Here is a 72,089-nt window from a genome sequence, read left to right as displayed (position 1 = left end):
CGTCTGTCCTTTACTCAGCGTGAGAACTGGAGGATTCTGGGTTACCACAATCGCACCACTGACTCCTGAATGAGATAGAAACTATTAAAATGAGATGAAACACATGCTTTAGAAGAATCCCTTAAAGATCTGAGGTTCATACATGTGCAAGCAATGATGAGAAGGCAGAGTTTCATCAGCATGTTTCTCTGTGTGAGTAGATCTGCTCTCGGTGTTTTATGAAGCGCTGTACAGAGAGGAAATTATTAAAGAGAGGTTTGTGGGAGGAGTCTCTGACAGCCAATCACTGGTGGTCTCATATTCTGGAAAACGTCTCGGGTTACGTATGTAACCCTGGTTCCCTGAAGGGAACGAGACGCTGCGTCGAACGCTACGGGGAACGCCCCCAGCGTGACCGCGCTCTGAACCAGAGTGTAAAAGTGTCCTATGAAAGGGCGAGACGCCATAGGCGGGTGACGTCACTGACCGGAAAGCATAAAAGCACGTGCGGTGGAGCCGGCGTTTGCTTCCAGGAATGAAGCAACCGCCCGCAGGGATACAGGAAGTATGGCCTCGAGACGCAGCGTCTCGTTCCCTTCAGGGAACCAGGGTTACATACGTAACCCGAGACGTTCCCTTCCAGGAACTCGAGCTGCGTCGAACGCTACGGGGAACGAGATGCCAACGCCACCAGACTTCCAATACCTGCCCTGTGTGTATCACTGGGAGCACAACGAGGGCGAGAGAACAGAAGAGCCGGGAGTGGCCCTGAGGTCAAGGTCGTAAAACCGGACAAAGGTGAGTGGCGTGGACCAACCCGCAGCATCGCAAATATCTTGCATAGGGACCCCTGCCAGAAAGGCCTTAGAGGCCGCCATACTCCTAGTAGAGTGGGCCTTAACCCCCAAAGGCGAGGGGAGACCTGAGGACTCATAAGCCAGAGAAATAGTATCCACTATCCACCTGCTAAGGGTCTGCTTAGATGCAGGCAGACCCCGCTTAGGAGGACCGAAGCAGACTAGCAATTGGTCCGTCCTTCTCCACAGGGCAGCTCTGTGGACGTATGTGTCCAGTGCTCGCACTGGACACACACAGTTAAGCTTTCGCTGGTCAGGCTCCCGAAAGGGAGGAGGACTGAAGGCCTGCAGCACGACCGGCCGTGGGGTAGAAGAGGGGACTTTAGGAATATAACCCGCTCGAGGGTGGAGAAAAGCTTTAGCCAAGCCAGGGGCAAAGTCAAGGTAAGAAGGGGCCACGGAAAGGGCCTGCAAGTCCCCAACTCTCTTTAAGGAAGAGATAGCCAATAGGAAGGTGGTCTTTATAGAGAGAAGGCAATCAGAGATCTCTTCGAGAGGCTCGAAAGGCGGTTTACAGAGAGCTTCTAATACCACAGCCAGGTCCCACGTAGGGACACGGGATCGTACTGGAGGCCTCAGCCTCAGCGCACCACGGAGGAAACGTGTAACCAGGGGGTGTCTACCCACTGAGAGTCCACCAAGAAGGGCGTGGTAGGCCGATAAAGCCGCCACGTAAACCTTCAGGGTGGAGTGAGTTACCCCTGCGGAGAAACGAGCCTGTAGGAACTCCAGCACTGTACCTATCGGGCAGTTAACTGGGTCAAGGTGGCGGTCTCCGCACCAAGAAGTGAAAAGCTTCCACTTCAGGGCATACAGTTTCCTCGTAGAGGGAGCTCTGGACTGGAGGATGGTCTCCACAACCTCGGTTGAGAGACCGGAAGCTATGAGCTGCGCCCCCTCAGGGGCCATGCCCGCAGCTTCCATGACTCCGGGCAGGGGTGGAAGATGGTGCCCCCTGCCTGTGAGAGGAGATCCCTCCTGACGGGAATCTCCCACGGAGAGCCGTCGAGGAGAGAAATCAGGTCCGAGAACCACACTCGGCCCGGCCAGAACGGTGCTACCAACAGTAGGCTGACCTCGTCCTGGCGCACTCTCGCCAGAACTCCCGGGAGCAGAGCGATCGGGGGAAAGGCGTACAGGCGAAGCCTCGGCCAAGCCTGTACCATAGCATCCAGTCCCAGAGGAGCTGGAGGAACTAGAGAGAACCAGAGGGGACATTGTGTCGACTCTCGAGTCGCAAAGAGGTCCACCTGAGCCTGGCCAAAAATTCTCCATATCTGCTTCACCACCTCGGGGTGAAGCATCCATTCCCCGGGCCTCGGCCCCTGCCTCGACAGGATGTCTGCTCCCACATTGAGATACCCAGGGATGAAAATGGCTCTGAGCGAGCGAAGTTTGCCCTGGGACCACACAAGGATCTGGTGCGCCAGCTTGTATAAGGGGCGCGAACGCAGACCTCCCTGGTGGTTGATGTAAGAGACCACCGATGTGCTGTCGGTGCGCACCAACACATGGTGATCTCTTAGGTCTGGGAGAAAGTGCTTGAGTGCACGAAACACGGCCAACATTTCCAAACAATTGATATGCCACGTTAGATGGCGACCGCTCCACAGACCTCGGGCAGGGTGGCCACTCATGACCACTCCCCAACCGGTGAGGGATGCGTCCGTCGCTAGCATTACGCGGCGACAAGAGGCTCCCAGCACCGGGCCCTGAGACAAGAACCAAGCTTGGCTCCACATGTCTAAGGCACGTAGGCATCGCCGCGTGACCTTGATCATGCGAAGCGGGTTTCCCCTCGGGGAGAACCCCTTGGTCTTGAGCCACCACTGTAGGGGTCTCATGTACAGGAGGCCAAAAGTAATCACGTTGGACGCAGCTGCCATGAGCCCCAGCAGCTTCTGAAACTGCTTGACAGTGAGTGACTGGCCCTCTTTCACTCTCTTGACCGAGGTGAGGATCGACTCGATCCGAGCAGGAGACAAACGTGCCTGCATCGTGGTCGAATCCCACACCACGCCTAGATAAGTGGTTCTCTGAACTGGAGAAAGTACACTTTTCTTGGCGTTTAGTCTTAACCCCAGCGCCTTCATATGGGCGAGAACGACATCTCGATGCCGAACTGCCAGTTGCTCTGATCGAGCTAAGATCAACCAATCGTCGATATAATTGAGTATGCGAATGCCCTGGAGTCGCAGAGGAGCCAGAGCAGCATCCACACACTTCGTGAAGGTGCGGGGCGAGAGTGCAAGGCCAAAAGGAAGAACCCGGAATTGGTAAGCTTTCCCCCCAAAAGCAAACCTCAGGAACTTCCTGTGAGGAGGAAGGATGGAGACATGGAAATATGCATCTTTTAGATCTATGGTCACAAACCAGTCCTCGGACCTGATCTGAGACACGACCTGATTGATCGTTAGCATCCTGAACTTCAGTCGCATGACTGAGCGGTTCAACTGACGCAGATCTAGAATGGGACGCAAGCCTCCATCCTTCTTCAGAACGATGAAGTACCGGCTGTAGAACCCGGACTCCCTTTCGTGAGGAGGGACCACCTCGATGGCCTCCTTCCTCAAGAGAGTGTTTACTTCCTGTTCCAAAATCAGAGCCTGCTGGGGGCCCACGCACGTGGGAATCACCCCGTTGAAAGGCGGTGGCGGAGCGCCGAACTGAATACGATAGCCTTTCTCTACAGTACGCAGGACCCATTGAGATACATTTGGCAGTAGTTTCCACGCTGCCAAATGGTCTACTAAGGGAACCAGTCTCTCGAGACTGGCCTCTGATGTAACTAGAGCTGCTGGCTCGGTGCCCTGAAGCGGCGAACCGGCAGGAGACGGCCGAACCAGGAACTCTAGCGACCCCCGCAGGGGTGGCGAGCTTCTCAGCTCCGCTACACTTCGGGGCGGAAGAAACTGAGAGTATTGCTCGCTGGAGCCAGATGCGCCCTGGAACTCTGGCAGGGTTGGCAGACTGATCTCCCGAGGGCACTGGGAGGAGACGGACACCCGATCTGCCCCAGGGGGGTGTGCCCTCGAAAGCCCCGGGCCATGCCCGTCAGGGCCTCTTAGCCGAGGACCTCTTCGACTTAAGAACGGTCCTCAGATCCGGCTTAGCCTTAGAGGTCCCCGACTCAGAACGCTTGCCCCCACGACCCCACCCCGGTGGGGTGCGAGTAGCAACGCTCTGTTTCTGTGCCTCTCTGTATGAGGAGCTGGTACGCGGTGAGGGCTGCTCCCGCCTAGCAGCCCCCTGAGCTGGAGAACGGCGAGGGAGAAACCGCTGAAACGCCGCCGCTTGTCTACGAGCCTCCTGGTACCTGTCGACGACCGCATTGACGGAGTCGCCGAACAGGCCAGAAGGCGCAAGCGGGGCGTCCATAAGAAGGACCTTGTCCTTATCTTGTAAATCGGACAAGGTCAGCCACAAATGTCTCTCCGCAGCCACCAGTGCTGCCATAGACCTGCCAATGGCTCGGGCGGTCTCTTTGGTGGCGCGGAGAGAAAGATCAGCGGTTTTACGGAGTTCGGTAATATCTTCGGGCCCGAACCCCTCTCCCTCATCCAGCTCTTTTAGCAGGTCGGCCTGGTATGCCTGCAACACCGCCATAGTGTGCAGACATGCACCAGCCTGACCTGCAGCCGCGTACCCCTTGCCCACCAACGCTGAAGTAGTACGCAGCGGCTTGGAGGGCAAGGATGGAGCCTTTAGAGACGATGCCGAGCGAGGGGACAGATAGCTCGCAAGCGTCTGTTCCACTCGTGGCATCGCTCTATAACCGTGCTCACTCACCCCCGCCACATTACTATAATTCCCAGAGGCGGGGATGAAGAGACGGGCCGAGAATGGTTTAGCCCACGATCTCGACACCTCGGTGTGGAGATCGGGAAAAAACGGCAGGCTCCGTCGTGGAGGTGGCGGTCTAGCACGCAAATATCTCTCATCGAGTTTACTAGACTGTGGTTCGACCGCCGTCTCAGCGGGGCAGCTGATATTTAATTTGGCTGCCGCGCGAGTTATAACCTCCACTAACTCCTCATACTGGGGCGGAAGAGGGGGCGAAACCTCATCGACCCTCTCCAACTCAACCTCCTCGGAGGAAGAGAGGAGAAGCGTCGAGCCGCGCCCCGGGGGGGAAGAATCCGCAGAACGGGCTTCCGATCCCGGAGAGCGGCCGCTGGGTCTGATAGGCGGGGAAGAAGATAGGGACTGGCCCGTCTCGCTTCCCACTACCAGATCCACCTGCGAACCCCACGAGTGCAGCCGCCGCTCCGCCTCGGCGGAAGCGGGACCAGCACCGCGGGGAACGCTGGCGAAGGCTCCCTCGCGAAAGAGAGCCTTCCGGGAGCGGAGTGCATGCAGTGAAAGAAGCTCGCAATGCGGGCAGCCGACTCCCTCGAGAGCCGACTCTGCATGACTCGCTCCCAAGCAGACCACACACAGCTCGTGAGTATCCCCCGCAGTGATGTAGCGTCTGCAAGGGGGAACACACGGTCTGAAATGCGGTCTGCTCTCGCCCGAGTGCTTTATCTTTTTAGCACTCTTAGACATGCTGAACAGAATCTTTTTTAGGACGTACAACACCAAATAAGACTGACAACATGCAAGGACAATACACACAGACACAGAGGCGGTTGCTGAATGACAAAAAGCAAACGCCGGCTCCACCGCACGTGCTTTTATGCTTTCCGGTCAGTGACGTCACCCGCCTATGACGTCTCGCCCTTTCATAGGACACTTTTACACTCTGGTTCAGAGCGCGGTCACGCTGGGGGCGTTCCCCGTAGCGTTCGACGCAGCTCGAGTTCCTGGAAGGGAACATGCTAATTCCCTCAAAATGGTTACTTACAGAGCTGACAAAACCAAAGTGCAATAGAGGGAAAAAATAATGTTACTACACACATTAATTCCATTTATAATTTTTTATAGCCTCTTTTTTGAAACTTGATAGATATATTACTTGTTATATGGAAACAAGCAGTCATGATATTCTTGAAAAACACCTCTCACATATATAATGTGTTTTTTATGTAGATTAATTAATTAATTTTTAATGTGTGACCACAATATCCTGTGCTTTCTTCACTCTTCTGACCTGTAAGTGTTCTGGTCATGTCAAGTCACCTTCATTTATATAGCGGTTTTAACTATGTAAATTGTGTCAAAGCAACTGCACAATATCAAAAAAGGAAAATAGTGTGTCAATAATGTAAAATGAAAAGATAAAAAAAAATATTTTCAGTTAAAGGCATTTCATTATTGAATTCAGTGATGTCATCATCCAGCTCAGTTCAGTTTAAATAGTGTCTTTGCAATCAGGTCGACGATATCGCTGGAAATGAAGTGTCCCCAACTAAGCAAGCCAGAGGCGACAGCGGCAAGGAACCAAAACTCCATCGGTGACAGAATGGAGAAAAAAACCTTGGGAGAAACCAGGCTCAGTCGGTTCTCCTCTGGCCAAACGAACCAGCAGTTCAATTCCAACTGCAGCAAAGTTAGATTGTAAGGGCTAAACTGGTTCCAGTGGTCTTTCCCGATGGCTGTCTAAGTGGCGGGGTCCTCACTGGGGATCTAGCGCTCATCTTGGGGTCCTGGTCTCCGCTGACGTTCAGGGCTGTAGAGGTCGTCTCTGGGTGTTGATCCACCATCTGATCTGGATACGGACTGGATCTGGTGACTGCAGTGACCACCTGGGCTGGATACGGACCGGATTGGGTGGCTACGGTGACTGGGGATATGTCCCCGGGGCTCATCCAGGTGTCCGGCCTCCGCCGACGATCAGGGCCACATACATCATCTCCCGCGATCTACCATCTGATCCGGACATCTGATCCGCGATCTACCATCTGATCCTGAGAAACAGAATAAGAAACAGACAAATATTAGCGTAGATGCCATTCTTCTTATGATGTAACGAGTACATCATGGGTTATGGGGAGTGTTCACGGTTCCGGTTGACCTAATTAATGCAGCCTAACAATCCTTTAATGGGTTGGAATAATAGAAGTGTATTAGTGTGTTATGTGTAAGCCAGGTTAAAGAAATGTGTCTTTAATCTAGATTTAAACTGACAGAGTGTGTCTGCCTCCCGAACAGTATTAGATAGATTGTTCCAGAGTTTGGGTGCTAAATAGGAAAAGGATCTGCCTCCCGCAATCGATTTTGATATTCTAGGTATTATCAAATGGCCAGAGTTTTGAGAACGCAGCAGACGTGGAGGACTATAATGTGATAAGAGCTCGCTCAAGTACTGAGGAGCTAAGCCATTCAGGGCTTTATAAGTAATTAACAAGATGTTAAAATCTATACGATGTTTGATGGGAAGCCAGTGCAGTGTTGACAGAATCGGGCTAATATGGTCATACTTCCTGGTTCTAGTAAGGACTCTAGCTGCTGCATTTTGGACCAACTGTAATTTGTTGATCAAGCATGCAGAACATGAGAACAACCACCCAATAAAGCATTACAATAGTCTAACCTTGAGGTTGTAAACGCATGAATTAGTATTTCTGCATTTGACGTTGAGAGCATAGGTCGCAATTTAGATATGTTTTTGAGATGGAAAAACGCAGTTTTACAGATGCTAGAAACATGGCTTTCAAATGAAAGATTGCTATCAAACAGCACACCTAGGTTCCTAACTGATGAAGAAGAATTGATAGAGCAGCCGTCAAGTGTTAGATAGTGTTCTAGGTTATTACATGTGGGGTTTTTAGGTCTGATAATTAACACCTCTGTTTTTTCAGAATTTAGATGTAAGAAGTTACTCGTCATCCAGTTTTTTATATCGACTATGCATTCCGTTAGTTTCTCAATTTGGTGTTTCACTGGGCCGCGAAGAAATATAGAGCTGAGTATCATCAGCATAACAGTGAAAACTAACACCATGTCTCCTGATAATATCTCCCAAGGGTAACATGTAAAGCGTGAAAAGTAACGGCCCTAGTACTGAGCCTTGAGGTACTCCATACTGCACTTGTGATCGATATGATACCTCTTCATTCACTGCTACGAACTGATGGCGTTTAGATAAGTACGATTTGAACCATGCTAATGCACTTCCATTAATGCCAACAAAGTGTTCTAGTCTATTTAAAAGAATGTTGTGGTCGATAGTGTCGAATGCAGCGCTAAGATCCAGTAGAACTAATAAAGAGATACAACCATGATCAGATGATAGAAGCAGGTCATTTGTAACTCTAATGAGAGCAGTCTCAGTACTATGATATGGTCTAAATCCTGACGGGAATTCCTTACAAATACTATTTTTCTCTAAGAAGGAATATAATTGCGAGGATACTACATTTTCTAGTATATTTGACAGAAAAGGGAGATTTGAGATCGGCCTGTAATTAACTAAATCTTTGGGGTCAAGTTGTGGTTTTTTAATGAGAGGCTTAATAACAGCCAATTTGAAGGTTTTGGGGACATATTCTAATGACAGTGATGAATTAATAATAGCCAAAAGAGGATCTATGACTTCTGAAAGCAGCTCTTTTAGTAGTTTAGATGGAATAGGGTCTAACATACATTTTGTTAGTTTAGATGATTTAACAAATGTATACAATTCTTCCTCTCCTATAGTAGAGAACGAGTGAAATTTTTCCTCAGGGGATCTATAGTGTACTATCTGATGCGATATTGTAGCTGGCGGCTGCATGGTTACAATTTTATCTCTGATAGAATTGATCTTGGAAGTAAAGTAGTTCATAAAGTCATTACTGCTGTGCTTTTGGGAAATGCCAACACCTGTTGATACTTTATTTTTCGTTAATTTAAAGACTGTATTGAATAAATACTGGGGGTTATGTTTGTTTTCCTCTAGAAGAGACGAAAAGTAATCAGATCTAGCAGTTTTTAATGCTTTTCTGAAGGATAGGGTATTTTCCCGCCAGGCTATACGAAATACCTCTAGTTTTGTTTTCCTCCATCTGCGCTCCATTTTCATCAACACATTCATCTCGATCAGATTATAGTCTGACCATCAGTAATGTGGATGTGGATGATTCTGCAGTGTATTACTGTAAAACATGGGACAGCTCTTTTAGTAAGTACGTATCACAGTGAATCACAGCATGACAAAAACCTTCTCACTGCTCACATTCACTTCTACTTCTAGACAACAGATGAAAAGTAAGAACACTACTTCATCTCAGATTCATTCTGAATTAAAAAATTACAGCTCCTGAGAATATTCTGCAACTTCTTTAGTAATCTGTCTTGTAATTTAACTAATCTCTTACAGTGCTTTTATCATGTTTTTTGTTGTTGTATATAAGTACCTTTTTTATCAACAGCTCCAAATAGGACAAAATATTACAATATAATATACAACCTGCATTCTGGAGATGTTGGGACGTTTTTTTAATTTGAATAAAATGAAAACTAAAAGACTTTCAAATCACATGAGCCAATATTTTATTTACAATAGAACATAGAGAACATAACAAATGTTTAAACTGAGAAATTATACACTTTTATCCACTAAATGAGCTCATTTCAAATTTTAATGACTGTTACAGGTTTTAAAAAAGTTGGCACGGGGGCAACAAAGGGATGAAAACGCAAGAAATTTTGAAAAGATTCAGCTAGGAGAACATCTAGCAACTAATTGAGCTAATTGACATCAGGTCTGTAACATAAAAGGGATGTCTTAGAGAGGCAGAGTCTCTCAGAATTAAAGATGGGCAGAGGCTCTCCAATCTGTGAAAGAGTGCGTAAAAAGATTGTGGAATACTTTAAAAACAACGTTCCTCAACATCAAATTGCAAAAGGCTTTGCAAATCTCATCATCTACCATGCATAACAACTGGAGAAATCTCTATGCGTACGAGACAAGGCCAAAGACCTTTGTTGGATGCCTGATGTCTTCGGGCCATCAGACGACACTGCATCACTCATTGGAATGATTCTGTCATTGACATTACTAAATGGGCCCAGGAATACTTCCAGAAATTTGACATTCTTGTTGGAAATCACGGACGCCGTGTCCTACGGTCTAAAGAGGAGGGTTTTCCCAGTTTAAACATTTGTTATGTTATCTATGTTCTATTGTGAATAAAATATTGGCTCATGTGATTTGAAATTCTTTTAGTTTTCGTTTTATTCAAATTTAAGAAAGAAACGTCCCAACATTTCCGGAATTCTGGTTGTACTAGTATGTGCTTCATTTCAAGCCTTCTATTGCTGTACAGTATGTTGTTATTATGTTGTCAGAGACTGTAATGAATCCTGAACACATGGATCTACTGATGACGGACGCTAAAAGGAAACATTCCTTACAAACCCACGGGACTTTCTGTCTTCTGAGGAGCACGAAAGGAGAAATTTAGTAGAATGTCCAAGCTGCTCTTTTACATTTAATCAAAGCATAAAGTGATCAGTGACAGTTTAACCACAAAGAGGACATAAAAGCATCAAAAGCAGTATAAATATTTCAGTTAAGAACCATATTTGAAATGCTTAATCCATCAATTACAACTAATATGAAGACGGTTTTTGATCAAGATAAAACAGCAAAATAAATGTTTTTGTTTGAATCTGAAACATTTCTAAATGAATTTAATGTGCAAAAGACACACTTGAAGTGACCTTCTCGTGTACCCTTCACTAATGGACTTGTGGAAGAGCCCTTCAAGAAGGAATTCATTTTCTCACCTTTATTTGGAAAATGATGACCCCTTCCTGAAGTTGTTAACAACAGATTATTTTGCAAATAGTAATGGAAACCTAATTTACAAATGAACAATCTTGAATATTGTTCAGACACATGATTTATTTTTATTTGTTCTATGTTATTGGACAAGAAACACAAATTACTATATTTTTGCTCAATTTTTGAGATTTTTTCATATTAATATGCTCTATTTATTTAAAATTATAATATAAATTTGTACTTAAGTTCTATGATAGAAATCATTCTGAAGTTTGTGTAGATGTTTTTAAAGGCTTATTATTTACTCTCCCTCATATATATGTAGCTATAATGTTCTTCTCTTTGTTAATATACTTGCCATTTTCTGGTTAGTCAAAATAAGGTTAAGTTCAGTATTAAACTCTATATAATTTAGTATTCAATTTCCATTTATCATTTAAATGATCCTTTTACATACCAAGTAGTGATACATATTATATTAAATTATTTTATATTTTATATTATTATATTGCCTGTGTTCATGAATGCATTGTTTAATGTTGGCTGTTTTCTCCAGACTTTCCTCTCTCTCCTCCTGTTCTGACTCTCTTGTCTCCATCCGCTGAGGCTCTGAAGAGAGTAAAGCTTTACTCGTGTGTCTGGCTGAGGATATTTCAGTAGCTCTGGTGCACGTCACCTGGTCAGTCAATGGTCGCTCCGTTACAGATGGAGTCTGGAGCAGTCCTACTGAGAAACAACAAGACAAAACCTTCAAAATGAGCAGCTATCTGACCATCTGACTGGACGGATAATGCAGATTTCTCATATGAAGTGTCAGTGGGATCAAAATTCACTAAGAAAAGTATCTCAAATTCTCAGTGTTGAAAAGTTTGAACTGAATTATCAGATGTTTTGTCTTTATTTCTGTTCATGTTATTTGAACTGTGTGACTTCAGTACTCCATATCTGACATTTAATATGACTATGTGCTGCTTCGATTCTTGGTTTTGATTCTGCAATAAAAATCTTTGGCATGACATTAGTTTGCATTTTCTTTTCTGCAGGCATGTTTATGACTCACGCTCAGGATGCACCTGCTCCATGTGCCTCATATTTTTAGCTTTATGTAAATCAATATATTCCCCTGAGCTCAATCATAATGGAAACACACAAACATAGTCTGTTTAGAAATCACCAGCTGCACCAACGACAGCACAATATGTTATATTCAGTGCTGGGACAGTAACTTACAAATTGTAGTCTGCTACTGATTCCACATTACATGACAATACTGTAATTATAGTCAGCAACGTAATCCATTACATTACACATTTTAGTTAAAAGCGCTATACAAATAATATTGACAATGAAATCAAACTACTTTTTGATTACTTTTCAATTACTTTTGACCTAACTCATTTCACATTGATATAAATAGGATAATCTTGTACTGATATAAAAATAGCCTAAAAAGATAAAGAAAGTATATTCCATTCATTGTTAAAACAACATAAACTGCATTAAACATTACATTAAATCAAGGTTTCCCAAAGGGGCTCATGAAGGAACTGAAAGGAACTTTAATTAAATAATTTAATAAAAAATGTATATCTAAAATAAATAATTTTAAAATAACATCAAAATAAATCCTTGAATAAGAAGAAATATTTTGTTTAGCTACCATATGACCATTAATAACGCCATGCAAGTCAGTGCTGCTATTTTCATCACATTTCTTATACTTTCTTTGGACTATCAAAAGTATACTTTTCTGTAATTGACCATTCAGACCACAAACCGACTATTAACACAATTGTTGCAGCATATAGCCGAGTTGTGGAAATAGTGAGATTTGTTGTTTTTTTTCTTCCCCCAGACCCGTCGCGGTAACGAGAACACTGCTAACTAGGTAACGTTAGTTATAATGAGGGTTAGTTAATCAGGGTTAGTTAATCAGGAGTTAATCAGGAGTTAATGCATCCGTTAACTTAGTTAATCAGGAGAATTGTCAGGTTAATTATTCTTTTAATAAGAAGCGCTACATATGCTTGAATCACACATAAAGTAAAATGTAATCGATTTCCTTTCACCAAAAAGGCAGAACTAATCCAGAAACCCATGCTTACATCCGTAAGAAATTGAGGGATTTCACTCATTCTACAACAAGCGCATCTACAATATGGTTGGCATTGACACAAATAATAAATGTGGCACTGGAGCATATTTTACAGGAGTCTTTTCTGCCAGAGGCACTGAAATGTTGGTCCAGAAGATGCGTCCTTAGCTCACTGTGATACGACTTGCTCACTGTGATACGAAAAATTCACTACCAGCCAAGAGAAATGACGACAGTAAGTAGGCTAAGTAAGTAAATAAATAAATGTGGTATAATGCTGTGGGTTTAAGAACAAGTATGTAACATGCCATCAATCACCACAGAGAATGTTTTGCCTCGTTTGCCTCGTTTAGTGTTAGTCTTTTCAAGAAAACTTCATATTACACTGTATTTTTTGATCAAATAAATGCAGCATTGGTGAACTTCTTTTAAAACATTTGAAAAACTTACCAATTCCAAAATTTCTGTGACAATTTCCTGTTTTATGGTTTTGTCATATGACAACAAAGTGAGCATATAATACTGCTTCACTGCATTTTTTAAAAGAATTCAAGATTTTGTCAGTTTTTTTTTTTTTTTTTAAATGTCAGACTTATTTTTTAACTCAGAACTTATCAGAAGATGAAAAAGGTTCACAATAGCACAGTTAGCACTGCCAACTTAGTTCAGTCCATATCCTGCTCTGTTGACGTAAGCCCTATGATATAAATGCACAAAAACGTCCGTGTTGAAGAGGAGCAGCGTCCTTCATGAATTTTCAGCAGTATTCTCTCTCCCAGTTGTCCAGTATTGTGGGGTTGAAGCAGGTTGGTTCGCTGCCATTCACATACACGGCAGCGTGTTGGTCTGCTTGCTCTTGCAATGAAGTGATGTACCATAAGTCTTCTGGCACGTCTAGCTCCAGGTTCTTCTGCTCGATGTGCAGTTTCTTCTCAATGGTCCTCCTCTTGAACTTAAACTCAATGATGGTTTTGGTGTAATGGTTTAGAACCGTGACTGCCGAGCCCATGCAGGTGCCAAACGAGCCCCACGCCAGACTAATAGAAAGAGTAGAGGAACATTATAAATTAAAATGTGCACCATTATTAACATGCATCAAAATAAATAAAATTATATTTAATCTTTTTAAGTGAAGTGACATGTGGCCAAGTATGGTGACCCATACTCAGAATTTGTGCTCTGCATTTAACCCATCCAAAGTGCACACACACAGCAGTGAACACACACCCGGAGCAGTGGGCAGCCAATTATGCTGCGGCACCTGGGGAGCAGATGGGGGTCCGATCCCTTGCTCAGGGGCACCTCGGTATTGAGGGTGGAGAGAGCACTGTACATTCACTCCCCCCACCTACAATCCCTGCCAGCCCGAGACTCAAGCCTGCAACCTTTGGATTACGAGTCCAACTCTCTAACCATTAGGCCACAAGGGTTCCTCAAGGGTTTTTATTTTTCTCCCAGGAGAAAAATAAAAATTGTTTTAAACATTACAGAGATATGTAGTTAATAAAGATATTTAGTAAATTTCCTAACATAAATATATCAAAACTTAATTTTTGATCAGTAATATGCATAGCTAAGAACTTAATTTGGACAACTTTAAAGGCGATTTTCTCAATATTTAGATTTTTTTGCCCCCTCTGATTCCAGATTTTGAAATAGTTGTATAGCACCCAAAAAATGTCCTATCCTAACAAACCACACATCTTCAGCTTTCAGATTATGTAAATCTCAATTTAAAAAAATGTCCCTTATGACTGGTTTTGTGGTCCAGGGTCACATATGAATTGTAATAATTGTATATGGTACCCACAATATGTAAAAACAAACAAACAAACAAAAAGGCTTTTTATTTGTAATGTGTCATATGTGTGACTCACAGATAGGACCAGCTGTAGTCCCATGTCTTAGGTCTCCAGTCTTCTGGACCCAACTGCACAGCCAGCTGGAAAGCTGTGGTGAACATCATATGTGCAACCATCCCGAAAAGGCCTGGGGCACAGGAAAATGACAGAGCATGAGTTGTCATTTTTGCCTTTATCCTCAAAGATGTCGGTATATATTTCCATATAATGACTATACAAAGAATAAACTCTGTCCAGTAGCAAAACCAACTGAAAAGCAGCCAGTAACACTTAGTTCCTTTTTTTAAATGGGACAGATTTGTTATGTTGATTATAGGTTGAAACCCATTAAACATTAAACGAAACATTAATTTATATTTGACTAAAAACTCAAAAGTGAACATTTCAGAAGACCCCCCACACTGTTGCCATGCATATGAATCAGGTGCTGCTGTGCATCAAGTGTGTTAGTGAGCATTCCTACAATCATCAGGATTAGTGAAAATATAGGGGGAGGGAGCATGGTCTCCGCTGGCCATGTCACGTACCAAAACCACTAACCCCCACACCAATCCGATTACAGCACAAACCACCAAATCCCCACGCTGTTGGGACAGATCACTCATTCAGACCAGAGCAGACAGACAGCTTCCTGTCCAGATCAACCTCTCGCCCACCCCCGCAAACATTCACTGCAAAACATCTTTCTCTTAATCATATTTTTCAATAAAAATATAAAAATATTTGCTTTACACACACAAAAAAAGTGTAATATATTAGTCTTTTTTTTTTCTTCCAGAGAAAAGGATATCAAGACAGTAACTGCCAAACAAAAAATGCACAGTGATTTCGGTCACACTTTATTTAAGGTCCAATTCTCGCCATTAACTATGAATTTTTGCCTTAATAAACTCTTAATTTGCTGCTTGTTAATAGTTAGTAAGGTAGTTAAGTTTAGGTATTGGCTAGGATTAATTTAGGGATGTAGAATATGGTCATGCAGAATATGTGCTTTATAAGCATTATTAAACAGCAGATATGTTAATCAGAGGCATCTAGCTACAAATATCTTATAAATAGTGAGAATTGGTCCCTATACTAAAGTGTTACTGTGCTTTTTAAAACATTTAGTGCATGCAGTGTCAATATTGGCCATTAGTAGGCGCACCGAATTTTTTTTATGCTGTGAGCAGCCCTGTGCAGGATTCCTGTCTGCTGCATCAAAAACACACACAAATAAATAAATAAATAAATAAAAAATAATAAACATAAAATACACAATAAATAAAATGAATAATTTTTTTTGTTTTTATTTTTTTTTTCATTTAAATGCACAATAAATAAATGAAAAATAGTGCAGAAGATAGTCTCAGGAAGGCAGTTTTTCCACCTTGTCCTTCATGGCTAGTGCGACACTGCTTGGATGAACAGCACTGCTCCGCTGATCTCTGTGGCATCGCTGACCCATCATTGCTCTCTGTAAAGTATTGGGGACATGTGGAGTTGGATTTGTGCTGTATAATCTCATCTCTGTTTCACAGCTGGGGCTGACTGGCAGGAGTTGAACTAGCAGGATTTTTTCTTTTCTGGCAAATGAGCATTCAAGAGGGACTAATGCTCCTCTGTCTGTATGTGTCAAAAATGTGAAAGCAAGAAGCATAAATGGACATTTGTTGCTTTTCTATGAAACACCCATTAGTTCACCCAGCCATTAGTCCTTATTTATTACTGTTTTGCATTAATTTAGCTTTGGTTTTACTTAAAAGTTAGCAGTAGTAATTATAGGAAAACATAATTTTCAGAACATTCCAGAAATATAGGGCCTATCCTGGAGGGATTTTCTGTTTGAATTTTTTAGTTTTTTTAGGGTTAAAGGAAATGTCCATAAACTTGAAGTTGTGTTTCAGTTAAAGGGTTACATCGTGGAAAACAGGATACTAATACTCTTTCACAACACTTAAGTTGTATTTAAGGATCTAGGGATGATTTAAAGATCTACTGTCTCAGGATGCTTATTCGAGTTTCCTCTTTCCATGTCAGTCTTCGACTTGCATTCACGAGAGTACCACAATGAATGTGTGTGCATTCCCCTGCTTTTATTTACAAGATGCAGCACATCCGGGCTCTACATCAGAACGCCGGCTTCTGCATCAGCATCACCACTTGTGAACGCACAGCGGAGACTGACACCGAGGAGAAAAAAATTGTTGAATAAAGTTGTTTATTTTTTATTTCTTTGCACGCAAAAAGTATTCTCGTAGCTTCATAAAATTACGATTGAACCACTGATGTTACATGGACTATTTGAATGATGTCCTTACTACCTTTCTGGGCCTTGATCGTGGTATTTACATCACTGTCTATGGAGGGTCAAAAAAAAAAAAAAACCTCTCGGATTTCATCAAAAATATCTCTTTTTTTTTTCCCAAAGATGAATGAAGGTCTTATGGGTTTGGAACAACAAGATGGTGAGTATTTAATGACAGAATTTTCCTTTTTGGGTGAACTATCCCTTTAAATATCCTTTTTTTAATTTATAGAAATGAGTTACCTGAGAGAGCGGTGCACAGTGCTGCAAAGGCATTGAGCTTGAGTCTGTTTATCAAGTTAAAGCATGGACACATCTCTATCACCATCATAGCTCCACCGGTGAATAACAGAGCAATATACAGACACTCAGCAACAATACACAGCCAGAGCACTCCTAAGAGAGAGACAGAGAGAGAGAGCTGATATAACTTGATTTATCATCCGAGACATTGATGTACTGTTGCTTTAACTTTAGCATTTACATTTATACATCATTTATACTTTATTAACATTACATCTGTATATATTAACATAAACATAATGCTTTCATTTCAAGGTGACTACTACAAAGCATAAAACGTTTTCGTTTTCTTTTTCAAAAGCATTTTTGCACTTTTACGCCAAAAATCATTAGGACATTAAGTAACGATCATGTTCCATGAAGATATTTTGCAAATTTCCTACTGTAAATTTATCAAAACTTAATTTTTGATTAGTAATATGCATTGCTAAGAACTTCATTTGGACAACTTTAAAGGTGATTTTCTCAATATTTCGATTTTTGTGCACCCTCAGATTCCAGATTTTCAAATAGTTGTATCTTGGCTAAATATGGTCTTATCCTAACAAACCATACATCAATGGAAAGCTTATTTATTCAGCTTTCAGATGATGTATAAATCTCAATTTGGAAAAATTTAACCTTATGACTAGTTTTGAGGTCCAGGGTCACATATATATTTATTTTAGCAATAAAATAAAGGATTTTAGCACCCTTAGGCTACTTCAGTTACTTAACTCTTAACGCCCTCACAAGTATCCATGTTCACACGCACTCTTGAAAAATGACCTTGTGTACAGTGGTGTGTTTAGAGGATTTGGGGGCCCTGCGCAAGTGGTCACACTAGCGGGTTTTGGCATCACGCAATTGCTTGGGGCCCCATGTGCCAGGGGCCCCCAAAAAGGAAGCTGAGTTGGGGGCCCCTGGCACATGGGGCCCCAAGCAATTGCGTGATGCCAAAACCCGCTACTGCTTATGTAGGAATTGTTTGGGTGGTTTTATTGTGTAAATTTAATAAAGCCAGTAGCTGTAATATAACTGTGTATATTCATTTTAGGGTGACAATATAGAGAATTTAAGAATTGATCAGCAATCAGTAATAGAAGGTAATCAGTCAAATCAGTAATAGAAGATAATTTGTTTAGGATACTGTATGTTACTATTGTTTGTTGTTCATATGAATAACAAGTAACAGTTGTTACTTACCCACCTCTTTCATGATCTGGTGCGATCTCTAAAAAGCTCCTACAGTTAAATCCTATAAAGAGAGAAAGCTCTGGTAAACACCTGGTAATTCACTGCATTAGTAGTGTCACAGTATGCTATGGGAACACCCTCAGGTGTGACGATTGTCTGAACCCCATATAGAGAGAGAATTGCAGATTGAGGATGCTGATGTACAGTAGGAGCATATCATAACACAAATTTTGCCGTGAAATTGATTTGTCACTATAGATCTGAAGGGTGTTTACTTTCATATAACTGTAGCACATTCTGTTCTTCAAGGAGTGTTTTGTCTCTTATTTTATGCGGGGGACAAGATGTGATGTGATTTCTCTCATCTATGAGGCACATAGTTTAACTTAATCTCTTTTTAGAGCAGCAGGTTCCTACTGAGTGAACCTATGAAAGGAAACATTTTAACTTTGGCTCACCATAGAAGTTGACACTGACACTGTGTAGCTGTCCATGCTACTTTGTTATTGCTCTCAGTCTCTTCCTTCATCAAAATCTGAGAAGAATAAATTAGTCTTTTTATATGGGCTTCAGACAATTGTCACACCTGGAATTGTTCTCATAGTGTCAGCTACAGCCTGACATAGCGTCTCATTCCCTTTTCAGGGAACCATGGTTATATAAGTCAATGAAAGTTACATATGTAACTGAGAATTTAAATTATACTTTGAAATTTAGGTTTTAGTATGTGCACAAATCAGCATAAACCAAGATAAATAACAGTGCAATAAAAGCGCCATTCAATGTTATTTCATGTTAGAATTTACTGTGATGTGTTATAAATGCAGATGTATAAATTAATTAATTAATATCAAATTAATGCTGATAAATTAACGTAAACCAACCAAAAAGGAGTGTTATTGTTGTTTGTTTATTAACTAATGCATTAATGTTAAGAATGTGAGCTATGTTAAAGTGGATACGGAGGCCCATTTTCCACAAATTGGTATGATTCTTTAGGGTCTTCGTGAAATGTCTATTAACATACTTTGGTTAAAATTCCTCAATGGTTGTGTAAAACAACACCCTATTTACCTTGTCAAAAGCAGCTCTGTTCACAGCGAGCTGTTTTGGTGCATGTCTCTTTAAATTATAATGAGCTACTGCTCACCCCGCCCCTCTCTTTTCTGAGAGTAGACACAAGACACACATTGCTGCCGAGGACTCTATTTTTGGCTCAGAGATAGCTATCTATCTACATAGAGGCTGGCTGCAAATTGAAACAGCTCGCTGGATGACACAGTTTCAGACTCAGACAGACCATAATAAACTGGCTGTGTGTTTTCTTTTTAGCTTTTCTGAGCTGGCAGACATGCCAGAGACCTAACCAAATAAGATTAAAATAAATAAAAAAGTTAAAATTTCATACAATGTCCCCCTTAAGAAATGTATGTAGTATATGTATATACAAGTTAACATCAACAAAGATTAACTAATGCTGAAAAGTTGTTAGTTAAAATAACCGTTCACCTAAAATTGAAAGAAAAAAAAAAAACTTTTTTTCTGAAGAATTTCTTCACTGAACTTGACTGAACACAAAATAACATATTTAAAAAAAAAAAATGCGTAACCAAGTGTGTTTTTGGTCCCCATTGAATTCCAACAACTGTTTTGTTGCCAACATTCTTCAAAATGTCTTTTGTGTTCAACAGAAGAAACCAAGGGTGAGTAAATGATGACAGAATTGTAATTTTGGTGAACCAACAATTAACTGATGTTAACAAACACAACCTTTTGTAAAATTAACTACTCAATGTTCTAGTACTGACTGAGCATTTGGCATTCAGAAGTCAAGTATTTGTTGGGATACTGTCTGTTACATTTTGACAAAAGAAACACTGTCCAAATGTGCTTTCACTTTTACCAATTACTAGTGGAACCTTCTCCTACTTTGATCACCTAAATTACAGCCTTTTGCAGGTAGTCAAACCATATCACAGAGCCAGTGATGCTCTCTTACCTATTAAGTCCACGGTTTGTTCGCAGGAGAACCAGATTCCTGCATGGAACTTCCTCATGAGGAACTTCTCCTCACCGGTCTCATAGATGTACTGCACCAGCCGCGTGTCGTTGATGTTGGAGCTGTTAAAGCGGATGCAGTATGTCTGCTTGACTTTGACCGGCCCCATGCAGAAAGGCTTTACTACCTTCCTGGTCCCCTCACACCAGTAGCTAGTAGTGACCGCCGAAACCGCCAAGGCGAACGCCACATAGTTGAGCGTGAGAGCCAGGGATGCTCTCTGAGCACGCTGTATACCCATAGTGCTCCAGGAGGCACAAGGAGACAAGCAATCCAGGCTTCGAGGTCCTTGCTTCAGACATTCAAACTTTTTGCAATTGGTATCTTCAGGATTATTGGATTTAGCAGATCTGTCCTTTCTTCTCTTTGATAGACCAACTGGACGAGCGCAGAGCTTTCACAAATAACAGCTGCTCTACTTCATGTCTAGCTCTAATGCTATCAGGCTCTTATGTTTTGCTCTTATTTACCCTACGGTCCCCCTCCCAACCCATGATTCCCCTCCCCCGTCCTTTTCACTGTTATCATTTCAAAGGGCAAATTACATGTGAGACTTTGATTTTGTTCGTCCATCTAAACCCGTAGCTTATTTTTGTGAGCATAGCAATAAAACAGATTATCAATAAGATTATTCTTCAATCTGATGCACGGCTGTTTGCCAGCGTCGCAGTGGGTACATTTTACTTAAAGTAAAATGTACCCAAATTTACTTTTATGTAAAGATCCGTTTACTCTTGTTCCAGAGCCAACTAAACAAACTATGAAAATATATCAGAAAAATCTGAATTTTTTCTGTTTCAGTTTCTATCATAGCTGTAAATTTGCCAAGCAAGTAAAAAAAAAAAAAAAATCAGTATTGCTTTGAGCCTTGTTCACAGCATTTTTTGCTGGTCCTATATAGCCCTTATTTAACAAAAAATCAATATGGTAGCATGACATTAGTCATGATATTAGAGGTAGAGTAGAGGAATTATTTATTTGTGAATAACAAGTTAAATTTCAGTCTGTTCCTCACAAAGGACTTTTGTACGATTTCTGAAAACTTGGAATGTTGTGCACATGTTGCATAGCTGCATTGCTCTTTGGTGGTGGTGCTTTTTGTCATTTTTGGAGCTTTAGCACTTGGCGTTCATTCACTCTTGAACAAAAGCAGCATGAACATTCTGCGAACGTTTGCTTTTGTGGTCCACAGAAGGCATGTGCTTTTTTTACAATACAATACAGTAGGTCATAATAATTAACTTTAGGATTTTTTCCCCAATGCCATTTCATATGAACAGGTGACAATGATGCATCCTACAAGAGAATAAAGGTTGGAAATATAGGGAATGAAAGGAAATTACTTTTTTTTTCTCTGAGGTGCGGTTGAACAGGAAATACCAGGGCCGGATTAAGGCTCATAATATCACAGAACAATGGTCGATGTTTATGTAATATAGAATCCTGTTTGTATAAAGGAGTTTCAGATGCAATGAGGATTATCTGACATATTTAACATTTATATATAAACTAGTCACTACATTCATTGCCATACATACAGGCTGAAACTTTGTCCTCCCCTTATTGCATACTGTATTAGATGCTTGAGGTGTATTGCATTGAATTTTTGCAAGGATTTTAATTTTGACTTTAAAATGTCATGCTCATGAAAGGGCAAAACGTGTAAAGCAACCAAATATTATTATCAAAGTAATAAGAAATGCATGAAGTAGAACAGTGAGTAAAATGAAAGCAAACTGTTATTGAGTCACACACCACAGCAGATTTGATTTAGTTTCATTTTTAAATGTCCAAACTAGTTTTGTGATGAGCCAGTTTAATTCTTACTGTACGTAGCACTTCATACATTAATTTCAGAACTAATCCTACAATGTCTGCGCATGAGGTTGAATGTTAAAGGGCATGAACAGAGATTGCAATCAGGACCACGCTGCCCACTTGATTGCGGTTTTGCTGTAACTTTCTGGAAAAGGGAAGCTAAAGCATAAAACTGCTTTATGTAATCCTTACCTGCATATCCTCCCATGCTAAACGTAATTGCTTTTGTGTTGTTTCTTCTATACTGTAAAAGACTATGTAAATGTTGGCAACGTGATGAAGAAAAATCCCTGGTTTTTATCCATGTAAAACAACAAATTAAATAGGTACTGTCTGTAAAACATGTCAAATGTTTCTGTAGTAATTTTGAAATCACAATGTCAACATTAGATAATCCTGTTAAATGGCTGAATACAACTGATTACATAAATCAGATTTGACCTCTCTCAAGCCAAGCCGCAGAGGTCATATGAAAAATGAAAAACAGTCATCCCTAAATAATCAAAAATTCAAAGGACACCTATCTTCAAACTCTTTTGCAGGCTTTGGCTGGCTACTTGACTGGTGATAAAGAATATGTTTAGCTGTGTGGCCTAGATTTGACCAGTCCAGGTCCGGGCAGTGCAACAGTCATAGGGATGTGCTTGGCGTCAGACATAAGCCCAGTTTCCTAACCCACTGACGCCACGGCATTTTAACCAGGTAAGAAGTGTTAAGGAGGTATTAGATCTGCCGGGCATGATATGATGAAATAATCCCTCTGCATGCAATGCTGGCACCAGGACAAACACCATCCAAAGGTTCTATCTATCTGTCTGCTATCTAAAACAATATTTACTATTATTTTTTTTAACTGTTATTATTTATTGAAAATGTTAAGAAAGAAAGAAAGAAAGAAAGAAAGAGAAAAAGAAGGAAAGAAAGAAAGAAGTTAGGGAAACACCTTAAGAAGTATTCAGCTTCATTCGAAAAAAAAAGAAAGAAAATGAATGAATGAATAAATAAATAAACAAATACTTCAAATAAACTAAAATGTATTTTATAAAAAAAAAAAAAAAAAAAAAAAAAAAATATATATATATATATATATATATATATATATATATATATATATATATATCTGTCACTATAACAAATTCCTCGTATGTGTAAACATACTTGGCCAATAAAGCTCATTCTGATTCAATTAATTTAAAAAACCTGTATGATTTTAATTGTTTATTTAAACATGTTTTGTGTAATTTTATTCTGTTCTGAGTCGATAACGAAATAATATCTATATGATGATTTTATGTTATTATATGTAAGAATACAGTGGGGAAAAATGATTTGATCCCCAGTTGATTTTGTACGTTTGCCCACTGACAAAGAAATGATCAGTGTATAATTTTAATGATAGGCTTATTTGAACAGTGAGAGACAGAATAACAACAACAACAAAGAAAATCTGAAAAACGCATTTCAAAAAAGTTATACATTGATTTGCATTTTAATGAGTCAAATAAGTATTTGACCCCTTCGCTATAAAAATAAATAAATAAAAATTTTGTTACAGAAAATCAATAAAATTAATTTTATTAATTTGTATATTCATTAAAACTAATAGAAAAATAAAGCCTAAGCCTACAAGACAATAAGCAACAGTAAAACATGAATTAAACTTAATCAAATTGATTGTGAAAGTCGTTTCAACCATTTCTACAGCCATTGCAAAGAGACAGCAGAGAAAGAGCGTCTGTTTCTCGCATTCTCGCCTCTGCAGGACTTATTTTGATCTTTAACGTTAGAGCTTTCCTATTCTTGGAACAAAATTAATGCATAAGGTTGAGCATTACTCTTAATGAAAAATAAAAAAAATCCCACACACAACATTAGCAATATTACAATGACAATAGCTTATATTAAACATAACAATTATGTCACAGCAGGCCAGGCCAGCAGTCTGAGGCCGGAAGTGGGCGGAGTCAGTTCGGAAGATTTATTTTATTTTATTTTCTACTTTATTGAACAGTGTAAACTTTACAACCATAAATGGCCTGGTATAAAATGACAACAGACAAGCATCATAACATAAGGAGAAGAGGAAAAAAATAAAGTAAAATAAATAAATAAATAATAAATACTAGGGGTTTTCAACAAGTTGAAGATTTTCTACTAAATTACAGAAATTTACAGCATTCTTTTTCTTCATTCGTTTCAGCGACAAAAAAAATAATGACAGTTCCTTGTGAAATATATCGAAATTTGGAAGAATTTTCAAGAATCGGTTCTTATGCAAAAAGAACTTCCCAAGGATAATAATTGTGTTAATTGCTAAATCATGTTTCATCTTTCAAAAATAAACCAAATAATACATTTTCCTTTGTTAAAACATGTAAATCTTCAAATTTAGGAAATAACCAGTAATGCAAATCTTCCCAAAAGGCACAGGCAAATTTACAGTCAGTTCGGAAGATGGCGGTAGGATGGCAGAGTTAATGTCATGGCAGACGACGTGGTAAAAAACTATAGTTAGTTCATTTTTAATTATTGAGAGTGCTGAAGGAGCTCGCGGCGTTTATAAAAGCGTTCAAATTACTCAAAACGCCACACGCTATCATCATTTTATTCTTTCATAATGCATGAAAATGATAAAAAGTGAGTGAAGCCATTTAAAATGGTTTTCATGTAAAATGATTTCCATTTAATATTAACAAATTTAATTAAAATATTTGATAAATGCAAATAAATGCTGTTCATTAAACTGTATATTTATCAAAAATCCTGAAAAATAAAGCGTATCACCATTTCCACACAAAATATGAAATTGTAATGATTTCTAAAAGTTCATGTGGCACTGAAAACTGGACCAATGATAAAGAAAATAACATTACATTTTATAATGTATTAAAATTGAATAAAAAATTTTTTTTAATAATATTTCACAGTATTGCTGGTTTTTTTTCTTTTTTTTTTTTTTTGTTTTTAATAAATTCAGCCTTGATGCACAGAAGATATTTACTTCAAAATCATTCATAATTTTAATGTTTCGAACTCTTGGCAGGTACTTTAATAATAATGACATTTCTATATACTTTACTATAATACATTATAGTACTTTATTATATTGTTATCATTATTACTAAATGCTGCTTTTAATTTTTTTTGCAGGACAATAGTATGTATTACAATATAAGATATATACATGCCTCTATAATTTTTGGACAGGTACTGTAGTTTTTGCTCTTTTTGTCATTTTCTCACTGAAAATAAATGATACACATTAGCAGACATATATTATTTAATGGTGCTAAACAGTGTGTAATTTGTAGGCCTCTCCGTAAAAAGTAAGTTAAGGTAAAAGCACACAAAGAACTGTTTTAAACATTTTCAACATAATCTACATGATCAACATGATTGTAATGAGGGTTCTGGGACTTGGGAATCCATTTGCAGCTTTATTAGAAACAGAGTAAAACAGGCAGAAGTCAGTTAACAGCAGCGGGGATGTCAGAGGCAAATCCAAAGGCATAAACGGTAAACAGGCTTAGGTCGGGTCAGGCGGCAGAGAATCACAGAGTCTAGGTAAACAGTCCAAAAGGTCAAACACAAGAGATCAGTAGAAACAGGGAAAACGCTCAGTAGTGTTAGCCGGGGCAAAACAAGACTTCACAATGAGTGATTGAGTGAGAGCTGGTTAAAAAGGTGAGATGATGAGGAACACCTGAGGCAGTGATTAGCTCAGGTACGGGGTGTTCTGGGAAATGGAGTTCAGTAAAGTTTGTGACAGTACGACCTTAGGAATCTAGTCAGTTCTTGATTTAGCCGTTCCACTTGGCCATTGGATTCAGGGTGATAGCCGGAGGTCAGACTGACATTGATGCCGAGTTGTTGACAGAATGCGGACCAGACTCTGGAGGTGAATTGTGGTCCACGGTCCGAAACTATGTCCTCAGGTAGTCCATAGAAACGAAACACTTGATCTAGCAAAGCCTCTGCTGTTTCAAAGGCTGAGGGGAGCTTAGTAAGGGGAATGAGGCGGCATGCCTTGGAGAAACGGTCTATGACAGTGAGTATGGTGGTTTGATTTCTGGATGGAGGAAGATCAGTTACAAAGTCTATGGCAATGTGGGACCAAGGGCGTTGAGGTATGGGTAATGGTTGAAGTAGACCAGCTGGGCATTGACGGGGAGTTTGACATATTGCAAGTGACACAGTGTTGAACAAATGTAGAGACGTCTCTTTGAACTGAAGGCCACCAGAATCGGTTAGAAACAAGATGGGCTGTTGCTGTGTTGCCAGGGTGGCCAGAGCTGGGCGACTCGTGAACCATTTGTAGTATACGTTGACGGAGATTTGCAGGTACATAAGTTACATTGGGCGGACAGTCAGGTGGTGTTGGATCGTTGGTTTGAGCCTCACTGATTTCAGTCACGATATCCCATTGAACAGGAGCAAGAATGAGAGTTGTGGGAATGATCGGTTCACTGGTGAGATTTGAGGTTGTTGTTGAATCAAATTGTCGTGAAAGGGCATCTGCTTTAATATTCTTGGATCCAGGGCGGTATGTGACATGAAAGTTGAATCGGGAGAAGAATAGAGACCATCTTGCTTGGCGTGGATTGAGACGTTTAGCTGACCTGATGTATTCTAGGTTTCTGTGATCAGTGAGTACAATGAAGGGTTCTATGGCGCCTTCTAGCCAATGTCTCCACTCCTCAAAGGCCGCTTTCATGGCAAGCAATTCTCGGTCCCTCTCCTGCTGCTGTTGACCAGACGAGATAACGTTTGCCTCCCCTTAGCAGTGACGTTAGTGGGGCAGCTATGGTGCTGAAGTTGCGGATGAAGCGTCTGTAGAAATTGGCAAACCCCAGGAAACGTTGCAGATCTTTGGCAGTCTTTGGTGTGGGCCAGTTTAGGACAGAATTAATGTTTTTGTCATCCATTGCTACTCCGTCAGGACTGATGATGTAACCCAGAAACGACGTTAATGTTTGATGAAACTCGCACTTCTCCATCTTGGCATACAACTGGTGATCTATGAGACGTTTGAGAACTGCTCTTACGTGTTGCACATGAGACTCAAGTGTGTCAGAGTAGATCAGAATGTCATCCATGTACACAATCACCCATCGATTTAACATGTCCCTGAACACATCATTAATGAACGCCTGAAAGACAGATGGACTGTTGACAAGCCCGAACGGCATAACTAAGTATTCATAGTGTCCGTTGGTGGTGGAAAAGGCTGTCTTCCATTCATCACCCTCTCTGATGCGGATGAGATTATATGCATTGCGAAGATCAAGTTTGGTAAAGTACTTGGCTGAGCGAAGTAATTCGAGGGCGGCTGGAACTAGTGGGAGAGGGTAACGGAATTTCACAGTGATCTCGTTAAGATGGCGGTAATCAATGCAGGGACGCAGACCTCCATCCTTTTTCTTAACAAAGAAGAAGCCTGCCGATGCTGGTGAAGTAGATGGTCTGATGAAGCCCTTTGATAACTCCTCCTCCACATAAGTTTTCATGACCTCAGACTCCTGCTGGGTTAATGGAAAAATTCTGCCTCTGGTGGGTACTGCCCCGGTAAGGAGATCGATGGCACAATCATTTGGACGATGAGGAGGTAGTTGTGAGGCTTTGGACTTACTAAAGGCTTCACATAAATCGTGGTATTCAATCGGTAAACCTTGAATGTCTGGGCTTTCCTTGAGAAGGGGTTTGACTGACAGCAAGGGAAGAGTGCAGGGCAAAAGGCAGTTCTTGAGACATTTCTCCGACCACTGAACGATCTGTCGGGAGGACCATGAAATACAGGGGTTATGCTTCTCCAGCCATGGTAAGCCGAGAATTATGGGTTTCTGGGGTGACTCGATGACAAATAGACAAATTTTCTCTGAGTGAAGAGAGCCGGTTTTCAGTGTGACATCCTTGGTGATATATTTGACGTGTCCAGAACCCAGAGGACGACCATCTAGTGCTGCCACTGCCACATCAGAACCACATGGAACAAGAGGAAGAGAATGACTTTTAGCAAAGTTGATATCTATAAAATTGCCTGCGGCCCCAGAGTCAATCAATGCTAGAGAATCAAGGTGTGAGTCTTCAAAGATTATAGTTACTGGAACTTCGAGTGTGGATAACGAAGTTGAACTGGTACTCACCATAGATGACGCCTTGGAAGTTGGTCTTGTGGGACAAGCGTTTCTCATATGGCCTGCCTGACCACAGTAAAGGCACAAGTTCTCACGGCGTCGGCGCATTCTCTCTTCTGATGTGAGATGCGTTACACCCACTTGCATAGACTCAGGTTCTGGAGTGGTTCTTACATTAACAGCAGAGGGCAGTGTAGGAAAGCGCTGTGTGGTGTGTCTTGAGCGCATCAGATTGTCAATACGGATGGCGAGATCAATGAATCGTTCCAATGTTTTCCCCTCATCCCGACAAGCCAGTTCAGACTGGAGATCTGTTGAGAGACCCTTACGAAACAATAGTTTTAGTGAATCACTGTCCCAGCCTGTCTGCACAGCGAGAGTGCGAAAGGTAAGAGCATAATCAGCCGCCGTGCTGCTTCCCTGGCGTAGAGCTAATAACTGCTCTCCAACCTCCTTTCCGTCGACAGAATGTTCGAACACTTCTCGAAACTGTCGCATGAAGTCAGTGAAGGAGGGGAAAGACATACTACCACCTTCCCATATCGCCGTAGCCCAGTCTAGTGCTCTCCCCGTTAGTAATGAGCATACAAAGGAAACACGAGAGTCATCAGTAGGGTAGAGAAGGGGTTGTTGATTCATACATATAGTGCATTGTAGAAGAAATCCCTTACATTTTTTAGGAGCACCGTATTACTTCTCAGGAAGTGACAATTGTGGGCTGGTCATAGATGGACTGGGGTTTTGAGTAGCCGGCGGTGGTGTCGGAACAACTGGGGCTGAGAAGTTGCACAAAACCTGGAGCGTTTTGCCGTGAGCGAAGTGAGATGCTGCAGTTGTTGATGATGTGCTGCTAGCATCGAGGCTTGGGTTGATACCTCTGTGGAGAGTTGAGAAACAGCTGCTGGATTCTGTGTCGGCGAAGTCTTCTGTAATGAGGGTTCTGGGACTTGGGAATCCATTTGCAGCTTTATTAGAAACAGAGTAAAACAGGCAGAAGTCAGTTAACAGCAGCGGGGATGTCAGAGGCAAATCCAAAGGCATAAACGGTAAACAGGCTTAGGTCGGGTCAGGCGGCAGAGAATCACAGAGTCTAGGTAAACAGTCCAAAGGTCAAACACAAGAGATCAGTAGAAACAGGGAAAACGCTCAGTAGTGTTAGCCGGGGCAAAACAAGACTTCGCAATGAGTGATTGAGTGAGAGCTGGTTAAAAAGGTGAGATGATGAGGAACACCTGAGGCAGTGATTAGCTCAGGTACGGGGTGTTCTGGGAAATGGAGTTCAGTAAAGTCAATACTCAGGTGAGGGTGCCCTCCGGTGGTGTTCGGGGAGGGCCACAGAGACCGGATTCATGACAATGATGATGAGCCACAAATAGTAAAAGACCTCCAGACCGCTGTTGGATGGCTGCGGAAAAACCGTCATGTCTTCTGAGGTTTTGTGAAAGAGCCGTGGTATCTGAAATGAAAAGAAGACGACCAGGAGAAGGCCCTTCTTCAACTTGATCAGGCGGAAATGCATGATGATGAACACCTGGCCAAAGAGCCTTTCATGTTTCGTTTCCAGTTCAAGGAGGACATGGAAATTTTTCTTTATGAGTGTCTGGACAATAGGCGCCTCAGGATTAACTCCACGTTTATGGAGTTTTGATTTATTTTAGTTCTATTTTGTCATTTAGAATTAGTTAAATGTAGCCTATGTCTGCTGTGCCAAAATGCTCGCCTTGCTCTGTTCTGTGATGCGCGTTCATGACGTCACGTAATACGCAATTACGTGGAAAAGGTCACGCTTGACTTAGGCGGAAGTACCGAGTCAGTGTTTACAAATGTGCGGAAGGAGGACCACATACACATATTCAAATGTCTTTGTGTCAGTTTATCGTTTAAAATACCCATTTCGTGTGCGTATCCTGGTAAAAATACCATATTACGTGACGTCACGAACGCGCATCACAGAACAGAGCAAGGCGAGCATTTGTGCTTATAAAACTTAAACTTTTTTATTTATTTTTGAAATGACCGATCGTTTCGCTAGATAACACCCTTATTCATCGTCTGGTATCGTTTAAAGCCCTTTGAAGCTGCACTGAAACTGTCATTTGGACCTTGAACCGTTTGGGTCCCAATGAAGTCCATTTTATGGAGAAATGTTTTCATCAAAAACCTTAATTTCTTTTCGACTGAAGAAAGGAAGACATGGACATCTTGGATGACATGGGGGTGAGTAAATTATCAGCAAACGATTTTTTAAAAGTGAACTAATCCTTTAACATGGGCAGAGCAAGACAGAGCCTAAAAGCTTGTGAGAGTTGGCAACCCTGTATATATAACACACACACACACACACACACACACACACTTTCGATTAAATCGCTTTAATAAAAATCTTGATAACGTGGTTTCTGTCACTTTAAACTGAAAACACGGAAGTAGCGTAAGACAACACATGCTCTGCCCACTTCCGGCCTCAGACTGCTGTGACGTCATAGGGTTCTGCGGTTCTGCAGTTAGACCCTTCTCTCACTGCCTAGCACAGCAAAGGGTACCAAAAGGGTGGAGCTAAACTCACTGCAGAACGTTGATTGGTTGACTAGAATCGTCACTTTCGCGTGAAACAAGGGGATAAAGTTTCTGCTTCCTTCACTCGTTCCGCTCTGCTGTCCATGAGTGTTGGGCTTATTTACATCAGAGTGCGCAAACACAAAAAATATAACAGTGTATTTTATCATTTTATATTTTCACCCAGGCAATAGTTGTTTCTCAATATGCGTTCTTTTCTGTTCTTGTGAACTTATGAAACGTCATTACCCAAAAACCCGCGTAATTTTCTAAATATTACTGTTATTGTGTCATAAAATGTAGTTTTAAGAGTTTTTCAGGTGAGAATGTAGTTGTTTAAAATTCAAATCTGTGGTTTATTTATAAAGATAGCTCCTATTTGAAAATTTGCAGAGCTCCAGGCGAACACCGGGCGCTCAGTGATCCTGTCTCCGCCTCGAGCAGCAGTAGCTTAGCTAGTCCTTTCGACATTTGCCGCTGGCTCTGATGTCTCTGTAGTGATTAATAATGAGATACAATTCGTTTTGGGTATATTTAACAGGCATTCATGGTCTCATGAATCTATTATTTGTTCCTCGTCATATCGTTTTGGCTGAGCACAAAGTTATGTTTAACTTTATATATTCCACACCTATAAAGTAAGGGTACTGGCAGTGTTGGCGGTGGAAACGCAAGCTAGATCAGGGTGTTCGGTCCCGAATCGTACCGTACTGTTACTGTACTGACCCGTACCGCTCAGTGGAAACGAGCCATTTGCAGATCCTCTCCAAGTCATTAAGGTTTCGAGGCTGATGTTTGGCAACTCGAAACTTCAGCTCCCTCCACAGATTTTCTATGGGATTAAGGTCTGAAGACTGGCTAGGCCACTCCAGGACCTTAATGTGCTTCTTCTTGAGCTACTCCTTTGTTGCCTTGGCCGTGTGTTTTGGGTCATTGTCATGCTGGAAAACCCATCCACGACCCATTTTTCAATGCCCTGGCCCTGATGGTACATGGCCCCGTCCATCGTCCCTTTGATGCGGTGCAGTTGTCCTGTCCCCTTAGCAGAAAAACACCTCCAAAGCATAATGTTTCCACCTCCATGTTTGACGGTGGGGATGGTGTTCTTGGGGCCATAGGCAGCATTCCTCCTCCACCAAACATGGCGAGTTGGGTTGATGCCAAAGAGCTCGATTTTGGTCTCATCTGACCACAACACTTTAACCCAGTTCTCCTCTGAATCATTGGCAGACTTCAGACAGGCCTGTACATGTGCTTTCTTGAGCAGGGGGACCTTGTGGGCGCTGCAGGATTTCAGTCATTCACGGCGTAGTGTGTTACCAACTGTTTTCTTGGTGACTATGGTCCCAGCTGCCTTGAGATCATTGACAAGATCCTCCCGTGTATTTCTGGGCTGGTTCCTCACCGTTCTCATGATCATTGAAACTCCACGAGGTGAGATCTTGCATGGAGCCCCAGTCCGAGGGAGATGACAGTTATTTTGTGTTTCTTCCATTTGCGAATAATCGCACTAACTGTTATCAACTTCTCACCGAGCTGCTTGGCGATGGTCTTGTAGCCCATTCCAGCCTTCTGTAGGTCTACAATCTTGTCCCTGACATCCTTGGACAGCTCTTTGATCTTGGCCATGGTGGAGAGTTTAGAATCTGATTGATTGATTGCTTCTATGGACAGGTGTCTTTTCCACAGGTAACAAACTGAGATTAGGAGCGCTCCCTTTAAGAGAGTGCTGCTAATCTCTGCTCCTTACCTGTATAAAAAACACCTGGGAGCCAGAAATCTTGCTTATTGATAGGGGATCAAATACTTATTTGACTCATTAAAATGCAAATCAATTTATAACTTTTCTGAAATGCGTTTTTTTGTTGATGTTGTTGTTATTATTCTGTCTCTCACTGTTCAAATAAACCAACCATTAAAATTATGGTTATAATTTGATAATTTCTTAATTTGATAATTTGACTGATAATTTCTTTGTCAGTGGACAAACGTACAAAATCAGCAGGGGATCAAATAATTTTTTTCCCACTGTATATGTCAAAAATATATATTATATATTTATTTATGCAACATTATTAACCCAACATATATATATATACAAAAAAACTGTATGTGTTTTCTCGTTTTAATTTAATTAAATTTTTTAAAATATCTATAATTTGCAATTATTTAAACATATAAATATATATATTTACTTATATAATATCAGCATGTATCGATGGGTTTTAGGATGGGTATAGACAGGCCTACATAACATATGTCCAAAAATATATGTGTTAATATATGTTTGTACTTCATATGACAATATACTGTATTTCATACATGCCTTACATGTGTTTATGGGATTCAAGGTTGCTGCTATTTTGCACTTTCAGCATTGCTTTTTATTGTTGGAGCAATATTGGCTCAACATATGTTATGATTTTGCACTCAACTTGCTAATTTGAATGATGGCATAGGGAGGACAAGCAACAGGAATGCGCAATGTTTAAGAATCCAGTGTTTTTGCAATTCCATGTAGTGCAGTACTGTCTCAAAATGCAGAAAAGAAAGAGTAAAAAACGGTCAGAAAAAAAAAAAAAAAATTATTCAGAAAAAAACCCATTAAGGTTAATGCTAATGATCCCGAATAAAAAGCTAAGAATCAAAGCACAGCAGACACTATCACTAAGATCAGTTTCCCTTGTTTGGCTGGCAGATCTGTCGTAAGCCATAAGCTGGTTAACAGAGCAGTACTGACCTCCAATGACTTGAGGCAACACAAATAGGTGATATGTGCTAATGAGGTCAGAGCTGTCAGTAGCTCAGGCTGTCCACCAAACAAACCGAAGCACAACAACCCCAACACACAAACCACAATAAACCACATCAAATTTAAAAAAGTAACTCTAATTGACATGACACTTAGGACAGGGTTTCAAAATCCAATATGCCTGTCTATCATAAATATAGAAAAGTCATGACCCTGATACTACTAAAGGAAACTCTCCTCACTGAACCCCACTCAGGGCAGGATGCACAGAATAAGTGAGCAGCCATTCACACTCTTGCGTTTAAAGCCTGACACAACTGAATGGAACAGAATGCATCATAAACTCAGCATGAATCCTAAAATAAACTAAATGGAACTGCATTACACCACAACAGCCGCTTCCAATGCAGACAGCTTCTCTGCTAGCAGCAGATGTGGTGTAATATCAACTCTATTCCTGTTAGCTTTGCCATACTGTCTCGGCATAACCAGCCAAGGATGTACATTCTTAAAAATAAAAGGGGTTGACATAGAACAGGGGTGTCCAAACACGGTCCTGGTGGGCCACTGTCCTGCAGCTTCAAATTTCCACAACACACCTGCCTGGATGTTTCTAGTAAGACCTTGATTAACTAAAAACTCTACAGGACATTGGCCCTCCAAGAGCAGAATTGGACACCCCTGCCATAAAAGAACCAGTTGTGGCTCCTCACAGAATCTTTCAGTAAAATGTTCTTAAAAGATTAATTTTTTCTTAGTGTGAAGAATATTTTTCCACTAAAGAACCTTTTTTGGAATGGAAAGATTCCATGGATGTTATTAAAGGTTCTTCATGGAACCATAGAGGCTTATAAGGAAACTTTATTTTTTTTAGAGTGCATGGAATTGATTGACTATTATGATCAAGAAGAAACTCAAGTAAGAAAGGGTAAGGATCATTGACAGGCCATGACCCACAAGAGAGGTCATTTCATGGATGGGAGCCAAATGAAACCAAAGCTTTAGGTCCAAAATGTTCAAAACTGCTCAGATGGATAGGCAGAAAAATGCAACAACCATAGCTGAAACACATGGGGCATTCCAAAAAAAAAAAAGGTCTCCCATGTCAGGCCCATGACTTATTTTGAGTATCTATCCACTTGTTATTCATGACATAAGGAATACCATTTCTGGGACCAAGTCTCTACTCGTTTCAATTGAGAATCCCAAACAGTCATTTATGACCATTATTTATTTATAGCACAATTTAAGCTAAGCTTTAAAAAACTCACAACAGTCTCCAGGCTCATAATGTCCTGGACACCAATATTTAAAAATTTTTTAAAAAATAAATCTGGCCAACTGGGATTTCGTTTATTGTTCGGTAGTACTACAGCACACTGTGAGTATACCTTGGCACAGTTTTTCGCATTTGGCATCTGATTTGTATTTGACCTAGAAATGATGACGTGTGGCGCCAGATGTCAAAGCCCCAAAATAGTGTTTCTTGAAGAGACTTGCACACTACTATAACATGAACCACCCACTGTTCATTTTTCCAAAGATAAAATAACAATTTGTAGGGTGTTGTCCCATTCATAGATGCACCTCCGGGTTTTTACACATCCTGTTAATTACCTAGTTCATTTAGAGTAACAGCAGATGGTCATGTAAGCTGGTGGGCTTTACTGGAATATGAACCCCCAATGTAAAGCGCACTCGTCCCACACTTTGAGCGACGCTAATCGTGTTGCTCATCTCACTTGATGACACAGGTCATTCAGTAGCAAAGGGCAGAGTTTTGTTTCCTATCCTCGTATTGTAAGACCCTGTTGTGAAGGAGCAAATCAACATAATGCAGCACTCATCAGAAGTAGTGTGACGTAACTAACTAATCTTTCAGTAAGCCTATCTGGATTTAAATAGAGATATACATAATCCCATTCAGCACTTAGAGGAGCTGTCAGAGGGAGCCAAACCCAAAGAGGGGCCAGTGACAGCACTCAACACAACACCGTCCCGTTGTCCTGGTTGGAGAAAGAAATGGTGAAAGCAGAGATATTGTGAGACAAGACAGGAGGCAAGAGAGGAGGGTGGGTGAAATCAGAAGGAGACTCAGCAAATCTGCCCCTTTGACCCGCTTGTACAGCTTGGGAATATGGGGAACACCAAGAGCGGCGCTTTGTCCAAAGAGATTCTGGATGACCTGAAGCTGAACACCAAATACACAGAGGAAGAGCTCTGCACATGGTATGCCACCTTCCTCAAAGAGTGTCCCACTGGACGCATTACTAAGGAACAGTTCGAGGGCATCTACGCCAGTTTCTTTCCAGATGCCGATCCTACCGCTTACGCTCGGCACGTCTTCCGCAGCTTTGACACTAATGCCGATGGCACCTTGGACTTTAAGGAGTACATTGTGGCACTTCACCTTACCTCGTCAGGCAAGACCCTGCGCAAACTCGAATGGGCGTTCGCTCTGTACGACGTAGACGGCAACGGGACCATCAGTAAAAACGAGGTGCAGGAGATTGTCCGGGTGAGTATCGCTGATAATTGGCATCCTGCATTTGCTGTTGATTATGGAAAGTGTGCAAGACTGATGTTCGTTAAATGGGTTTGTTTGCATTCATTGCTCATGGCATTTAGTAGTAAGTTGTAGTATGTAATACAACAGTTATGACCAGATGGATCAAGAAGCTCAGGATAGATTACACCACCTGATAATACAACTCTCAATCACTTGAGCATGGCCGATGCCAGTAGTTTCGATATGCCATTCAGTAGTGTCATGTTAAGAATATCAGAATTGTAATATTTTGTATTCTCCCGGTAACAGTCAATATTCAACATGATTCCCGTCGATGACCAGAAAAACCTTCCGGAAGATGAGAACACGCCAGAAAAGCGAGCGGACAAAATCTGGAACTTTTTCGGAAAGAATGAAGATGGTAATAACTAATCACACAATGTGCTATTGCTGTAGTCTACACAAATCATGCTGTACTCTAATAATCCATGCATCTTCACAATTGTCTTCACAGATAAGATTGGAGAGGGGGAATTCATTCAGGGTGTCATGGAAAACAAAGACATCTTGAGGTTGATACAGTTCGACGAGCCAAAGAAGATTCAGGAAAAACTTAAAGAGAAGAAGCATTAATGGCCACATTCCCATGAGACTGATTTCTATTCATTTGACACTAAACCTACACGATCCAGACTGCCTCTCCAGGCCTCATGCTGGAGACATTCAGACACTCCATCCATACACACGTCAGAGCCATGAACCAGACAAATGTAGATTTTCGTGTAACACATACAACTCTTGTGTTCTGGACCATCACCACCTCTACCTGAAGGGCCTCACTGCTATTTCGATTGCTTTTAGAATCCAATCGATAAGAGGTCCAAACGAATTAGGCTCGTGTTAACAGTCCATCTCTCTGCTCAATCCTCTTAGGATCTGAAGGTCGGGTAATACAAATCCACAGGGTCCAGTGGCTCTCCTCTTTTAGATCCCTTCAGGGTTAAGGTGGTTTAAGTGCTAAACATGCATTCATCAGACTCTGAAACCATCTGTTTAGCAGGTGACTGGAGATTTTTTAAAGAACAAATTTCTTGTACTGTGTTTCTTAGGATGTGTAGAAACGGTGATGAGAATTTAGGAATACATATTAAACATTTAAGTCTACGTCATTACTTATCAATCCACCAATAACAATTAGCCACATAAAACTCAGTTTCAGCCCATTTCAGATCAAATATTACTGTTGTACTGTTAAAATAACCATGTACAAGCCAGTCACGATTGACTGTGATTTCTGTCCGTGTATTTGTATTATAATTTTGCAACCTGATGTTATAGATGAGTACCAATGTCAACACGTTGTTCATGTTCTTTTTTCAGTCAATTCAATATACTGTATATAAATGTATGAAGGGCTCATTTGCAAAAACAGATAACTCAATAATGGTGTTTTTTCATTGTGTATTCCAATTAATCTCAATCAAACTGCAGTTGGGTTATTTTGATTAGGTAAAAAATAACAAAAAATACAGCGAACACAATGCAGCACAATAAAACATGATAACATAATAAAAAACATGATTTTTGAAAATTAAAAAAAAAATGGAGTTATGTTTTTGCAAATAAACTCTTCATATTTTTGAGCTGATTTTTAGAGCAAGTAATTGTTTATATCATATAACCACCACTCTTTGTTCAGAAAGTTACTGGCCTACTTTTGTACACGATATCACACAAATCAAAGCTGTCTCAAAATTTATATTTATCGGGATTTTTATTTTTATTATATTTAATTATCAGATTGAGTTCAGAGTTAGATTAGAGTCTTGATTCTCTAAGCAAGTTTAGACTTACTAAACTTGAATATTAGAAAGGGTCTCACCTTAAGTGTATCTTTACCATGTTGACGCTGCTTATGGCCAAAGCTCTAAGGACAAGCCTGAAACATAGGGGCTTACCTCTTTCTTTTCTTAAAGCCGTCTTTGGCTCAGGCTAATGCATGGCCTGGTTTCAGCAGTGGGACAGTGAGCTGCAAAACAATGGCCAGAGCTCTGCAGCATGGCTCATTGCATTGACTCAGTGGAAAACGGAGGCTAAAAGGTCACTTAAGAGTATCATTATTATTAGTAGAGTAAGTGTTGGATTAAAATGACTTGAAAGAAGTCTTTTAATGGAAATATGGGTTTTTGATTTAGTATGCCATTGTTTTGAAGCAGGAGTTCAAGGTTTGGCTGGTTAGCTGCAAACGTTAGGATAAATACACTCTGCATGCAAAATGCATCTTTCTCAATCAACGGCCATTTAGGAGTTGGCTTGTTTTCTGAAGAAATACATATATTTTTTGCAACATATAAAAACGTCATTGTTATGGTAGACACTTTTTCAGTAACCAATTTTTGGGGTACTCAAGTGATTGGCTTAGAAATATAATAGAAAAAAGTTGGCACACCTGGGCTCCAAAAATACAATAATTTCATAGACTATCACAAAGATATAGTATTACACACACACGCACACACATATATATATATATTTTTTTTTTTCTTTTTGATGGAGCACCGTTTGAGAGTTTTTCCATGGAACTGCATACTTTTGTCTTGATTTAATTTTTTTCTCAGAAATAAAAAATAAATAAAATAAAATACAAAATACTGAACTGAAGGCCCATCAAGCAAAGACAGCAGCATAAAATAAAATATATAAAACAATTAAAACGGAACTGAAGCAAAAAAATCAATAAAATCTTTTGAATACAGTACAGATTTAATAATATACCAACTGAACGATGACATGCTTTAGCTTTTTCCCCTCATCATAACTTTGATGCTGGTTATTTCTGCTAAGGATAAATTATTTTTGAGATCTCTGAGCATCTATATGGCATCCTGAAGCTGTCCGTATACATGCAAATGCTACATGCTAATGTTACTGAAAAGAAGAAACCTCAATGGTGATAAACAATTAGAGTTCTTTTTTATTATTATTATAGACAATGTAGTCATTTCCTGGGCAAATTCAACATAAACATCATATAAGGAGTCATCATATAAGTTGAGAGCAAATAAATCAACATTTACAATATTATATATATATATATATATATATATATAAAAGATATAGTTTGGAACACAGACTACACATAATGCACACCATTGACATCAAGTTTCAATACAATTTCTGCAACATGTAGTTCTAGAATAGCTTGGGCAATGCAGTACAGTAAAACTTGTTACATGCTAAACAGCAAATGTAAACCAGTCATACCCCATGTTAGGTGAAAATAGAGCGATTGTTAGTAACTTCTAAATAATAAAGTAAATAATAACCTGAATACATTACCTTTCATGGTACAGCACTTTTCCTTATAAATGTTAGATTTATGTCACATTATCGGACAAGCTAATGAGCATTTTACAATGTTTTCAGCTGAGCACTTGTGATCCAAATCATGTATTTCTGGTGTGCTTGAATTTTTATTTTTTATTTTTACACTAATTCCATGCTTGTTTTTAAGGGCCAATATATTTATCTAACTCGAACCACTAATGGTTTTCTTCCCATCCTGACTAATAGTAAAAATAAATACAAATCTGGTAGGAATTTGAACGAAAGCACAGATATTTTAATTTCCCAAAGTGTGCTTTGATTTCTTGTGCTATATAAATATATCAAATTCTTCAATATCACCGTATAAAGTTTGAAAATTGCAAGGTTTCATCTATCTTCCAGTATTCGAGCTGCGTGGTTCAAACAATGTTTGAATTAGCTGCCTATGGCAATGTGCATTCAGCAGAAAACTGTGGCATCCATCAGTTAAATGTTTACGTATATTTTAAAACATAGTACGACGAAGACTACAGAGAGATGAGCATGATGTAGGATGAGCCTGACAACAAATACGCACAAAAAAAACGCCACGCACATATTTACAATTATGTACAAACACTTAACACAATAGATTGTGAACATTCCAAGGCAATTAACCTTTAGGCACTAAAAGGTGTACATTATAACACAAATCGTTAGAATTCACATCTGATCCACCTTTGATTGACACCTTGGATTCTACAGCCGAACCATATAATTCCACCTTTAAGAAACAGTCTTTAAACTGCTTTAGAGCAACCTAGAGAAGAAGTTTAGACGCCAACAGAGTAAATCTGGCTGCATAAGGGGATTTCTTGGCTTCAACTGGGAAAAATTATATGACTTTGCTATCGAGTCCTGGCTAGTTGACATGTCTTCCACGAACACAATCAATGGACTAACCAGCACCACTCAACTTACACATCCATTAACCATACACAACTAGTCCTACATTTAGACAAAACATGCTTTTCTGTAAAAGAAATCTGCAAAAATATGAAAATATATCAATTCCATACCTAAACAATGCAACCTGATCCCTCTCTCATAAGGAAGGCTGTTGATTCGCCAGCAGTTTATGTGGAGTTTGTGAAAATAGCATTAAAAACTTTCCACTGCATTCCTTGTTGCAAAAAAAACCGTTTTAAATACAATACAGATTTAACAATACTAAACAATGATATGCTTTAATCTTTGATTGGATGGAATTTGTTTAACAGGCATCCACTGCGGCAAATAAACAAAGAGGTGTTTTACTGTACAGTGTTTGTTCAGATCTCTATCAATGGTGCCTCGACTACTTGAATCATGTTAATGTATAATAGACATACCGGGAAGTCTTAAGTAGCATCTTATTCAAAGGACATGCAGGATTATATGGATGGCTACTCAGTATCATAATGAGCCTGCTGTGCTGCTGTCCTTTCCCGCCATTCGTTCCACATGACATTAAGAAAATCTTCTATAAAGCTTTGAGCTTGTAATTATCTAATATTTTCAGTGGAAATCCACAAAACAAGCAGTGCTTCGAGGGGTTATACCTGTATGGCTTTGGCTGAGAGGTTGAAGTACTCAGGTAGACAGGCATGCAGGTAGATTCATATAGTATAATGTGTGTGTGTGTGTGTGTTTTGACTAGATGTCCATGTCCACAGGTCTCAGATCCCCTGTCTTGTGTTCCTTTACCCAAAGCTCTCTGTCTTTGGCAGGATCCACACTCTGCAGGAGCTGGTCCACTGGCTCCATCGTCTAAGAAACGAGACAAATCAGAAAAGGTCTAAGATTTTTGCTACCACAAACACTACTAAAATGTACACTACCCTTTAAACATTTTGGGGAGGAAATGTACACTTTCATTCAGCAAGGATGCAATAATTTGATCAAAAGTCACACTATAATTTATAATATACAAACGATTTCTATTTAAAATGAATGCTGTTCATTAGAATCTTCTGTTCAAGCTGCTTTCAGCATTAGAAAAGTTTCTTGAGCAGCGAATCAGCTTATTGAAATGGAAAAATGTGTAGCCATTTATATTTCTTATCTTAAATCTAAATGTAATCTATTATTATTTGTAAATTTTATAAAACCTATTAAAGTGTGAATGTAATGAATGGGCACATGTAAAATTGGCTAATATTATGATAAAATAAGAATAAGGACACACTAAATGCCAATAACACGAATAAAAGTAATTTTAATGGGTAGAAGCTCCTTAAACTAACATATCATGTATAATGTGTATAAGTGTGTAAAATATGTGTATCATTTTTACATGGAATGTAGACAGGTGTAATATGGGAAAAGGCTGTATGTTCTCAGCTATGCTCAGTATGTAATACGCCTTTCCACTGACAAGTGACATGCTTGTAAAAATGTCACTGCAAATACAAATACAAATACATATACATATATATATATATAGGGCTGTGCAAATAATCGAATGCGATGATCATGCGCATCTAGTCAGTAAAGCCGGTTCTGTGATTAGTAGTTAATATCCTTCATGTGCTTTCAGATGGAGCGGCATGTAATACACAGAGGCATAGTTCGCGTTCAAAATCGAATGCGATTTATTATATATATCGCACACATATATATAATAAAGCCACATATAATTTCTGTCTTCAAAAAGTCTTTTTTGGCCACTTCATTAACTGTCACAGGAAACATGTCCATTAAGGGTGAGATCCATCTGTTAAACACACTCAGACTTATGGTGAGTGTTACTCTGTGAAGTTGCGAGCGCTGGCAGCTAGTCTCCTGTGAAGATAGCAGCTTTCACTAGCTCACCCCAAGGGCTCTGGAGCAGGTGTTTACACTCTGTTTGCCCTGAAACACGAGCTGTGCGGATTTCTAATGTGTCTTAACTTCAGCAAATCATTATGTTACCGAAATCCACACATTATCTGAAGATTATCTTGACAAGCACAAATACAGAGAAATGGAGGCATTTGAATTTACAAGAGTTACTTGAGTTAGCTTGTATAATAAGTGTTTCCAATTTTTCCACTTTTTTATTTTAATTTTTTTTTTTTTTTACTTTGTATCTCTTAATCATAAAAAGTATTCAGACCCTTACAAGTTCATGTCTTTGCTTAATATAACAAAAAATCAAACCTATTGCACAGAATTGATCCATTTGGAAGAACGTCTTCAATGTGGCTGGAAGGCCAAATCTAATTTATGTGGGCTGATTGATGTGGATCCATCCTAAGGTGGAGAAGCATCTGGACAGTTTCTGGATGTCAAATGTTAGTGGATGACGTTAGTAGTTAAAGTGATTCTCTACACCTGCGTTTCCTCTGCTAGGACACCTGTGTGAACCTCAGGAGAGCTGATTTCATACATTAAAATCACCAAAACACCAGCTGATTCAGTCACTGAGCACAAATGACTCAGAAAACTGAAATTATTTCTGAGAAAAACTTGTGCTGAATTTATTTGCACTGAGAACAGAGCACATGACAAAGCTCATGTAATGAGATTCTTAACCCTCTAAGCGCCAAAGTCGCAAAATTGCGACAAGACGTCATACTTCATGAAATGGGCTGTAGTTCCTAATCTGGTGTAATGGCTCATTTGTATTCCCTTCCACTAGATGGCAGACATGTAGTACTTCGATTCTAGACCAAAATTGTTCGAGGAAATAGCATAGTAAGTGAGCTATCGTGTCATTAATGCGGAAGCAATTCAGTTCATAGCGTCCGAGTAAATTGTGAGATTTGTGAGAGAAAATCGCCAAACGGCTAATAAAAAGTTGTACTGTGAGGATGTGTTGCAAATGTTATTGGCCGATTCTGACTCTGAAGGGGAATATTTGCCTTTTGGAAATGACGATCGGCCGTCTAATGATCGCGCTTCTCCCGGTACACCTTTTCCGCGCAATTGTGCCGCTGCGCAAGGCGCGATCGTTCACAAAGCACAAACAAGTGATCATTTCAACACTTTGCCCAATGGGGATGGGGGTGGCAGGGGTGGACGTGGTCTTAGTGTCCATAGGAGAGCTGTTTCTCTCTGATAATCGGCCAGATTGCGCTGTTTGTTCTGATCGCGCGCGCTCTAAGTGCCGCCGGCAGACAGTACAGGTGCGGTGTGTGGGGTCGGTCTGTGCGCTGTGCCATGCAATGAGAGGTACCATACTCTCAAGAACTATAAACTGTCACATAGATACCTGATTGGACAGATAGCTGGTCAACTGATCAAAAAATAGGCACATGTATTTTACTATGGCACAGTAATATAGTAATAATTTACTACTTTCTCCTGTTTTACTGTTGATTTCCTCTTTTCCTGATCATTTGGAATGAGGATAAAAAGACAAAAAAACAACAACAACATGCAAATAAGTTCAACCATCCATTCAATATCTATTATTTCCTGAATATTACTGATGAACTGATCAAAAAGTAGGCTACTGCTCACATGCGTTTTACTACTATATAGTAATAGGCACATGTATTTTACTATGGCACAGTAATATAGTAATAATTTACTACTTTCTCCTGTTTTATTGTTGGTTTCCTCTTTTCTGATCATTTGGAATGAGGAGAAAAAGACAAAAAAACAAAAAAAAAAAATCAAACATCAATTCAATATCTACTATTTCCTAAATATTATGAAATTCAAGCCCTGATGACGTCATAATATGCAAATTAGATGAGTATATTTACACCCCACATAAACTTTCGGTCATGCCCAACATTTTTTTAATTTACAGTAGATCTCTATCTTTAAGCCCTTTCAAGCCACAAGCTTTTGAAATCTTGATGTCAAAATCCAGCATTTTTTCCAAAAAACCCTGGCGCCTAAAGGGTTAAATTGTATGAAAGATAATTTGAAAACCGCTTTAATGAAATTCTAATGCAGTATAGATAGCTGCAGATAATATCTGAATATGAAGCAAAGTTGGGTTATGAAACGGTGTTGTTTCCCAGAAGAACACACTGCTGTTACTCACACTTTGGTTGAACATGTCCGTCTCATGCCGCAGTGTGGTGTACTGACGCAGAAGCTGCTGTATCGTCTCTACCCGCTCCACCTCCAGCCTCTCCAACTCCTTCAGAACACAAACACAGACAATCACACACCTAAGATCCGCCTGCATATTACTATTACTATTTTAAAATTCTTTATTCATAATAAAGTATAAACCTTTCAAGACAGACCTACCATGAGCATACAGATTAAGCAATGGTATATGATACAGAAGCCACAATATTGTTTTTCATTTTTAGAATACTGCATTATGTTTCTAAATTCCCTGTAAAGAACTACACTACCCACAATCCTCCACCAAGCTCCACCAATCAGAAAAGAGGATTATAGCAGAAACCTGTACATCATTTCTGTAAATCAAAACCTTGATATATATATCGTTTTATACTTATACTAAACGAATGTCAGCCAATAGTTTTATAATGATCAGTATATTATGGCATGTGCAGTGCTTCATGGGATTTGTAGTTCATTGCCTAACTCAAATATTTTTTTTTTTCTAAATTAAATCAAAATCTGTGATGAATCATCTCAGACCTGGTTGTATTAGTTCATGCTTACAACTCTTTATTAGAAATGTAAATTCTATAAAGAAAACAAAGAGGAAAAATGCAGGAATTAGTTTTATTTACTGCTATTATTAATTATAGTACTTGTAACATTAGTGTGTTTTTCCCATATTGCCGTTGCTGCCATTTTGTAAAAGCTATAAGCAACAATTACTGTTTTACCACAATTAATAGGTAAATAATAAAAATAATAATAAAAGGGCTGTTATGAATAATTTATTATAATGATAAATGAGCCTCATAAAGAAGAATCATTAAGGAAATTCAGATATCACTGCATTATGAATATGCATGAAGTGTCATTTTGCACAAGGAAATTAGAGAGAGTAGAAAATAATTAGTAGTAAAATAATATAAATAATTACCAGGCTTGTGGTGACCATCTCCTCAAACCACTTTGACTGAGCCTGATTATAAAGGTCCACACAGCGCATTAGATCATCACCTATTCACATAAAACACAGACACATCATTACAATCATGCATGCAAAATAAAATATTAAATATGTAGTGAGGTTAATTCTTAAACCGAGACAACATAAACTTGGATTTTTAAAGCATTTAACTTCTTGAAGTCTTGAAGCATTTTAATGTAAACATATTGAAAACATATCAGAAATTATGTAAGAAAAATCTTTCAAATACACAAGAACTTATGTAGTTAATTTAAATGAATCTTAGCAATTCTTTCCAAAGTGTACACTGCATGCTTCATGCGATCAGATGATCATTCAATATGGTTTTATTAAAAAAGTCACAATCACAAGCTTGTCTTGATAGTGAAACAATTGATTTTGCTTCTCAACTGAATAAATAAACCTTGTTTTATTTGGATATTTTTACTAGTAAACTAGTGAAATATACTCGTTTTATTTAATATTTTCTTATTTAATCAGTGTTTGACTTTACCAGCAGGGGACAGTCTAAACTCATTTATTACTATTTGTAAGAAACCCTTCTTTAATACAATAATCACAGGTATCATTTAAACTCAAGCTGTTTTGCAGGAAAAGCTGTTCCCAAACTGCACTACTGGGCTTTACAATTACATGCATAATTAAAGGTAAACTGAGGCAAAAGGAGGCAGACGTGAAAGAGAAAAATATCGACAGCTTGGAAGAAAAAAAGAAACAGATCACTCTATCTATATGTAAATGAGATCCAGGCTTTAAAGACATTTGCATTAGTGATTTGATCCGTCATGATTATTGAAGGAAAACGGCGTTTGAGCCATGCTTAATGTCTGGCTGTTGATTTATAGCGGGAACTGCGACTTGTTCAGCGCGTGGGAGTTTGAGAAAGGGAGAGACACAGATAACATCATACAGGGTTTTTCTACTGAGCTCAGCTGCAGAGGAAAGCACTGTAAAGCTCTTGGCAGCAGCACAATTAAAAACAATCTCCTGCAGTCAAGCACTGGGAAAGACCTCTACAAACAAAGAAAATCAAAGCTGACTGAATCTAAAACACCATTTGACATCTCACAGCACAATTATCACATGGCTTACTGTAACAGGGGTGATTATAATCAATAACAAACGAGTTCAATAATATAAACTAGGTTTTTACATAGCCTTTTTAAATGTGTGCTAGAGTGTTGTGGCTGGCTGCCAGTGTGTTGCTTTGCATTGCTATGCATTGCTAATGTTTCTGGGTGGTTAATAGGACGTTGCTTGCTGGTTGAAAGAAAGTCTCTATAGCTTGCTCATTCAGTGTAAGTCTAAAGCAAGGTTTTGCAGACCTCTAAATATAATCATCCCCTTGCAAGACCCTTCCTGAAATCTAAAGGCAATTATACATTTTCATGTATATAGCCCCATACAGTGTGAGACAATATAAATGAGATCACTTCTCATTATTAACTGATTACTAACTACAACTTTTGCTTCTAACTCCTAATTTGCTGCTTATTAATAGTTAGTAAGGTAGTTGTTTAGTTTATGGGGTCAGGTTAAGGGATCTGAAATATGGTCATGCAGAATAAGACATTAATATGTGCTTTATAAGTACTAATAATCAACCAATATGCTAGTAATGTGCAACTAGTTAATAGTGAGAATTGATCCTTAAACTAAAGTGTTACCACAAATTCACACGAGTGTAATATTACAACATGTTATTTGCAAAATAAAATCACTGCCCTGATTTGTATATTTTAACTTCACTGGACTCAAAACAAATGATTAAAATACTCTGGAAAATATATATTTTTTTGTTAGTTGACATTTTTGTTACCTGCTATTTATCTGTTTACATTTTACAACCCTCAAGGACCAAGATTAGAGTGACAACGGTGGGAAATTGCATAGAAATATAAATAATTCTGTATTATGTGAACTTTTTTTCTCTCCTTACTGTTCAATGATTTGGTCTTCCAATTTATTACTCTCTTTGAAAAAAAAAATATGTAATATAAATAATAAAAAATTGACAAATGTTACATTTTTGTGTTAATATATTTAATAAACATAAAAAGTTAACTAAACTCTGACATGCCTAAAAACTCAATTTTCAATCAGTCAATGAATCAATCAATCAATCAATCAATAATATTTTTCAAAGTAGCCACTTGCAGATTTGAAAACCCCTCATGCAACAGATTTGTCACCTATTTTATATATTATATTGTCTGCCAGAGAAAAAAAATTAAACGTACTAAAATATGTCATTTTATTTGATGACCAGCAAGCCATGTGACCAATGATCGGCATTAAAGATACATGAACATGCAAATGTGTTGTTAAATTATTGAAGTCGAAGATGAATTCTCAATGGTGCTTTATGTAAATATTTGACGTCAAAGGGGTTCAGCTACTTAAATATTAAAATAAATATATTATTATCAAGGCACTTTCTGTTACTTTGAAGTGAGCACATTGTTATGCATATCACATTAATGTTGTGGTTTGGGAAGTTGAATCATGAAGCAGGAACTTCTCTCACAGCGCTGTTATAGTCTGAAGCACTCTGTGTTGTGGCTGTGTGTGAGTCTGTCATGGTCATTTGGTCCTCTGTGCTGATGAAGTCGGTCTAGAAGCACTGAATAAGACACCATTAGGGTCCTCAATAATGCACCAGTCACTCAGGCCAACAGGTTGAAGGTGGAGTGAATTATCTCCCGTGTCGCATCCCACCGTGTGAACCTCAGGGTTGCCAGGTCTTCCTGCATTAGGGACGTGTGAGTGTCCAGCTCAGGACAAATCTGGCATTGATAGTAGGCGCCCAGAGCAATAAGAGACTTGGCATGCTGATCGTCAGCCCCCACAAGGCCCATTTTCCCACTGCAAAAATAGATCATTACTCCATGCCTTTCCCAACTCCGTCTGGAACCAATATGGCCTGGCTCCTCTTAAACACAGACTCCTGGGATTGAGCCAAAGTCCTCTTCCATCCCCTGCACTGTTCTCTCCCATCCTGTTTGTCATGCCTCTTTCCCCTCGCTCAGAAACACAGTCTCATCTCCACAGTCTCTGCACGCTACAACAATGGTATTGCGCAAGATTTCACCTCAAAGAAAGCTCCTAACTCAACACAAAAAGGACTGATGCCAGATTACGGAGGGTTCGTTTCATTTGCAATCCATCCTGAGTGGAAGAGAATAACTGGAAGTTTTTAAAACGAGAGACTATTGAGGAAGTCAATCCTATTGAACAGTTTAGCAGTCAGGAGTTTGTCTGCCAGTGCAGTCTGTTACAGTGTTATGACAGCTGGCAAACTGGCTGTGACTTGATGATTCTGATAGTCGGAGTGTAATTGCACACAGCCAATGCTTTTTAATGAACTTTTTAACCCTATAAAGCCTACTGTATCACATTTGAATGCCTCTCTTTGTAAACATGATCAAAATTTAGCTGAAAAACCTTATGTATATAATCTTCATGTTTTCTGTCATTTAGTCAAGTAAGTCTTTTTGCTGCAAACTATTTACTGACTTTTATGAAGTAAACATAATAACTCTTATATTGCTTTAATATTTCAAGATGAACACTTACTGGACTAAAGCCACTTAGGTTTATTGATTTTTTTTTTTTTTTTATCAAATAAGATACATCAGACTTTTGAGGAACATTTATTTGTACATCTCTCAAACATCATTCTCTTGCATTGCATTGTATGATTAAAAATAATAATAATAATAATAAAAAACTACAGAGCTTTGATAATAAAAAATACGAAATTAAATATTATCTTACTAAGGCATATTATTGTGAAATATAGAGTCTGTTGTACTGTTCTAAAGATCTCACCTATTTACATTACTTTTTGTCCATATAAATATCAGCATCTGCTAGGGCTGAACGATATGGACAAAATTTCATATCTCGATTTTCATGCCAGATATCTCGATATCGATACGATATGACTACGGGTTCGGTGAAAACCAAGCATTTCTCAGAAAAATAAAAACATCATAATACAAAAAAATTTGGAAAGTGTAGTTTTATTTTTAAGAACTCACTGGTGGACGTCGACTCGTACGGCGTAAAGGCCCTTTCACACAGGACGCGGCATGCATTCAAAATAGTTCAACTTTTGCCGCTGCGCTCTGTGACGTTTCCCCGCGCGGCCAATAGAAACGGGGCATCCAAACAAGCGCCGAACTCAAAATGGATGAACAGCTGATTCTCTGTGTGTCTGAATTTCCAGAGCTATACCATACAAGTTTGCGGTCGAATAGGGACCTCAGCGGTGCATTCAAGGGCACTCGTAAAACTGATGTTCGTTGTGTGACTGCCAGAGTTGTATGCAGGGCGGGGCGAGCGCGGAGAGGGGAAATCTATATCGTCTATATCGTTGCTTTTTTCGATAGTAATATCTTGAAAGTTCATATCTCGATATAGATACGATAACGATATATCGTTCAGCCCTAGCATCTGCATTAAATTGCATATTTTTTCTCACTGTGTGCCTCTGAATAAAACTGAGGTTTGTTTTTGCCTCCTTGAGTCTGAGATTCATATTCTTACTACAGTATATCATACTATACGAGCCATAAAAGCCTGATGTATCAAATATCATACTCAATAAAAACACATTATGAACTTTTTTTGAAAAAAATGAACAAAATGAACATTCTGTCAAACTTACTCACTCTCATGTAATTTCAAACCCATATGACTTCTGTAGAATACAAAAGAGGATGTTCAGCAGAATGATCAAGCTGCTCTTTTCCATTAAATGAAAACATTTTACAACTACATGTTGTGCAGGCTCCAAATGTGCTATATTTCAAGTCTTCCAAAGCAATACAATAGCTTTATGTGAGGACCAGACTGAAATTTAAATAATTATTCCTTGAAACCTTTCCCATCTACTGTTGTTCTCAGATACGTTCCTTTAATATACCTTCATATTTTTGGACTATGGAGCCAAAATATCACCCCTACAAACCTGAACTTACATTGTAACTTCTCTTAGTTACAAAACTCAATGGGTTTAGTGACATCTTGGATCAAAGGAAAGTATCTTCAGGTTTATGTGTGTAGTAAGACCACATTAGCTCAGGCTTAATGAACTGCTTTTGTACTGATGCTCTGACCTGCTTGTGTAGATTTCCGTCTGGCTTTCTTAATATCCTCCTCTGTTTTGTTGCTCAATTTGATCTCAAGCTGCTGTGTTTTCACTTCAAGATCCTTCTGTCTGTCCGCTAGAGCCTTCCGTGCCTGCAAAACACAACAATGTAAAAAGACTAACCTTTGGTTTAAATGAATAGGGTACAAAATAGGTGCCTAACCTTCAAAAAACAATGTTGACCACCAATCTCAAGTTGACCATCAATCTCAATCTCAAAAGATTTTCTTTTCATTCTCTATGTGATTTGCAATTTTTTTCAACCCTAAATTGAGGCATCTAACTGCTTTCAACTTCATTGCATAGCTGATGATCACTGCTGCTCATGTTGCCAGGAATGGCCAACTCACTTTGCAAAATGAATGATGGATATGTGGTCTGGGGTCAGTGCTGATGTTTAATCAGCAGGATGAACACAACTGAATCACTCAAGGCATCATTCCGATGTGTTCTCATTTCTCATCCAGCCATCTGCTGTCCATGCAAAAGTTTGAACAGACGACGTGTTGACACAATGGCTTCTGGGAAACATTTTAGAGCCATTCGTACCAACTTGAAAATACATTTAAATACATTTTAATTACATATGCTTGACAAAATCAGTATGGACTCAAAGTTCCCTTTAGAAGTACATTTCAACATAATTTCAAAAAGAGCACTTATCAAGGAAATAATATACTTGAACAGAAAATACTCAAGTGCAAACTGAATGTAATGTTTTCTTACAATTAATAATTGCAGTTAAAATAGAATGCATTATAGTTTACGTTTATTGAAAATGCAATTAATTGAACTTAAGAGTGTTTTTTTTTACCCACCTATATAGGACTTACGTAAGTATATCTTTATAAAAAATATCATAATTCTTCTACTCTCTTTGAAATATGGATAAAATGTAATGATGAATATACTGACAAGCATTTATAGTAAATTTAATTATACTTTAGTGTCATTGTGCTTTCTTTACAGTACACTTAGGTTATTATTTTATTATTATATGCACATACAGTTTTTTTATATACTTCTAAGATTTGAAGTACACTATAAAAAGTGCACATACAATACAATGAAGTGCACTAATTTTTCACAAAGGTTTAAACAAAACAATCATGCACTTTGTACCTTCTCCACAGCAGCATAACGGCTGACCAGCTGCTTCCTCAGGTCAGCGATGTGGTGGTCGTATTTCTTCATGTCTTTTTTAAAGTTGTCTCCTCTGAAGATCAGTAAAGGCTTCTCGACTTCGCTCTGGAGCTGGAGACAAAATCCTTTGCATCAGTTAAACAGCTACATGGCAAGTCTGGGCATGAACACTGAACAGCATCTGAAACGAACATGTGAGGTTTGTGGGCTTTTTGTTTTTAGATCAAGTTTTTGCTTCAGTAATAATGATGATGTTCTTTAAAAGAAAGGCTTTTTTGTTTTGCTGTCTCCGTAAATTATACGTGATCTGAGGCAATAAGTCTGCAAAATCACCTCCATCTTTCTGCAATTAATCACCCACACTGGCGCTAAATTAAGCACGCTAGTGTGAACATGGGAAAGCACAGCGGTGGAAATAGACAAATCGCAGCAGACTGAAGAAGGCTGTGTAGCTCATTACATACAGGCGGCTAATAACATCTCTGAGGGGAAGCTTTTCAGTACAGCACAGAAATGAAATAAAGGCCAGATACTTCATCTTCCCTGGCAATGCGTGAGCTTGAACTGCCAATTTCTCAGCTGGATCTTATATCACCTCGATTGAGAAATGTCACAACAGAGAACTGAGAATTTCCCACCTTTGAGGAGAACTTGAGATGGACCTCAGCTTCATCAACTAAACTCTTCTTCAGTTGGGCCCAAGCTTCTCCAAGAGTCCTAAATCAAACCAGAGCCCAGGAAAGATGGTTCAAGTTACAGTTTACATTTAATTTAACATTCTACTTTTGAAAAGTGTGTTAGAAACGGTCATGACAGTGTCTCTCTTTAAGTTCACTATCGTGGCCTTTTATTTAATTAATAACGTATTATCTACAAGTACATATTTTTAAATACAGGTACATCTAAAAAAAAATGTATATCTTGAAAAAGTTTTTTTTTTATTGTAACTTATTTCAAACAGTGAAACTTTAATATATTCTAGATTCATTACATGTAAAGTAAAACATTTCATAAGTTATTTTGTTTTATTTTTTGATGATTAGAGCTTACAGCTCATGAAAGTCAAAAATCCAGTATCTCAAAATATTAGAATATTTACATTTGAGTTTCAATAAATGACCATCCCTACAGTATAAATTCTGGGTGTCTCTTGTTCTTTGAAACCACAATAATGGAGAAGACTGCTGACTCGGCAATGATCCAGAAAACAATCATTGACCCCCTCCACAAAGAGGGTAAGTCACAGAAGGTCATTACTGAAAGGTGTGGCTGTTTACAGAGTGCTGTATCAAAGCATATTAAATGCAAAGTTGACTGGAAGGACGAATTTGGGCAGGAAAAGGTGCACAAGCAACAGGGATGACTGCAAGCTTGAGAATACTGTCAAGCAAAGCTGATTCAAACACTTGGGAGAGCTTCACAAGGAGTGGACTGAAGCTGGATTCAGTGCATCAAGAGTCACCACGCTCAGACGTCTTCAGGAAAAGGGCTACCAAGCCACTTCTGAACCAGAAACAACGTTAGAAGCGTCTTACCTGGGCTAAGGAGAAAAAGAGCTGGACTGTTGCTCAGTGGTCCTAAAGTCCACTTTTCAGATAAAAGTAAATTTTCTATTTCGTTTGGAAATCGAGGTCTGGAGTCTAGAGGAAGAGTGGAGAGGCACAGAATTCAAGCTGCTTGAAGTCCAGTGTGAAGTTTCTGAAGTCTGTGATGATTTGGGGTGCTGTGACGTCTGCTGGTGTTGGTCCACTGTTTTATCAAGTCTAAAGTCAATGTAACCGTCTACCAGAAGATTTTGGAGCACTTTATGCTTCCATCTGCTGACAAGCTTTATGGAGATGCTGGTTTTCTTTTCCAGCAGGACTTTAGCACCTGCCCACACTGCCAAAACCACTTCCTAGTGGTTTGCTGAGCATGATGTTACTGTGCTTGATTGGCCAGCCAACATGCCTGACCTGAATCCCATGTGGAATCTATGGGATATTTTCAAGAGAAAGATGAGAAACAGTGGATCCAACAATACAGACGAGCTGAAGGCTCAATAGTGCCTCAGGAGAGCCACAGGCTGATCGCTTCCATGCCATTCCTCACTGATGCTGGAGTTTGTGCTAAAGGAGCCCCGACCAAGTATTGAGTGCATAAATGAACATACTTTAAAGAACTTGAACTTTTCTTTTTGGCAAATCCTTTTTTTTCATTGATCTTAGGAAATATTCTAATATTTTGAGATACTGGATTTTTGACTTTCATGAGCTGTAAGCTCTAATCATCAAAATTAAAACAAAAAAACTTTTGAAATGTTTTACTTTACATGTAATGAATCTAAAATATATGAAAGTTTCACTTTTTGAAATAAGTCAAGTCACCTTTATTTATATAGCGCTTTTAACAATACAGATTGTGTCAAAGCACTTAACAGTATCAAACTGTAGGATAGGATAGAGTGTCAGTAATGTATAATAAGATTAAACACTCAATTTTCAGTTAAAGGCATTTCATTATTGAATTCAGTGATGTCATTATCTACCTCAGTTTAGTTTAAATAGTATCTGTGAAATCAAATTGACGATAATCGCTAGAAATCAAGTGTCCCCAATAAATAAGTTATAATAAAAAAAATAACTTTTGACGATATTCCATTTTTTTTAGATGCACCTGTATATAGGCTACTTTTAAGATTTGCAGTACATCAAAAGTGCATATTCAATACAATTAAGCATGTGTAAGGCCTTTTTAATAATATGTTTATCTGTTAAACCACCAGTCAACATTTTAGTACATTTACTCAACGTGATCTGTGCATAACTCAATGCTCAAAATATTTTAATTCCAATTTCTTCCACATTTATTAGTTAAAAATAGTGAAGGAAATGCAGCTAACAAGTGTCCAGTATACAAACTTTTGTTACATACCCTTCCTCTTGTGCTGCCATTGGGAACATGGAGAGTTTGGATAGGTTCTTGGCATATTCCTCTTCGATTTTTATCCTGAAACATCAAGCATTCATCAAGAAAAGAAAGAGATTACAAATATTTATTATAACAATCTCATATTGTACTACTGGCAGAACTCCATGTGTACCATGCCAATATTACAGTCCTGTGTTTTTGAATATAGACTTCAGCACTCTATTATATAAGTATCATGGTATTAGCATCTGATACCATCACTGTACATTTTGTAATCTGTTTCTGTGATTCCTCTGATCCATTCCTATCCTTTCAGATGGAAGCCGTAACACTGTGAGTTTGGTTTGATTCTGACATCAAGTCAATGTAAAAATCCTTCACAAATGCTTGCCTTAATATGTGAAAAAAAAAAAAAAACATTTTTTGAATGATATATGATGAGAAAGTTAAAAACTGACTGAGAAGAATTTTGGTCTTGTTCTCCAGTAAAATAACTAATTATTTTTTCCTAATCCATTGACAATTTTTTTTTCCATTGTTGTTGTTAGCATAACATTTTATTTCTGGCATAAAGTTGAAAAAAAAAAATTCTTTTAAGAAAGAATTTTAAGAATAAGAAAAAGTAAATGAATCACATTTAAACATTGATCGAGTTGGGAAGTTATAATTGCAATGCCAAGGGCAATCAAATCACTTCAGTCCATGCAAGATGACAATGTACCATTTCTACAAAAAAATTCAGTACGATTTTTGTAACTCTACTTCTAAAAAATGACAAAAAGAATCTGCAGTATTTTTGCTTTTGTAATCAATTTATGAAGGTTCTGTAACCACGATCTTTATGTATTTTATCATAGTTGTGGAATACTATGGTATGCAACTTAAATATATTTGATGTGCTCTGTGTGTGTGTTGATCAATTTTTATATGCGAATAAAAGCCTAAATTAAATCTGTTCATTATATAAAGCGATTGTATCTCTCCAGAAGCCTTGGATTACACCGCTTGATTTATATGGAATATTTTTACAATTTCTTTATAAACTTTTTGGAGCTTGAAAATGTTGGGTGAAAAATTCATTTAGGAGCCTAAACAAAATGAATAACGATAATAATAATAATAATCTTAATTGGTTTTCTTGATGTTGTTAGTGTAGGAAGAAAAGATATGTTCATATCATCTGAGACTTTCTTTTTTTTAATCTTAGTGACTTTATCTTTTAAGAATGTTTTAACTGGAAAACCATACATTTTTTTGATTGTTTTCAGTGTGCAAAATAAAACATCAACAAAACAAACTCTCAAAAAGGCAATAGAGAGTGAGGTGTTATGTAAGAATGATGTCAGTATGAGAGAGAGGCTTGCCCACCTTTCTCTGATGAACTCTGCCATCTCTTTCTGCATCTGCTTCCCCTTCAGCTGTTTCTGCAGCAGCACCTCAAACCCTGACACTGTGGCCCCCTGAGGGTCCCTCTTATCGGCCTGCAGAGGACAGAGCGACTTTACACACGCAGCGTCATGCACGCTACCACTTCATTAGCACCAGACTGTCAACAACACGTGAGCACGATCAGATGTGTGTGAGAGCGGCCACATGTGTGCGTGAGTCACAGCGTGGGTTTGCATGAATCAGAGCGCGTGGGAGGGGGTGTACACCCTTGCGGGTGTAACTTTGAGTGTGCGTTTCAGTGAAGGGTGTGTATAGGTTATTGAGGGTATGACTAATGTAATGTGAGGGCTCCTGATGCAGTCTGTGTGCGCAGCATGTTAATGAAGTATGCTTTTCTTTCACTGTGTGTGTGTGTGTGGTGGTGTAAGAGTCTGCTGTTATGACGGCTGCTGACATGCCATCCCACACATGACAGAAGTGTCATAACCTCTTCACACACTCGGCTTGAAAGACAGCCAGAATCTTTCTGACAAAATACTCCTATTATCATTTGCCTGTTTACATGCATATATACATGTCATTTCAATCTCTGTCCAGGGATATCCCTCAGGCCATCAAAGATACATATGAGTTTGTTTCTTCATCTGAAGAGATTTGGAGAAATGCATCATTATATCACTTCCTCACCAATGGAGTGAATGGGTGCCGTCAGAATGAGAGTCCAAACAGCTGGTTAAAACATCACAATAATCAACAAGTAATCCACACAACAGTCCATCAGTGAAGTGAAAAGCTGCATATTTGTAAGAAACAAATCCATCATTAAGACATTTTAACTTCAATAAGGCTTTCTCTAGCGATAAAGTTCATCCCCTGTTGACCTCTCACATCAAAATCACCAACACTTTTGTTTAGAAGTGTTTGTTTTTATTTGTAAACTGCTTGATCTGTGCATATTTCTTCTGATTCAGAGAGGATGTCTTTTTTTCGCTGGAGAAAGCAATATTATGGATAGAAGACTTGTATTTTAGCAAGAAGCAACAGTTTGAAGTTAAAAATGTCTTCATGATGGATTTATTTCTTACAGACATGCAGTTTTTACAAAACATTAATTGATGGTCTGTTGTGTGGATTACTGTTGAGATGTTTTTTTCAGCTGTTTGGGCTCTCATTCTGACGGCACCCATTCACTGCAGAGGATCCACTGGTGAGCATGTGAAGTAATGCTAAATTTCTCCAAATCTGTTCTGATGAACAAACAAACTCATCTACATCTTGGATGGCTTGAGGGAGAGTAAACTGTCAGAAAATGTCTACTTTTTGGGTGAAACTAAAACTATGAAAAACACTTACTTTACTTATTTTTATTTAGTTTTATTTGATGTACTGAAAACTAAAACTGAAATAAAAATGTGTTCTACAAAAACTGTAGACATTAAAACGAAATGAATAATAATGACACAACTACTAAACATTACTTAAATTTAAAATGAATAATATGAAAATAAAAAATAGTTAAGTAATAGTATCTCAATCATACTAAACTAACACTGTCTCTGTCATGTAGAATCTGCTAGCGAATGCATACTGACTGCCTCAGACGAACTGCAAATGTCTGGATTCTGGATCTCATTTTCACTTTCTTTGTGTCATCTGTCTGTACATGAGGCTTAAATTACATTTTTCTTAAACCTTGTCAGTGGTGATGATTTGAGGAAATATACTGGTCATAAATCTTAAATAGTTGTAGTGTTGCTGAGTGGTTGCTAGGTTGTTCTGGTGGTTGTTTATTAACCCAAGTCAAGTCTCTATGATATTCTGGTCTCTAGATATGGCTCAGGTCCCCACATCATTGTAAGTTTGAGAGATAGTTTTGTCCTGTTTTATCGCCCGGCACTTAAAAGTCTGATGACTTTGAAAAACACAAGCACATCTCTCCTCGACACCTCAAGCTCATAAGTATAAACAATAATATAGTGATGCTAGTTTTGCTCATGTTAACAGCATCATGTTAACAGCATCATGCTAACAGCATCATGTTAGTCACAATGTAATAAAATAAAATAAAATAAAACTTCATTAATAAGCTACAAGAATTAAAAATTAAACAAAATAAATAATACAAAATTTAGCTGGGTTGATCCTTAAAATAAAATAAAAACAGGGTAAAAAAAATACTCTAAAAAATATAGTCTAATATAATGAAATCTTGTTTATATATAATATATATTATATGCAAAACAAAACATGAAAAAAATACAAAATATGATTAAGTAAATAATTCACAGCCTTGCTGTGAAATGCCATCTGTCATAAAAATGTCAAAATAAAAACAAAGAAATATGTCCGCATTAAGTGCCAAAAAAATCATTTAGGTCTTCCTCGGGTTGAAATGTTGCAACATAAATTTTTGGAAGCTTTAATTTCAATGTGTCAACAAATGACCTCTTCATAAAACAGTAAAAACCCTTCACGATTTCAGTTTCTTTAGTAGACGTCTGTATCACTTTACTTCACGTCACTTGCATTTTAAAGCATGCATGATGCTGTTTCTAAGCCAATTACTCAGTTTAATTTACTTTCCTAAACTGTGCTCACCCTGTGTGCTGTAACATAAGTTTGTTAAAGAAGTTCACAATGAGTTGTTTTCTGTCCTTTTATTATATGGGGCCGGCATCAATACTAATCCTTAAAATATAGTATCAATACTTAGCCACTGTGGTCCACCAGACATGATTGTCCTCTTTCTCTCTCTGTCTCTCACCCAGAAATAGTCGCAGTAGCTCCATTCACTGGGCTTGAGAAGCTGCTGCTCCGGCGCAGATGTGGACACAGGGAAGGTGACGCAGTTGATCTGCGGTGAGATAAAACAGAGGAAGGTCAGCTCACAGTGTGTGCGCACGTGTGCTGATTTTTCAGGTTGGTTTTATTTTCAGACGAGTGAGACAGAGCTGGCTTGTGTAAGTCTCAGAGGGGAGACAAATGAATGGTCACGATGTAAAAGAGAATATAGACCATGACCTATAACAGCCTGAGAATGGAGAGAGTGATGGAGAAAGAGAGAGAGAGAGAGGGAGCATGTTTAGAATGGCAAACTATTTTTAAAAGCCTGCTATATGCTTGTTTTCGCTATACTGCTACATTTACCAGAGCACACTGCAAGAAATACTGTATGCACATGTGAAGAATGAATGCTCATTATTGCACACAACCACTTTACACATTTCTTTTTTACATTTTAAACACATACCTATGTGAAAAAGAAGTGCGCTTTAGCATACTTTTAAAAAAGTACTTACTACAGAAATAATATACTTTAAAAGAATATACTAAAGTGTGAAGTGTGAATGTAATATTTTCAGACACTAATTAGCATGTTAATTGCAATTGAATGAAAATGTATTATACTTTAAATGCATATTAAATGCAATTAGATGAACTTAAGAGTGCCTTTTGGCCCATTTAAGTACATTTTTATGTGAAATTTCTTAATTGCTTCTGTTGTCTTTGAAATATGGTAAAAGTGTAGGCCTACTGCTGCATGTCCAATGCAAGATATTCTCCATTCATTTTAACCAATACAAAAAACAAAAAAACAATTAAGATTCAGGAACCTCTCTGACTGGTGGATTTCACATCGGGTTCCGGCAGGTAAAAATTCCTGAATTCAATATTTCAGACTTATGTACCCTCTAGTCTAGAAATATGCATTCAATTGAACATCGCTTTATTGTGCCATCCCAAAGAGGCACAAAATCACTTTCATGGACTTTTAAATTAAATGTTCCCTCCTGGTGGAATGACCTGCCCAACTCAATCAGCTGAGTCCTCAGAATCGGCTAAAAACACATCTCTTCCATCTTTATTTGACCCTCTAACTCTAGCACTCTAATTCTATTCTTAAACAAACAAACAAAAAACACTTATTTTAGACTTCCACTTTATTAATTTACTATGTGTTTGTCTTCTTTAAAAAAAAAACAAACAAAAAAAAAACCTAACACTAGCTTTTCTAATCTTTTTTAATTCTATCTGTTTGTTTTCTTTTTATTTATTATACAATTTAAAAAAACAAAAAAGGCCTCTAACACTAGCTTGCTCTATTCTTTTTCTATTCTATCCATTTTCTTTTTATTTATTCTATTTATTTATTATATTATTATATATTATTATTATTTTATTTGTTTTTGTCTTCCAATTAATGTTTGTGTTTTTTTGTTCGGTGTTGTTTATGGATGTAATGTTAATTTGTGTTTTGTTTTGTTATTATGTTGTGATTGCATATCATTGCTCTTTCTTTGGTTTTGATTGCTTCCATTGTCCTCATTTGTAAGTCGCTTTGGATAAATGACTAAATGTACATGTAAATGTAAAATACACACAAATGCATCATTATTGTGGCTAGTTCATGCAATTTCATTCATTCAGTAATCTTGAAAAATGCAAGCGTCGAATCAAACTTGTTGCTATGATATTGACCTTGATTCATTTCATACTTCTATGATTCTGTAATGTTTTCAACATTAAATAAAAAGACTGTACAGATACAAGTTATGGGCCTCATCATACACTAGGCGCAATGGCGCCAGGTGCGACGCAAGTGTTTTTGCTAGATTCAGCCCGACACAGTTGTCATTTTCAAGTCCTGCGGCACGTTGCTTAAATATCAAATGCATTTGCTTCCATTTGTGCGTTCATGGGCATGCTGAGCTGAAAACAAGGTGTGTACAGGCACATTGTTGGCGTGTTGCTATTTTGAGGCATCTGAAATAAACTGCACCACTGACCAACTAAAACCTGGTCTAAAGTCAATGGCGCAGTATTTTTTTTTTGTTATTTAAAGAGTGCGTTAGAAAATGTGCCTATAGGCGGGTCCACAAGGCACGTACACACTTTTTATTATGCCTGGAACACATGTTGAATCGGCATCGGAGCTCGTCGGTCAGTCGGGCCATCTGATCATTCTGATTGGCTGTTCAGTTGGCGAAGCAGCGCACGACGCAGGCGCAGAAAGGACGTGCTACTTAGCCGTCGGGTGACGAGCGTCAGCTTGGTGTGTCAGGGCAACTTTGGACCCAGACGCTGCTGATGTGAGCCGAACCCGCAGTCTGCTTTCATTGCCATTAGTTCGTCGGTGTTGGCTTGGTGTGATCCGGGCTTTACACACACAGGGATGCGCAGCAGCACACAAACATGCCAACTCTTAAAAATGAAAGGATTACAATGTAAAAGATTATTATTGTGTAGGCTACATAAATATAAAAATGCCTACATGTCATAATGGAAAGTCATTGCATGTATCAGAATTAGGCTAGCTATTTTCTCGCGCATGAACAGCTCCGTTTCCTCTCTGGAGTCTTCACAAGGAGCTCATTTCAAATTTGATGCCTGCTACAGGTCTCAAAAAAGTTGGCACGGGGGCAACAAAGGGCTGAAAAAGCAATAAATGTTGAAAAGATTCAGCTGGGAGAACATCTAGCAACTAATTAAGTTAATTGACATCAGATATGTAGCGTGATTAGCTATAAAAGGAATGTCTTAGAGAGGCAGAGTCTCTCAGAAGTAAAGATGGGCAGAGACTCTCCAATCTGTGAAAGAGTGCGTAAAAAGATTGTGGAATACTTTAAAAACAACGTTCCTCAACGTCAAATTGCAAAGGCTTTGCAAATCTCATCATCTACAGTGTATATGATCATCAAAAGATTCAGAGAAACTGGAGAAATCTCTGTGGGTAAGGCCACATCTGCAGATGCCAACTAAAGCTCTATCATGCAAAAAGGAAGCCATATGTGAATATGGTCCAGAAGCGCCATCGTGTCCTGTGGGCCAAGGCTTGTTTAAAATGGACTGTTTCAAAGTGGAAAAGTGTTCTATGGTCAGACGAGTCCAAATTTGACATTCTTGTTGGAAATCACGGACGCCGTGTCCTCCGGGCTAAAGAGGAGGGAGACCCTCCAGCGTGTTATCAGCGTTCAGCTCAAAGCCAGCATCTCTGATGGTATGGGGTTCATAAGTGCATACGGTATGGGCAGCTTTCATGTTTTGGAAGGCACTATGAATGCTGAAAGGTATATGCATATGCCCCCTCAAGATGACGTTTATTTCAGGGAAGGCCTTATGTATTTCAGCAGGACAATGCAAATCCACATACTGCAGTTATTACAACAGCATGGCTTTGTAGTAGAAGAGTCCGGGTGCTGAATTGCCTGCCTGCAGTCCAGATCTTTTACCTATAAAGAACATTTGACGCATCATTAAATTAAAAATATGTCAAAGATGACCACAAACTCTTCAGCAGCTGGAAACCTATATCAGACAAGAACGGGACTGAATTCCAACACCAAAACTCCAGAAACTCATAACCTCGATGCCCAGACGTCTTCAAACTGTTTTGGAAAGAAGAGGAGATGCTACACCATGGTAAACATGCCCCCGTCCCAACTGTTTTGAGACCTGTAGCAGGAATCAAATTTGAAATGAGCTCATTTTGTGCCTAAAATTGTAAATTTTCTCAGTTTAAATATTTATGTTATCTATGTTTTATTGTGACTAAAATATTGGCTCATGTGATTTGAAATTCTTTTAGTTTTCATTTTATTAAAATTTATAAAACGTCCCAACATTTCCGGAATTTGGGTTGTAAAGTGTTACTCTTTATATATATATATATATATATATATAATAAAATATTAAGCACAATTTGTTTTCACAAGGGTAAAGGTCACTGCACAACGAGTTTGAAATTTTCGCACATTAAAAAACAAATACGACCTCACGTTGTGTCAATCACGTTGGCACACTACCTTCGAAACTTTCGTCTGTCAAAAGAAATTCGGATCAGGTTCGATTTTCTGCATTTTCACATCCGTAGCATGCATTTTGATAGGAAAGGATGGGGAATATGAAAAAGCGCATGTGAAAATTTCGGAGTCAGTGTGCAATGACCTTAAGGCTACAATGGGATAAAGGTCCTACTCTGATCATGAAATGTATATTGATCAGAACAAATATTTTTATATATATAAATATTGATGGAGCAACATCACTTGCAATAATAAAAGATGATTCTGCTTTTAAAATCATTTTCAAATAAAGCAATCAATCAAGAGCCCACATATAATCCTTTCAGATTTTTGATGTTTGTTGAAAATCTATCACTTTGAACAAAACTGAAATTCATAAAAGTCTTTCTCTCAAAAGAGTTTTAAGGACACTCATTAGCTACAGTATATAAATTAGATACATTGTAAAAACCACTACATGTTCCATCCATTTACCTCAAAATAAACTTTTTGTCATTGTATGCTAGGACCTCATTGACTGGAACACTTCTGCAGTGTATAGCATCAATTAATTCGTATTTTGAGAAAAAATATAAAGGAAAGGGCCTTTTACCCAAGGGCTGTACCCTACTGCACAGTATGCAGATATGTTGTAAACTGTAGACTATTCCATTCAAAACAGATTCAAAACAGATTCAAAACACAACCACGAAACAAGCTTAAGTTGTTAGGAGTGAGATTCCCAAACAATCCCATCCAGCACTGCATTCCTACCTCAGACTGCAGTTAGTGTGTGTGTACGCTCATAAAGTGTTTGAGTATACACTCTAGGGTCCATGGCGTCTCCAATTAGCCTGTAAGCACTGCAATTATGTAATGCTCACCATCTGTACCGCCTCCCTGCCACTGCCAAACAGGATGTGCTCCCTGCCATAGCCCTTCAGTGCCTCAAACACACACTCACACTTATTCATGCTCAAATACACCAGTGTAAACAAATTGGTCTTACCCTGTTGTAAGCAAGCTTTTTTTGCAAAGTTATTTTAATAATTGAGATATTTCATTAACTTCGACATCTATTTGACTTGCTTCTGTCATTAATTTTCTTTAGCCCAGTTGAGGCGGAAACATTTTATTGCATTTTTTAAATATTTTTTATTTGTTTAATCAAGTCACTGCTGAACTTTCAAGAAATCCCCCTCAGGCATAAAGTATCAGGTCTGTAACCAGAAACTGGAAGACCACCATAGGGATGCATGCTTTATGCATGTATTAATATGTGGTTGCAGTCTTATTTATTGTTCACACTATAATTACTGTTACAGTAAGTATGGAAATGATTTATGAATGTATAATGAAGTATATTATGATATTATCAACCAGTTTTTTTTGTGCCTTATAAATAGAAATTGAAATGGAATTGTAATTGAAAACGTATATATGTATATAATTTATTACAACATTACAAACATGCTTTGTGTGATACAACATTCAACTTGTTGTATTCAAAATATGCTAGAGCTGAACATAACACGGTTAAAGGTTATTGCAAAAATGGCTAAGAGCAGCCTACGTTTGCAAACTGCACAAATATGCAGATTATTATATATATATTTTTAAATTATTTACAATATTGTTGTGCAAACAAAAAATTATTATAAACAATTAAAATTTATTTTTAATACAAAAACATTTTATTTCATTTAAAATTATTTATATATAATATATATATATATTTTTCATTTCTAAAGATTTGCTTAATAATTTCTATACATTTTCTTTATATAGCTAAATCTATATATATATATATATATATATATATATATATATATATATATATATATATATATATATATATATATATATATGTATGTCTGTTTTGTAATATTTTTTAGGATAATATATATTGCCCAGAGAACAACCAGCAATCCTTGATGTATTACGACTTTTTTATCTCATCACAGCAAAGCATCTCTGAATACTAACTTCTCAAATCCATCTGCAAATGGACAATACAGTACAATGCAAATTCTGCAAAACTGACCACAAAGACACACAAAAAACACAATTACAATCAAGACACTGGATAGACGGCCCTTGCATGTGCACAGTGATAAGGCCCTATCCACTCACCCCAGACGCTTCCTAATCTGATGGCGTTTGAGCTGATTTACTCATTCGTGCCTCGTCACTTTGTTCATTTCATGCCTGGAAGATCACTCTGATTGTCGTGGCTGCTTCCCTTACAGTGCCGCCTCATCTATCACTCCCGTTGTTTATCCTTCCCTCTCATCCTCCACAAAATGAGCCCATTCATCAGATTCAGGCCCATCTTCTCTCCTTATAACTCCTCAGCTAGGTGATCCACCCTTATCAGGAGCTTATTACACCCTCTGTCCACGCTGAAATACATCCCACTCCACATATTTAAAAATCCAGCTTCCTCTGTGCTGATGTAAGGTCAGTTCACATCCACCAAAACTGTAACTTGAATCACCATTTGGGACACCACAGTGGTTTTGCATCAGTGCAGGAATGGCTAATACTCTTGATACTGCAGTAAACTGGTTTGGTTGAGGGCCGCAGTTATTTCAAACATGGGCTGGGAGTGAAATCTCACACTAATCAAACATCAGCTCTACTCAAGGGGCTCACAGTGGGTGCATTTCATATATTATATCACTTTTCGTTTTTATATTTCTTATGCAAATAACATTACCAAACACTACAGGAATTATGAACCAATAATATTGTAGTCAGAATGGCCCAAGGGGTCCTGGTTTGGAGGGTTAGCTTTGGCAATTAGCCCCCTCATGGTAGATGCTGTGAATACACCATTGTTTTTTGTCTAAATGTTTTATCATAAATGTATTTAAAATTTAATCACAGAAAACAAGCACATAAAACAAGATTCACAATGAAGTTCATTGGCCGCTAGACATACATTTTAAATGATAAAAATTAAAATATTAACAAATCATCTCAGCAAAACATGAAGATCAAGAAAGAAGATAAAAACGTGAGACGAAAAGGATCGATTGGCCACTGTAACACTGTCCATCATACAAAAGAACCAGACAAAAGTTTGGCAATAAATGGTTTGTTTAAAGATGGTTCACCCAAAAATGAATTCTCTCATTTACTTGCTTCATGTCATCCAAACATTGTACATCACTTACTTTACTGACTGAAAAAACAAACAAAACAAAACCATGAAATACAAATCAAAACATACAACGAAACACAAAATGCAACATAAAACACAAACCAAAACGTACAGCAAAACTAAACATAAAACAAAATGCAAAACAAAGCACAAAATGCAAAATAAAGCATAAAACACAAAGCAAATCATACAACAAAACACAAAAAAGTAAAAACAAAACAAAAAAATATATAAAACATTAAACATACAACTAAACAAAAAGTAAAGCAAAACAAAATGCAAAACAATATACAAAAAAGTTAAAACAAAAAACAAAAAAACAAAACAGAAAAAGTAAAACCAAAATAAATCTGAAACTAATCAAAATGCAAAACAACAAAAAATACAAAACAAAACAAAAGAAAACAGAACAAAAAGCAAAACAAAACTAAATTTAAAACAAAAACAAATCAAAAACACTCAAACATTCTTTAAAATACCTTCTATGTTCCACAGAAGAAAGAAAGTCATACAGTATTGGAACGACATGAGACTGAGTAAATGATGACACTTTTTTGTTTAATTTTTGGGTTTAAAACTCTTGCTTTGAGAGTTAATTTAGCGTTTACAGTCATGAAATCTCCCTAGACAGAGCAGTAATCATTGCCTTTAAGTCAGGAGTTTGGAAATAAACTACAACACTGGCAAACAATGTGTTTATAGCTGTGTTCCCGTGTGTGTGTGTGTGTGTGTGTGTGTGCTTGTATAGTGAAAGGTAAAAAACAGACGCAGTATTTGTTTGGGTAAGCAGAATGCTTGTGCCCAGCGTATGTCTGGCACAGGCCCATGAACCCGCTGCCCCGCTCGCTTTTAATGCCGTAATGAACACGGCTGATGGAAAACCAACCATTTCTGCTGAACAGCTGCAAATATCAGACCTAATGATAGCATGCAGCATGCATGAGGAACACAAAAACACCAGGCAAGCAAACAAATAAATCTACAAAACACCAATCCAGTCAGCAGGTTTCTCTCTAGCATACACACATACAATTCATACAGCAATCGCAACCGCTGCTCAGACTGTAGGGTGCCTGGCCTCTGTTGCTAAGCGACAAATTGCTTTTCCTGTAAGGGCATTTTCCCCCATTACAAAACAATATTTGTACAATACCAATAACAGATGACATCATTTCTAAGTGCAAAACCTTTTCACAAACAAACATTTCTAAAATGTGGCCTCCATATATCTCTAGTTCACAATATTCAGTTATTTACAAGCGCTGGCACCACGAGCAGCTGTTGACAGCTAGCTATTATTTTAAACACAGTAAAGTGCATCAGGACGAAGATCGAGCGCAAATCAGTCAGCCAAACTGACATGCTATTGGTTCCACATTAGTGATACTCAATAGATGCTCAAGGTGAGGCAAAAGGTAAAAGCTTCTAGTCCAGCCTTTCAAACCCCTAACAACCTCACCCTATTGATTCAACGTGTCTCCAATTCAGTGGTTGTCATGGAGATTCACTAGTGCGTTTTTCTGAGAGAGCTAAAAATACCTTGTAATATATACAGAAATCCATATATGCATTACACTTTCAGTAATGAACTTTGCAATATTGACATTTATAGCCAGATTTTAGCTAAATGGTGCATTTAAGCAAGATACAAAACAGCGCCATGATTCAGTGGTAGTATCAGATATAACATAGTATCTCAGTACTACAGTAAAACTATTGTTTACCTTAATGCAGTTTAATTGCCATAGACATATCATGGGATGGTGATGTTGTATAACAATATTTTGTAATTGTTTTATAATCATTTATATATAATTATCGTTTGCATATTGCATAATATTTTTCATATTTTATTTTTTGTACAATATAGTTTGTATCTATGTGTATACATAGTATACTACAGTATATCAGTACTACTGTAAAATAATAGCATATTAATTATAATATTAACGTATATATAGTATAATTTATAGTATATTTCATGGTATGTAAGTGGTTCTGCTATATCATTATATTTTTAATTGTTTTATTATTATTTATATATTATCATTGTTTGTATAATATTTTTATATTTAATTTTTGTTCTGTATCATTTGTATCTATGTGTATATATAGTATCAGTTATTGTTAACATTTGCTAACAAAAATAAATAATTAACACACATCAATATTTCTTGTCCATTTATTTATTTATTAGCTAAGCAGCTGTGTAATAACAGGAATAATGTTCAGCCATTCGGTCATTATAAAGAAAAACTCTTCTGGGGTTCATTTGGCCATAATGACTGCACATCATCGCTTATACGCTTCAATAAGCGATCAGACTTCCTTTGTTTGAGGAAATGACACGTTTATTAACGCACACCACGTCCGAATACTAGAGCAGTTGCTCTATACCTGCCGCTATAACTGCAGCATACTAAACACGCCTGTACAAACAGTGACAGGCTGAATGACAGCTTTCTTTCATTCCTCCCATATCGCTCTCGTTCACTTCTCCCTCTTTGTGTGTAGGTTTTTTATTTCAACACCCATTAGTCAGTACTATTGCCTCTGTCACCATGGAAACTGGACTAGCCATGTCTTCCCCAGTTCTCTAGTCTTCTCTAGTTCCCTCTCTCCAGTGGGCGGTCTCTGTTTCTCTCCGCTGACGGACACCTCACCTGCCCTATATGCACGCCAGAATATCTGTACATCTCTCGCCATATTCACACTGCAGGTTACATAACAGCAAGCCTGCCTTAAACAACATCTGTGAATGCCAATGTAAATATATACTGTAGTAACTGCATAGAGTCACCAGCCAAGTGCTTTCTTTTCTTTCTTTTTTTGAATGAGAGCTGCCCACAAAATCAAAAAGGACTTCCTGCGAGAGTTTTGGTGGGAATAAATCTGACCTGCAGTGGCATGCGCCTGCAACATGACCTTCTGTGTGCCGCTTTATGAATAATAGCAGTGTTTCCAAATGCACTGCAAGTTTTTTGAAAGCTTCCTATCATACAATTTTTTTGAGCCGTTTCCAGGTGAAGCTGGATCAAAGCAGGGTTCGAATACAGCTGCAAAGCCACGTCTCCGCACTCACACTGCATACATAATTTGAAAATAAGTGGCGTCTGCAAACACCGCGTACGTGCACGAGATTCCCACTGTCAAGCATCAGCCATGTCACATAACAGAGCGTCCGCACAGCTTGTGTTGGCATTCAAAATACTCTCCTCCATGGTGCGGTTGGACGCTGGTCAACAGCGTTTGGAATAGCAAGCGGTCTCTTGGGAAGAGGGCAAATCTTAGTGTGTTAATGCAAGAACACAGAACGGTTCTCAAAAAGTGTCGGAAAGAAAATCTGATGCATTTTCCACTCCATTTGGTTCCATTCAAAGCAGTTCCCGGGAGTTCCATCATAGCAATTAAATCTCAGAATGGTTATTTGAATGAACGCTTCCATGTTGCTGAATCTGTTAAAACATGGTATTGCAAAACAGTGATGATGCAATCCACTAGTCATAGTGCATCTTCACACTCTCAGAAGCGCACACACAAACTTCCAGCAACATCACTAGTGAAACACAAACACACACACACACACACACACACACACACACAGGCGAAGCTGTGAAGAGAGTGGCACAAAACACTGAGCAAATGTTTCACATCTGCGAAACACTTCAGAGAAACAGCCAACCACTAATTTGAAATCCCAGGGGCCAGTTCTGCAAAACTCACACATCCTGGCTCTTTCTGATCGATGTTATTATCAAAGCTGTGACTGATGCATATACCATCTATATGTCTGTGTCTGTGTGTGAGCAATACTCACAGTGATTTTGGTCTCCTTGATCTCCTTCTCCTTATTCTGCCTCCTGGCCGGGGAGGTGGACCCTGGGCTCTGAGGGGACAGACAAGAGGCATCATCAAAACTGCCCTCCGCATCAAAGCTTTCCTCCATCTCCATTGTTCTTTGTCTTTCTTTTTCTTTCTTTCTTTCTTTCTTTCTTTCTTTCTTTCTTTCTTTCTTTCTTTCTTTCTTTCTCTAGCTGTCTCACTCTTTCTGCACTTTCGCGCCGCTGCTCTGCCACACTGCTCGACTCCCGCGTGCAGTCTGACTGCCTGGCTCTGTTGCTGTGGCGAGCGATGCAGAGTGGAGCGTGTGTGGGGTAGGGGGCGGCAGTGTGGGGGGGGGACTCAGGGGGATGGGGGTCGTGGAAGCGTGACGGAGAGTGAGGAGGAGAGGAACAGGCAGAGAGAGTAGGTGAGGCAAGACTTCAACAACACTTAAGAGGGCACACAGTCAACAGGATAGAGGGTGTATCTCTTTTCTGATGAACAGGTCGGATTTCACCTCAAAATCAAAAGGAAGAAAAAAAAAAGAAAAGAAAAAGAAATTATAATTTGCTTAAAGAGCAAAGCCTGTTTTTAGGACCACTGATATTTTATTTTTGTAGTATTTTATTTTTAACAGCACACTTTTCACTATAATGCAAAAAAAATAAATAAAAAAAAATAGGGTTAGATATACTAACAGCTTGTGCCAGCGCAAACCGTCTTTTAGTGTTAAAATAGTACTGTCAGGATTTACTAAAGACACACAGTGAAGAATTAGCGCTGAAAAGGTGTGGACAGTTATTTTTGCACTTGACCTTATTGAATATGCATTTGTAGGAGTTTCCCTTTCAGGCAAAATTTATGGGATGAGAGTATTAAAACACGCAACGTGATTTACTAACGTTTGCGCTCGTCAAATTATTGGTATTTGCGCCATTATTTAATGCCCCAAAAAAGCATGTCTTAAAGCAGGTGGTAATTTGCGCTGCTCTTGGTAGATTGCGCTGGTCATTATGGAAATGATCTGGCTGTGTCTGTGTTCTTTAATGTGTGCATTGTCAGTAAATCACACGCAGAATTTTCCCCTCCCATTGGTGCTTTTATGGAAATTGCGCTCTAATGCTAATTTGCACTGTTTAGTAAATGTGGCCCCTACTCTTTACTGTACTGTAAAAAAAATGATGCTACTATAATTCCTGTTACAGAAGTAGGACTCGGACAGAAAGATGGATTAATTGACAGGTATTTATTGACGACTAGCTGAGCAACAAGGAGTGAGACGGTGATCCTGGAGGTCTTCTGTAATCTGGAGAAGTGTTAACTGGAGTATCTACTTTTGACAGGAAACTTGGAACACGAGCTGAACACACACCTCACCCAGATGGCAGACTGGGACAGAACACAGGAGCAGACTGACTGGGGATCGCTGGAGAACACACTCGGGAGAAGACACTGCAGGTAAGTAGACAAGGAGGTAAGTAGTAGGCATAGAGCTGTGATAGCTATGGCAGTCCTCTTCGCATGAACGAGACCGGACACTGAGTGCTGTGAGGTGTGTGTCTTTATGGCATGGCTAATGAGTGGATCAATGATGTGCAGGTGCGTGTAATCAGTACTCAGGTGAGGGAGTGCGCTGTGATTGGCTGGTGACAGAGCCTGGCAGATCTGTGACAATTTGACTTTTTTTTTTTTTATAAATTTTTGATTTATTAAAATTTAACCAAAAATCCAAAAATATGAGGAGCAAATTACAAAGTTCATGGTAGTGTATGTATTTTAACTTCTGCTAATAAAATAAAATATTGTGTGGAATTAGGACTTTTTTTTACTGTATTATAGTCATTATTATTTAATTACTAGTAAATAGTCATTATTTAGTAAAAATGTGATTCTTTCCCCAAAAAAAACAGTAATAGGAATTTTGGTGAAAATGTGTCTAATTGTCTTGAAAACAGCGTTCATTTCATGGTAGTGTAAGTTATGCTAAATACAAAATAATAAAAAAAATTAAATAAAATACAAATTTTAAATAAATAAAATAAAATAAAAATGCTAAACATTGTGTTGTGTCAGGGGAATTTTGTTACTATAATGAAATCTTAGAAAAAAATATGTTTTTCCCCCTCAGAAGAGTAATGAGAATTTGGGGGTGAATATGCGTAATTGCCACGAAAAGTCCCAATGAGAAACAAACAAGCAAACAAATAAAATAACCCCCAAAATGCAGTTGATGTTCTTATAAAATACAAAAACAAATATAATTTCACTTTTTTCTCTGTTGACATGGTTAGACATTTCTTTTAGAATTCACTCAAGAAAACAGAAAATCTATAA

General features: G+C 38.7%; 4 protein-coding genes across 4 annotated transcripts in view; 1 reads left to right on the top strand and 3 right to left on the bottom strand.

The window, feature by feature from the left end:
- LOC306868064 (uncharacterized protein) overlaps positions 1-857 on the bottom strand; it is a gene marked incomplete at both ends in the record, with an annotated part of 6,284 nt that extends 5,427 nt beyond the window's left edge. Inside the window, 2 exons of the mRNA XM_079414056.1 lie at positions 1-65; positions 797-857. The exon at positions 1-65 is cut by the window's left edge and continues 324 nt beyond it. Of these exons, the coding sequence (XP_079270182.1) occupies positions 1-65; positions 797-857 (126 nt within the window). The remainder of the gene's footprint in view (positions 66-796) is intronic.
- A 12,307-nt stretch (positions 858-13,164) lies between these two features.
- On the bottom strand, positions 13,165-20,713 carry LOC306862722 (germ cell-specific gene 1-like protein). Its single transcript, XM_079405654.1, has 5 exons — positions 20,211-20,713; positions 18,225-18,272; positions 16,976-17,128; positions 14,461-14,572; positions 13,165-13,620 (listed from the first exon to the last, which is right to left on the bottom strand). The coding sequence occupies exons 1-5, from the start codon at positions 20,509-20,511 to the stop codon at positions 13,341-13,343; spliced, it is 894 nt and encodes a 297-aa protein (XP_079261780.1). The 5' UTR covers positions 20,512-20,713; the 3' UTR covers positions 13,165-13,340.
- Positions 20,714-35,237: 14,524 nt separating this feature from the next.
- Positions 35,238-38,420, top strand: LOC306868654 (recoverin-like). Its single transcript, XM_079414917.1, has 3 exons — positions 35,238-36,048; positions 36,349-36,460; positions 36,554-38,420. Exons 1-3 carry the CDS (start codon positions 35,668-35,670, stop codon positions 36,670-36,672), a joined length of 612 nt encoding a protein of 203 aa, XP_079271043.1. The 5' UTR covers positions 35,238-35,667; the 3' UTR covers positions 36,673-38,420.
- A 1,107-nt stretch (positions 38,421-39,527) lies between these two features.
- LOC306866334 (growth arrest-specific protein 7-like) lies at positions 39,528-70,056 on the bottom strand. Its single transcript, XM_079411458.1, has 10 exons — positions 69,751-70,056; positions 58,750-58,839; positions 55,965-56,077; positions 54,600-54,674; positions 52,325-52,403; positions 51,666-51,797; positions 50,512-50,635; positions 45,338-45,417; positions 44,366-44,464; positions 39,528-41,154 (listed from the first exon to the last, which is right to left on the bottom strand). The coding sequence occupies exons 1-10, from the start codon at positions 69,883-69,885 to the stop codon at positions 41,041-41,043; spliced, it is 1,041 nt and encodes a 346-aa protein (XP_079267584.1). The 5' UTR covers positions 69,886-70,056; the 3' UTR covers positions 39,528-41,040.
- Positions 70,057-72,089: the final 2,033 nt, after the last annotated feature.

This window comes from Barbus barbus, assembly GCF_936440315.1.
Source record: "Barbus barbus genome assembly, chromosome: 4".
Lineage (NCBI taxonomy): Eukaryota > Metazoa > Chordata > Actinopteri > Cypriniformes > Cyprinidae > Barbus > Barbus barbus.
This window is presented reverse-complemented; position numbering and strand designations above follow the sequence as displayed.

Bases quoted from the DNA above. Each gene is read 5' to 3' on its own strand.
- LOC306862722 (XM_079405654.1), bottom strand. From the start codon at position 20,511: ATGGGTATACAGCGTGCTCAGAGAGCATCCCTGGCTCTCACGCTCAAC. The intron at 18,273-20,210 runs GTAAGAGAGCAT...CTCTCTTTATAG, and splicing joins ACAAACCGTGGACTTAATAG to GATTTAACTGTAGGAGCTTT. The intron at 13,621-14,460 runs GTGAGTCACACA...TCTTTCTATTAG, and splicing joins GACTACAGCTGGTCCTATCT to TCTGGCGTGGGGCTCGTTTG.
- LOC306866334 (XM_079411458.1), bottom strand. From the start codon at position 69,885: ATGGAGATGGAGGAAAGCTTTGATGCGGAGGGCAGTTTTGATGATGCC. The intron at 58,840-69,750 runs GTGAGTATTGCT...ATCTCACCGCAG, and splicing joins TCAAGGAGACCAAAATCACT to ATCAACTGCGTCACCTTCCC. The intron at 54,675-55,964 runs GTGGGCAAGCCT...TTGATGTTTCAG, and splicing joins GCAGAGTTCATCAGAGAAAG to GATAAAAATCGAAGAGGAAT.
- LOC306868654 (XM_079414917.1), top strand. From the start codon at position 35,668: ATGGGGAACACCAAGAGCGGCGCTTTGTCCAAAGAGATTCTGGATGAC. The intron at 36,049-36,348 runs GTGAGTATCGCT...TCCCGGTAACAG, and splicing joins AGGTGCAGGAGATTGTCCGG to TCAATATTCAACATGATTCC. The intron at 36,461-36,553 runs GTAATAACTAAT...TTGTCTTCACAG, and splicing joins TTTCGGAAAGAATGAAGATG to ATAAGATTGGAGAGGGGGAA.